At 38.0% G+C, this 70,246-nt stretch overlaps 7 protein-coding genes across 9 annotated transcripts; 5 read left to right on the top strand and 2 right to left on the bottom strand.

Moving 5' to 3' along the window:
- Positions 1-814: 814 nt before the first annotated feature.
- Positions 815-9,994, top strand: LOC106159344 (cytochrome P450 2J4-like). Its single transcript, XM_013535610.2, has 8 exons — positions 815-1,296; positions 3,023-3,254; positions 3,821-3,926; positions 4,096-4,252; positions 4,870-5,006; positions 5,328-5,424; positions 5,651-5,857; positions 8,948-9,994. The coding sequence occupies exons 1-8, from the start codon at positions 912-914 to the stop codon at positions 9,127-9,129; spliced, it is 1,503 nt and encodes a 500-aa protein (XP_013391064.2). The 5' UTR covers positions 815-911; the 3' UTR covers positions 9,130-9,994.
- Positions 9,995-10,828: 834 nt separating this feature from the next.
- Positions 10,829-19,060, top strand: LOC106159334 (cytochrome P450 2J6). The gene is made up of 8 exons (XM_013535600.2): positions 10,829-11,375; positions 12,558-12,789; positions 13,075-13,180; positions 13,468-13,624; positions 13,873-14,009; positions 14,332-14,428; positions 16,872-17,078; positions 17,429-19,060. Exons 1-8 carry the CDS (start codon positions 10,991-10,993, stop codon positions 17,608-17,610), a joined length of 1,503 nt encoding a protein of 500 aa, XP_013391054.2. The 5' UTR covers positions 10,829-10,990; the 3' UTR covers positions 17,611-19,060.
- Positions 19,061-20,103: 1,043 nt separating this feature from the next.
- On the top strand, positions 20,104-29,120 carry LOC106159354 (cytochrome P450 2J4-like). The gene is made up of 8 exons (XM_013535622.2): positions 20,104-20,642; positions 21,511-21,742; positions 25,808-25,913; positions 26,169-26,325; positions 26,582-26,718; positions 26,977-27,073; positions 27,283-27,489; positions 27,643-29,120. Exons 1-8 carry the CDS (start codon positions 20,258-20,260, stop codon positions 27,822-27,824), a joined length of 1,503 nt encoding a protein of 500 aa, XP_013391076.2. The 5' UTR covers positions 20,104-20,257; the 3' UTR covers positions 27,825-29,120.
- Positions 29,121-30,351: 1,231 nt separating this feature from the next.
- Positions 30,352-36,184, top strand: LOC106163204 (cytochrome P450 2H1). Of its 2 annotated transcripts, none has more exons than XM_086995447.1 (8): positions 30,352-30,907; positions 31,815-32,046; positions 32,500-32,605; positions 32,815-32,971; positions 33,320-33,456; positions 33,631-33,727; positions 33,999-34,163; positions 34,564-36,184. In XM_086995447.1, the coding sequence occupies exons 1-8, from the start codon at positions 30,523-30,525 to the stop codon at positions 34,743-34,745; spliced, it is 1,461 nt and encodes a 486-aa protein (XP_086851573.1). In that variant the 5' UTR covers positions 30,352-30,522; the 3' UTR covers positions 34,746-36,184. The 2 variants fall into 2 exon arrangements, with proteins under 2 accessions (XP_086851573.1, XP_086851572.1); XM_086995446.1 differs by having other exon boundaries at positions 30,354-30,907; positions 33,999-34,205.
- A 3,517-nt stretch (positions 36,185-39,701) lies between these two features.
- LOC106163202 (cytochrome P450 2J4-like) lies at positions 39,702-45,196 on the top strand. Its single transcript, XM_086995810.1, has 8 exons — positions 39,702-40,132; positions 40,435-40,666; positions 42,510-42,615; positions 42,806-42,962; positions 43,221-43,357; positions 43,533-43,629; positions 43,893-44,099; positions 44,469-45,196. Exons 1-8 carry the CDS (start codon positions 39,748-39,750, stop codon positions 44,648-44,650), a joined length of 1,503 nt encoding a protein of 500 aa, XP_086851936.1. The 5' UTR covers positions 39,702-39,747; the 3' UTR covers positions 44,651-45,196.
- Positions 45,197-48,144: 2,948 nt separating this feature from the next.
- Positions 48,145-53,891, bottom strand: LOC106159152 (cytochrome P450 2J6-like). The gene is made up of 8 exons (XM_086995811.1): positions 53,320-53,891; positions 52,342-52,573; positions 51,514-51,619; positions 51,170-51,326; positions 50,398-50,534; positions 50,138-50,234; positions 49,149-49,355; positions 48,145-48,857 (listed from the first exon to the last, which is right to left on the bottom strand). The coding sequence occupies exons 1-8, from the start codon at positions 53,702-53,704 to the stop codon at positions 48,676-48,678; spliced, it is 1,503 nt and encodes a 500-aa protein (XP_086851937.1). The 5' UTR covers positions 53,705-53,891; the 3' UTR covers positions 48,145-48,675.
- Positions 53,892-59,217: 5,326 nt separating this feature from the next.
- LOC106159369 (cytochrome P450 2J6) lies at positions 59,218-66,894 on the bottom strand. 2 transcript variants are annotated; one of them, XM_086996164.1, is made up of 9 exons: positions 65,614-65,860; positions 65,227-65,285; positions 63,468-63,699; positions 62,843-62,948; positions 62,454-62,610; positions 61,535-61,671; positions 61,249-61,345; positions 60,496-60,702; positions 59,218-60,264 (listed from the first exon to the last, which is right to left on the bottom strand). In XM_086996164.1, exons 2-9 carry the CDS (start codon positions 65,252-65,254, stop codon positions 60,083-60,085), a joined length of 1,146 nt encoding a protein of 381 aa, XP_086852290.1. In that variant the 5' UTR covers positions 65,255-65,285; positions 65,614-65,860; the 3' UTR covers positions 59,218-60,082. The 2 variants fall into 2 exon arrangements, with proteins under 2 accessions (XP_086852290.1, XP_086852289.1); XM_086996163.1 differs by lacking the exons at positions 65,227-65,285; positions 65,614-65,860 and adding an exon at positions 66,331-66,894 and having other exon boundaries at positions 59,219-60,264.
- Positions 66,895-70,246: the final 3,352 nt, after the last annotated feature.

A 70,246-nucleotide genomic window follows, 5' to 3' on the forward strand; every position in this document is an offset into this window, starting at 1 on the left:
TCATGTCTCAACCGCATCGCCTGGGCTTCGTAACTCAAAAGCAAGCGTCTCCATTCTATAACTTGGTATTTACTCGCCCCATGTAATAGTCTCGAAATGAAAGGTGATACAGCTTTCGCAATTCGCGATGCTTTCAAGTTACGGAGCCCTGTTCTCAAGATGCAAACATAATCCGTGAGCAACTGACATCAGTCGTTGGGAGGAATGCGCCCCCCCCCCAAAAAAAAAAAAAAAAAAAAAAAAAAACATGACAGCGTTACTTCTACAGTGAGTTATTTTGTGAAAACCGTGTCAATTGCGGCTGTAGAGCAGCATTTCGCAAGCAAACGCATATTGCAACCACAGAAATACGTGAAAGCGCTTTCTGCGACCAGTTTTTTTTTTACCTAGTCACAAAAAAAAAAAAAAATAATAATAATAATAAAAAAAAAGAAAAAAAATAAATAAATAAAAAAACGTGAGAAATATGAAAAGAGCTTTTGTCAAGGGAAAATGTGTAAATAAACCTTTTTATTTCAAATCAATAATTTTAGAAAAATTGGGAGATAACCGGCTGTGCGCGTACCTCCTTTTGTCGTTTGGGACCAAATGTGTTTTCATTTAAGCGTCTAATGGCGAATGTGAGCGATGTCCGTACTTCCAAGATCTGCCTGACCTCCACCAAGTACTGTAAATGTTATATGTATTAGTGTTTACATGACCGTTTCCATACATCGACCCAGTTTTTGACCCAACTTACAAGAAGTGACACTGAGCCGCTAGTGACAAATGACGTGAGCGCATTATATAGCTCTTGCAATAATAGATAGATCTTTCTGATTTTTAACTTTGGAGTTTGATAGATCTGGTAGATTTAGTCAGCGATTTTACATCGTCCTCAAGCACTTCCCAGACGATACCAACAAGCCAACATGGCCAACCTTGTGCAGGGCTTTTTCGCATATATTTCTACTGTCGGTCTGCCGACTGTTTTGATATTCGTGGCAGTGTTGTTGTTAAGTCTGTGGATGCTGTCGTCGAGGAATCCTCGGGTGCACTGGCCGCCCGGACCTCTCTGTTTCCCCGTGGTGGGATGTCTCCCACAGCTGATGATTATCGGTAGGAGACGACAACCGACAGATCTTTTTCCATGGTATGATAAATACGGAGATATCATGCACGTAAGAATTGGTGAACAACACATGATAATGTTGGGGTCTTATGAGCTGATCCAAGAGGCTTTCGTGAAGAATGCAGCCACAGTCAGTGCTAGACCTACGTGGACATATCTTCTTAAACATATAGTCGGAAAAGACGGTAAGTGGAATCTAGCAGGGTAATCGCGTTTTCATTTTTATATGTGCCATGGAATCTTGCAAAATCATTATTATTATCATTTCCTCCGAAAAGGCTGTTATGTTTTTGTTAGCGTTATTAAGTGAGATTTGTTTCTTTGTCTGTGTACAGAAAATTTCATAGAGTAGAATCGAGGTATAGAAGGGAAGAAGTCGAGACTTGCCTTGATTTTATTTGGTGACAGGGTAGTCTAACCTTCACCAAGTGTCAAAAATTGTACGTAAAATAGTGTTTACATAACCTCTGTTTCAGTTCATAGACCCAGTTTTTGACCGATACGGGGACTGAGATATTAGACCCAGTTTTTGACCGATACGGGGACTGAGATATTAGACCCAGTTTTTGACCTATACGGGAAATGAGACAATAGACGTCCTTTGCTTGGGTGAAATGCGAACGTCCATGCATTAACTGTACTGAAGGCTTGGGAAAACTTCTGTTATTCCAAGCAACAAAGTCGTTCTCCTCACAGAATGTAAATTTGCGGCTTATTTGAATTTAAACCGTCAAATCTTGATAGTGTAAAGTTGAACAGGTTAAAAAATTTAGCGAGTTAATTTTTATCAATGTCCCCCCCCCCCCCCACCGCAGCAGAATCCAGCAATGTGTTAGTAAAAACCCTTTTTCACATAATCTACTGTTTGTCCTCAAACTTTTATTGCGAAGCTCGTGCTCTGTCCGTTGACATACATGTAGTATCTTTGAAATAGGAACCCTATGTTGGCTATGTACGCAGCTTGGATTGGACAGGAAGATCACAACTGACGCATTTTCTCGCCACTTCGATTTCCAGACATGACATCTCAGTGGCGGATTTGGGGGGGGTGGGGGTGTCAGGGGGTCCTGATCCCCCTTTGATTTCTGAAAAAAATAGCACCAATATTCCAATCTTCAAATTATTTTTATTTCTACTACTTTGTATTCCATCCCGAATGTCGAAAGAGTAAAATACAATGTAGTAAGCCGACTGCATGATCTGATAGTGCTTGGTGCCCTCAATTGAATCAACCACATTTGAGAGCCGACGGGGGGGGGGGGGGTCGGCTTAGCGTCCGCGGCCTGTCATTACTGAAAACCAGACCCCCTTCAAATAATTCTGCTCCCCTACATCTGACACGTTTTTTTATTATCTGTGTTATCGTATAGCCCCAGAACCCGAGGACTCCATTATGGTGGTCTGGTTCAGAGCTAGGTGTAGATAGGAAGGAGAAACCAGTAGTAAATTACTAGTTGTTTAAAAGAAATACCGAATTCTGTCTTTGAACTACTCATAAGAACGGCAGATGTCGCAAGTGTGTTGTCTAATTTTTTAATTTATGAAAAGCCATAAAGTACAGTTGTGAAAGAATGTCTTCACCCAAAACATAATTTCAACATCAACATCATCACCACCACCACCAACAATAATAATAATAACAATAAAGAATGAATAAAGAAACGAACAACAAAAAAGGAAGACATGGTGAGCATAAAGTAATGGTGTAATACTAGTTATCAGATGGAAATTTTATTTTCCTGTTTATAAAAAAAGCCTGGTTTCATAATATGCAGCTCTTAAGTAACGATGACATTATTCAGTGTAAAACAGAATTAAAAAATGTATATATAGAGGTTATACAAGTACATATATGTGCATTTCGATCTTTCTAGCGAGCATATACTCAACTTGAGGAAATGTAAATTGCAGGGGCTGGAGTTCTATTAAAATCCGGGCACGAATGGAAAGAGCTGAGGAGATTCACGCTGTCGTCTCTCCGAGATCTCGGCCTCGGGAGAAAGAGTCTACAAGAGAGAATTCAGGATGAGGCAAGATTCTTGGTGCAAAATATTGAAGATGAAAATGGAAAGCCTTTCTCTCCAAGGTTCAAGATCTCAAAAGCTGTCAGCAACATTATTTCTATCGTTGTATTTGGAACAAGGTAATCAAAGAGAACTTTCACATTTTTGTACATGTTATAAAATAATTGATGCTACCAGTATTATAATATTTATTTTAAGTGTCATAATATTTCTTATTTGTTTAAAGTTGTAAATCCTCACAAGTCCTGTAGATTATGCAGTGTTTAAAATTACATTTTTACTTTTTAAGTCAAGACATAAAACCACATTTAAGACATTAAATTAAAGGGCATATTTAAGGTATATAAATCGTTTTATATACAAAAGAACTTGAAAACCTTAGAATTTTAGTCAGCCAGTTTTTTATTGTAAAATCGAATTATCAGGGGAATGTAAGCGACCAGGGGGATATTTAAATGAAAGTAGTTTTTTAAAGATAAGGAGAAATTATCTAACAGTTGCATATGGTATTTTTAAATACTCAACAAATTCAATGAATCTGCATTTAGCCGCTGTTAGCCACCACACACCGATTCCTTTCAAAATACAATGCATGAATATATAAACCACTGAACCATTTTGCATTGTATTTTTTAAATTAAAAATATTATTAAAGATGTTTTTTCTTCTTTTCAAATGATTTTAGATATGATTACAATGACACCCCAGAAATGCTTCCAGTTTTGGAAGAACTAATGCAAATTGGGGAAGGGGCACTCACCCTTACCGACTTGGCACGGTTCTTTCTACCGGTAAACATTTCGCTTCGATTAATACCATTCCACAAAATGTCTTATTTCACCTGCATATATTTGTTTATATCTTAATCGTTTTTAATGTTACATATTGCCTTTAAAGGCTGTTGGTTTATCAATTTATTTTACTTTTTAACTTCCTAAGTGTACTTGCTCTGTATTTCAGCTGAAGAAGATATTTGCTCTCATTGACAAGTTTTATTCTCTGGTACGACAAGAAGTCGAACGACACCGCCAGTCTTTTGATCCAACTGACATCCGGGACTTTATTGACCTCTTCATAAAGGTCACCCAAGAGGGACAAGATCCCGAGATCTACACAGGTGTGCCCGAGACGTTTTTACAATACAACGGTTGTTTTACAACTTATACCCATATGTACTAATCGATGGTTCCCAAGTCTCCTAAGACTTGTTAGCTACCCCCTAGATTAAAATTTACAGGGTTTTTATGCTAAACTTTATCAGTTGAACTGTCCATCACCTAACTTTAAAACTGATTGGTTACTTCATACACAAGGCCACCTTCTTCCAGGTGGGCACTCCTAATACCACTCTGTAATCCAGTTCTAACAGATTACTGGCTTCGAAACAAAGGACATAAAAATTTGAACTGCAAGGTGTGAAGCATTATCTGAATAACTTGTACCACTTGGCTATATCTTGGCTTCCCATGTCTGAATTTTATAAAACAATGGCTTCCTCTGATTGAGTTAATACAAGAACATGTATGAAAGTTTTAAAATTACTAATTACTCTTTTTTCTATTTTGTGGGTCCTGACACGACGTGTATTCGACTACACACAATCATACACGCACGCCAGAGAATTTGCTTTTACTCAGTCAATGTTAAGTGAATAGAAGTAATGTTCTTTTCTCCTAAAAGAGATACAAAGAAATTGTTTTCAATTGCCTAGTTTTAAATTAATGTAAATTTCAGAATGGAACGTATTCCGAATCATTATTGATCTTTATTTGGCCGGGACCGACACAACGTCTAACACTTTGAGATGGTCCCTCATCCACATGGTGAATCATCCAGACGTTCAGAAGAGGGTGCAACAGGAAATTGATCAGGTAACGAGAGAGAGAGAGAGAGAGAGAGAGAGAGAGAGAGAGAGAGAGAGAGAGAGAGAGAGAATAGTAAGTTGGGGGGGGGGGGGGTAGAGGGGGCGCACAGCGAACGGTTTGTGTGCTTAACGTTTGCAATACCCACACCTGCGCGCCTGTATTTCAAATACACATAAATATATATACTGTTAGTACTGGTAGTGTGTTTAAACTATTAAAACTGAAATCTTGAGAATGTTATCAAAATAACATTCATGGTATGATAAATGTGCTTTATTTACACTTATTGATAAATAGTTTGATAAATTAAGTTTTTCTCTATTTAAGGTCGTAGGTCAAAGTCGTGTTGCCAAGATGGAAGACAAGGCCAGGATGCCGTTCACAGAAGCAGCTATCTTGGAAATCTTTCGTATGTCAACTGTCGGTTAGTACTTTATTTGCATTTATTTCATATTTTAAATTTAGATGTTCACATTTTCTCTGCAGAGACCCAGTTTACAGATAGTAATTTTCGTAACGGTTTAGAATAGGGTATACTATTGACATAGGAGGCATTGGGAGAGATTCTCAGGGTTTTTTCTATTATGTAAAGATACAATACGCATAATGAACCTTAAAAAGACGAAACATTTTTTTATTCCATTCGTAAGCTACCCTGGGAGTTCCACATGCCACCAGTGAAACTACAAAATTGGGAGGATACACCATTCCCAAGGGAACGGTAATACTGGGAGATTTGTACCGGGTACTTCACGATAAGAATAGCTTCGAGGAGCCTTACAAGTTTAAACCAGAAAGATGGCTGGATGGCGACGGTAAAGTGATCAAGTCCGACAAACTGATACCGTTTTCTATGGGTAGGTTGTTTTATGTAAGACTGGGTTTCCATACCTAGATCGATCTTACAGGATCGATCCATCTCCGATGTATGTCTCGCTAAATCGTAGGTCCCAACTACGTTTTGGGCGCACGGTTTTAAGGTTCCTTGCGTTCGGCAAGGACGTAGCTAAATCGCACGTCGCGGCTGTTGATCAAACAAGTTTGTACGTGCTGTTTGCGTCCTACCAAAAGTCGCACGATGAACGTGCTCCTCACGCACGAACTCCCACGTTTTCCCCATTTGTTTGGCCGTAGACCACACGTAGCAGCCCGTACGTTCGGTTGGGACCTAGGCTTAAATAGCTTTCAGCTTTAACTACTTAGAAGTCTGTCACGCCTATTGAAGCAGCTAAAAGATAATTAATTACCCCTTAGCATCTTCAGTAGGCGTGGCAGACATCTTAGCCGCTTAAGTTGATTGCAATTTAGCAAGAATTCCCCCGGAGATGGATCGATCCACAGTACTGTCCCGCCGGAAAGTCCCCGTACCAAAAGGCTCCATGGTCTCCCAACCCTGCCCCTTCTCTCTCTCTCTCTCTCTCTCTCTCTCACACATTTTAATTTAATAATGGCCGCATGATAAATACATGTACAGGGTAGGGGAATCGGTACCCTCTACCAGTGCGACTGATAGATTTTTACGTTACCGATATATACATATGTATATGTATAACGTATGTGTCATATGAACGTAACAAACAGAATGAACTACGTACAAACGTGCGCACATATACAAAGTCGCACGCACTAACAAAGCCGTGACAACAGAAAACAATCAATGGAATCAGAAAACAACACCTTCATATTATTTGGCAATGTATATATCGGTAACGTATGTATCATATGAACAATTTTCACAGTAGTTGAAGGCACGAAATCTTATTTGTCTCGTTTTCTTTCATTTTAATGTAACATTAAGACATTAGTGTTGGCGCACAAAACGAAAGACAACCAATGAAAATAGTTACCATGTGGCGTGTAAATACTTTTATTTTTTATTGTTTGTTGTCCGTTTTGTGAGCAAACGCCTTATTCCTGCGGTATACTACATTACAATAAGAAGGAAAAGCAGGGCAAGTAAAGATTTATTGTCTCGAAACCGTTTGTTGGAATTGTTTATACGAAACGTACGTCACCGATACATACGTTACCAAATAATGTGAAATTATTGTTTTCTGATTGTTCTCTGTTTGTTCTCCGTTGTCGCGACTCTGTGGTTGCGTGCGACGTGGTATATGTGCGCACGCATGTTATTACGTCGCTCATTCTTCTTTGTTACGTTAAAATGATACATACGTTACCATAAAGCGTGTGAATATATTTGTTCTATTTTCATTGGTTGTCTTTCCTTTAGTGCGCCAGCACTATTTTAATGAAACACAAATAAAAGGCATAAGTGTTAGCCCACAAAGCGAAAGAAAACCAATGAAAATAGAATAAATATTTACACGTTTCATGGTAACGTATGTATCGGTAACGTATGTATCATTTTAACGTAACAAAGAAGAATAAGCGACGTAAAAACAAGCGGGCGCACATATACAACGTCGCAAGCAACCACAGAGTCACGACGACAGAAAACAAACAAGGAAATCAGAAAACAATACCTTCATGTTATTTGGTAACGCATATGTATCATATTACGTAACAAATAAGAATGAAGGCCGTAAAACGTAGTGCGAACATATACAAAGTCACACCCACTCACAAAGTTTTGACAACAAAATACAATCAATGGAATCAGAAAAGCACACCTTCATTTTATTTGGTCACGTAAATATCGGTAACGTAAGAATCAAAAGGACAATTTTCACAGATAGTTGAAGGCAAGAAATTTTATTTGTCTCGTTTTCTTTCATTATAATGTAGCATTAAGACATAAGTACTTGCGCACAAAAGGAAAGACAGAGAACAAACAATGAAATCAGAAAACAATAATTTCATTGTTTGTTTTCTGTTGTCGTGACTCTGTGGTTGCGTGCGACATTGTATATGTGCATACGCTCGTTTTTGCGTCGCTTATTCTTCTTTGTTACGTTAAAATGATACATACGTTACCAATACATACGTTACCATTAAGTGTGTAAATATTTATTCTATTTAATTGGTTTTTTTTCGCTTTGCGGGCCAACACGTATGTCGTTTAAACGAAAACGCTCTGCTCCTTTTTAATTGCCTCACTTAGGCTTCTATTATAGGTGATGCAAAGAGAGCCCTTCGTTGTATTTCTTTAACTCTTAGTAAATTGCCTGTCGTGACACTTTATGGTCTTCATTGTCCATTTGGGCGGCCTATGTTACGCAAACGTACATAATTGCTAAGAGGCATCTTGGAATTGTGACGATTTGGAAAATTTGAGTGTCGATTTATACCGTCCATTTGGCAGGTCACACGATGGCAAAGATTAGAAATCAGTGATTTAAACACGTCATTTTTACAAAATACTTACTGCCCATTAAGGAAGTTCAGATACACAAACAATCTTGTTGACACGTGTCAGTTGATTGATAATTAGGTGAAATCGAAGAGCGTCATCGCAATGTTAACATTAATTTTAGACAACGCGCATTAAAGGTCAATTAACGCTGGGACGAACCTTTTATTGCGACCACGCTCAGCTTCGATCTTTATCTCAGCGAGCTAGGATTAGGCTCTTTTGTTAGCAGAAAGTAAGACACTATTATTACCCGACGGGGCAGAGCATGGTACTATTGTTAACAGAAACCAAACAGCGCATGGATGACAATGTTATTCCCATGGTTACCGCGCCAGGCCGCATGAACAACACGCAGCAACCCGCAGAGTAAATAAGGGGACTTTCCGGCGGCTCTGTACCATAGGGTCTGGAAATGGACCCTTAAAGCTATCCGTCGGTACCTTCAGTAAACAAATATAGTAGAATTGGAGGTGAAACAACATCTTGATCAAAAGTGTATATTAAATTTAAGTTCAGTTCTCACACTCCACATGCTTTTCAGCATCAAGTGTACTAATTTCCTTTTCATGATCTTTCTTATTTCATTTATTTATAATTTCTACTTATCCCATTATTGTCTGTTTCATATCAGGACCTCGTCTTTGCCTGGGCAAGGGGCTGGCCGAAATGGAATCGTTCATTTTCTTCACCACGTTGCTTCAGAATTTTACGTTCAAGGTACCAGAGGGCGAGAAACCTCCGGATGGAGTAAAAGGTTTCAACGCAGCCACCTTTTCACCATACGACTACAACGTGTGCGCTGTTAGACGCTAAAATGAAGACACACGGGCCCAAAGGACAAAGCGACGTGCGTGCACAATATAGGACAGCGCCAGACAATTTTAATACTTCATGTTACTTCTTTTTGTCAATATATATTTTTTTAGTAAAGGAAAAGATATAACTCTGTCATGTTTCTGTTCAGTCGCTTATTGTAGTTGTTCTTAGGGTATTATTATCTTTTTCGTCTTTTGTAATTTTTCCTAGCAGATTACACCCGGGCTCCGTAACTGGAAAGCATCGAGAATTTCGAATAGCGATATCACCTTTTGTCTCGAGGCTTTTATATGGGGCGAGTAAATCCCGAGTTATGGAATAGAGATGCTTGCGCTCGATCGCATTTCGCGATGCTTTCGAGTCACGGAGCCTTGACTGAGGTAGTTGCTTTTGCTTGTCCGCTATATTTAGGGCAGTTTTAAAAAGGATGTTTTACACGAGAAGAGGTCTTATTTCAAAAAGATCCCGGGTGAAATTGTTACATATGTACAATGTCAGAGCAATTTAATATGTAAGAAATCTACAAAACATCTACGTAATTATTAACCCACAAAGCCCACTTACATTTTGTACTTTCACCAGGACAAGACGACAATTACACTGCGAAGTGCTCAATACAAAAATGTTATGTGAGCAAATTTATAACTCTGAGACATTCATAAACTTTAAAAAACACCTTATGTACTTTTAAACATGTTATCAACCACATTGTTAGAAATAAAATATAACGGCACTACGGTAAATATCATTTTAAATAGATTTTAGTATTCATTATGTCATTTATAATGATAGCAATGTTTTGTAACTGTAACATCGATATACATAGTCGCATAATAAATATTATGATAATAATTTTGATATACACAGCTGTCTAAGATTTTCAAGAAATAATAAGTGTTGTGTTGTCTTAAACCGTCAAATATATAAATGCATCCGCGTCCTACAAGTTTCAATTAAGCGTGGTTAAGTTGAGGCGGTATAAAAGTCTCTTCCCTTTAACTTGTCGAACGCAAACCTGCGGTTCATGCGGACTAAACCTAGCCTCTACCAGGGTTGCAGATGAATTATGTGCATTTTTCTTCACGGCAGAGACTCGGATCGTGAATTATCCAGAGAAATATCTGTGAATATTTAGTGGAAATCCATTTCTGGTAGATAGACGGTCACACCCGTTCCTCAGGACTGAAATAAGTAAGAGACTGACATTGGCGGGGGAGGGGGGGTGCGGGGGAGGGGGGGGGGTCAATAAGGTCACGCAAAGTACCCAAAACCGCAGTCTAAATACCTATGTATTTGAGTAAACGGGCCCGTTCCGAATGAAGTATCGTACATGTAATACGAAGATCGATCTAACTCGATCGGTCGCACTGAAAACGAAGTGAAAAAGCTTACGGAAACCGAGCGCAAGGTGTAATCACTCCCTAGGTTATCGAAGAGGCTTTTCATTCATTAACTGTGATTGCATTCCGGAGTCACCGCGGAGTTGGATTAGAACGATAGCTTCATTGGGAACACGCTGCCCAATTTTAGGGGTAGTGTGGGGAGAGACCAGCTTCCCTCCCCTCCCCCCCCCCCCCCCCCCCCCCACCCACCCACCCACCCACCCACACAAACGCAAAGTCATGCTGTGTTGACATCATCTTCGGCACGCCACGTTTGTTGACTGTGTTTTGATAGCACACGCACACAAGTAGATTAAACACACAGGCTGATGTAAGAGCTGGGACGCGTTGCAATTTGGCTATTGGGCGCTAGGACGGTATTTGGCTATTGTCACGCGAATTGTTGCACAGCTGTTGTGAATGTTGGCTATTGTACGCCAGCATTAAGCACTCTGCGTTTGAAACCAAGTACCAACATGGTTAACCTCGTACAGAGTCTCTTGGAGTATGTTTCTACTGTCGGTCTGCCGACTGTTTTGATATTCGTGGTAGTGTTGTTGTTAAGTCTGTGGATGCTGTCGTCGAGGAATCCTCGGGTGAACTGGCCGCCCGGACCTGTCTGTTTCCCCGTGGTGGGATGTCTCCCACAGATGATGATCAGCGGTAGGGGAGGACAACCAACAGCTCTTTTTCCATGGTATGATACATACGGAGATATCATGCACGTCAAACTTGGTGAACAACACTTGATAATGCTGGGGACTTATGAGCTGATCCAAGAGGCTTTCGTGAAGAATGCAGCTACAGTTAGCGCTAGACCTACTTGGATATATCTGATAAGACATGTAGTTGGAAAGGACGGTAAATATGTGGCAGTTTATGGAAGTGCATGCTTGAGTACCTTACCTCACCTACAGAATACCTTGTAAATTTCACTTGTACACAGCGTTCAGTTCTTCAAGTAGCCCAGAGAATCATGCCCTAGCAATCCCCTTCACTTTTTCATACATACTATGGGTTAATTTGTGGCAAAATGATGATGGTAACGATGGTTATTATTGTTGTTATTATCTTTTTTGCCTGATAACAGATCAATTAGCCTGGTCTTCGCCAAACGCTGCGTTTAAATGTCAGCTTAAATTCACTGACCCAGTTTTCAACCTGCGCACTAATGGGAATTGAAATATTTGACCTTGTTCTCCGGTTGAATGCCTGGGACAGTTTCGACCCTACAGTTTGGAACAACCTCTCAGAAAGGTCTTTAACCCGTTTAACTGTAAATTGATAATTTCATGGGAATGGGCCCTTAACGACCAGTTTGTGTTTTGATTCGTAAGTACACCTGTGTAAGGGCATAAAGTGAACTTCATGACCTCTATGATAAGATATCTTGTAAGTAGAAGTATATAGGCTCAAATGTAAAGATAACAATCGCAATGTTTTCTCACCATTTGATTTGTCTGTAAAGCCCGACCACTTTATTATGGCTCTATAATTTGGAACTAAGAGCGCATTTAGAATAGAGGACTAACAGATCCATGGATCAAATATGCCCGACACACTTGAATGCTTGTCGCGATACCCCCACGCGGTATCTATTTAATGTCTAATTGGGGATTAAGAGGTAAGCTTTTTAGTGGGTCGCTATAGTTGATCCGCGGCTCTGTTAGTCCACTGTTTTGAATTCGCTCTTAAAAGGATTGGGGGGGGGGGGCACAAAACAGGTGAAACGTACCGTGTAGTACTCTGACTCTCTCTCTCTCTCTCTCTCTCTCTCTCTCTCTGTCTCTCTTGTGCATGCGTTAACTTTGTTATTAAGTGAGTTGACACACTTGAAAGAGGAAAGAAAAACGATAAACTGCACGGTATCTTTCTAAAATATTTTGGCTCATTATCTGGGTTTTGTGGCATGTTTCAGTAAAATCCCGCAAGAGATAATTTCTTCGGAGTACCCATTGGATTACAAATAAAATACAGACTACATGTACCAGCTGTCAAATTAAAAGTGAGCTTGTATTCAACTTGGTTAAATTTAATCTGCAGGGGCTGGAGTTATATTTAAATCCGGGCACGAATGGAAAGAGCTGAGGAGATTCACGCTCTCGTCTCTTCGAGATCTCGGCCTCGGGAGAAAAAGTTTACAAGAGAGAATTCAGGATGAGGCTCGATACTTGGTGCAAAACATTGAAGATGAAAATGGAAAGGCTTTCTCTCCCAGAAACAGGATTGGAAAAGCTGTCAGCAACATTATTTCTATCGTTGTATTTGGAACAAGGTTACCAAATATCTTTCTTTTTTAGCTTAGTTTTTTTGTGCATGTTATAAAAATAATTGGTGAGAAGAGAAAGTTTGCTCGTGGCATACTACTAGTACTACTACCGGTAGTCAAATAAATAAATAAATAAATAAATAAATAAATAAATAAATTAATACATAAAATCGATATCGCCCAAAACACCCGGCACAAATATCTAAACTATACCGTTTAACATTTTAATAACAATATTAGAATATTAGAAATTAACATTTCGTAATTTTTTTCCTTTCAAATGACTTTCAGATATGACTATAATGACTCCCCAGAAATGCTTCCAGTTTTAGAGGAGGCACTGCGAATTGGTGAAGGGCCACTCTCCCTTACTGATTTGGCGCGGTTCTTCATACCGGTAACATTTTTGGTTAAAATGTCATTATTCTATAAATAGTTTTGTTTTCACCATCCTATATTTGTACATTCCCTATACGTTTCCCCTGGAATTCCCGTTTTATTGTTTATAAAGGTTACAGGTTTACAAAGTTAGTTTACACAACGTTTGAGTGATATACCGGTTCAAGTACATGTACAAATATGTCGAATACTCTTGTACAGTAAAAGGACTTTTGTAACCAGAGTTTTATGAAAACGTGTGGATGTCTTTTGTAACCCATAACATATAGATAATCTGTATTTCAGATGAAGAAATTATTCGCTCTCGTTGACAAGTTTTATAGCTTGGTCCGACAAGAAGTCGAACGACACCGCCAATCTTTTGATCCAACTGACATCCGGGACTTCATTGACCTGTTCATAAAGGTCACCACAGAGGGACAGGACCCAGAGATTTACACAGGTGTGCAGAGACAGCCTTGTTTTACAATAAAATGCTTGTTTTGTAACGTTTTGCCCTGAAAACTAATAAAAAATTCAAATCACCTCATTACGAATATGAGTGTACCGGTATTCGCGCGTGCAATCTGTCACGCACTCCAGAGCACGTGCTTTCTCTTAGATTGCAAAGTGTATATGTAGGCGTCCATGTGCATTTATGAAAAAAAATGTTTTCAGTAATTGTCTTTCTTCACTTGGCTTAAATTTCAGAATGGAACGTATTTCGCATCATCGTTGATCTATATTTGGCTGGAACTGATACAACAGCTAACACTTTGAGATGGTCCCTGGTTCATATGGTAAATCATCCCGACGTTCAGAAGAGGGTGCAGCAGGAAATTGATCAGGTAACGACATAAAATGAGCACAAGAAATAACGTGTTTGTCTGTATGTGTGTGTGTGTGTGAGAGAGAGAGAGAGAGCGAGAGAGTGTGTGTGTGTGTGTGTGTGTGTGTGTGTGCGCGCGAGGGAGAGAGTGTAACGGAGTGAGGGCAGAGGTAGAGAATATGGTGCCCTTTCATGTTTTCACTTCTCCCAGCAATTTGTATTCAGAAACATGTACTACATGTGCAGTGTGAGATACAAATATAGAGTGTTCCTTTAAATGCACGTGGTTTTTCACTTAATAGTATACATGTATGTGATTCGATTAATGTTCTTACTTCTAGGTCATAGGTCAAGGTCGTGTTGCCAAGATGGAGGACAAGGCCAGGATGCCATTCACTGAAGCAACCATACTGGAGGTTTTTCGTATGTCAACAGTCGGTTAGTAATTCATATCCAAATTTTACATTAAATTTTTAGTTTTTAAAGTCATGTGCTCTCGTTAAGAAGATAGAAGGTCCGGAATTTCTCTTATAACGGCGAAAATCAGAATTTAATAGTAGGTACCGGTCAGCCATACTTAGTTGATGGATCAGTTACATGTACATGTAGTTCGCGGATCCTCTGTTCTGAATGCGCTCTGAGATCATACAAATGTAGGGTTTTCTCTACACATGCCTGTTCAATATCCTGACTCGTTCCGACCTGCCTTGAGAGCACACAACCCAACGCGGCCTACTGAATGGTCAAGTCACTTGGAATCCTCATTTACAATGACCGGTGTAACGAAACTGAGGGTCCGTGTAACAGGAAGTCCGCCCTCCATTTTGTTATAGCTGTTAGAGTTAGCCTGACCTAAGTGGATCAAAATCTAAGGCGAGGCTTGCCTGCACAAGTGAATGGGAAGCGGACTCTCTTTGTCACGTTACACCGGTGTAACTGGAATGGAAGTCCGCTACTAACCGTGGTCCGCTTTCTCTTACTTTGTACGGGTGGCGTTTGTCCCCAATACTCCAACTAACCCTAACCTGTACTAATCATATGGGGGCCTGGACTACATTTCTTAGACGTCCATTCATGTTACACCGGCGCCACCATATGACAAGATGAAGAATAGAGATTGTCTTTGCGTGAAAGGGGACAAAACCGAAATTTATTTTGTGAGATATATTTAGGAACACTGCACAATGTACAACATTGGTCAAAAAGGTTGTCCCACCCCCATTTCCATGTATTTTTTTTGCAAATGATCACCTTACAGGTGTATATTGCTATAAACGGTGCTTTTTATTCTAGATACCATGTCTAACTTGATTAATGGTTAAAAAAAATACAAAATAGTGGTGTGAATATGCACATTTTATACCATTTAGTCAAATTTATAACAATGTTTCACTGTGATTTCCACAGATGAAAAGAAGTGTCTATTAAATTGAAAAGACACCAGCAAATGTTACCAAATTTACACATAATTAGCATTAGGATGTGCTCGTTAAAGGTCACGTGCCTAATAGCGTGTGCGTCTACCGCGTACTGTGATTATCTCCTGTAGATGGCGCGACAAGCCTTTAACAAGGGTAATAATTCTGTTTTGTGGGATATTGCCCCATTCACCCTAAAGAGCGTAGCAGAATTGGTCCAGATTATTTCGGAATTGGTTCTCCTCTGCAATGCACATTCCAATTAATGCCACAGGTGCTCAGTAGGTTTTAATATCAGGGCTCAAAGACGGATGTCCCATCCTTAGAGCCCTGTGTTTCAGCAACAAATCACTTGCCAGACGAGAGCTTTGAGCAAGTGTGTTGTCACAATGAAGCCGGTGGCATCCCTGAAGTCACCTCTTGCAAATGGAGTGAGCTATCTGTTGAGAATGTTACCGTAAAATGCCCCAGTTACGTTTTGTTCCAGAAGGAACAATGTACTAATACCACGGGCTTGGAATGTTCCCCAAATGCCGACTGATGTAACACCCCAGGCGATATTATCCTGCACACACCGTTCCAAGAGGCAGTTTTCAATATGTCTACGGACCCTCATTTGACCATCGATGGGATACAAGAAATAATTTGATTCTGCAGCAAAACCGACTTCCTTACAGTGATAGATGGCCAGGTTCAGGTCCCTGTGGGATCACTGAACGTAGCATTCTCAGCTGATATCTCACTCCATCTTCAAGAACTGACTATGGGGTTAACTCCAGCCGTCATCATATAAGCAAACTTGCTCACACCTCTCGCCTGGCAAGTGATTTGTTGTAGAAACACAAAGTTCTAAGGATGGAACCACCATCTTTGAGCCCTGATGTTAACCTTACTAATCACCTAATCACCTAATTTGAGTGCGCAACGCAGAGGAGAACCAACCCCATAAAAACGTAGACCAACTCCCCCAAGCTGTTTAGGAAGAATGGGATAATACCCCACGAAACAGAATTTTTATCCTTTTTGAAGGCTTGTCGTGCCATCTACAGGAGATAATTGCAGTGCGCGTTCCACGCACACGCTATTAGGCACGTGACCTTTAACGAGCACATCCTAATGCTAATTGTGTGTAAATTCGGTGACATTTGATGGCGTCTTTTCAATTCAATAGACATTTCTTTACATCTGTAGAAATAGCAGTGAAATATTGGATTTGAGGGGGTACTTGTTATAAATTTGACTAAATGGTATAAAATGTGTATATTTTCACCACTATTTTATATTGGTTGAACCATTAATCATGTTAGACATGATATCTGGAATAAAAAGCACTAGTTATAACAATTTACACCTGTGAGCTGATCATTTGTAAACAAAAGTACATGGAAATGGGGGTGGGACAACCTTTTTGACCAATGTTGTATGACGTTAAAAGGTGAAATATGTGATCTATTCCATGTCAGTCACCCTTGGAGTTCCCCATGCCACCAGTGAGACTATAAATTTAGCCGGATACACCATTCCCAAGGGGGCCATGATACTGGGAGATTTGTATCGGGTTCTCCACGATAAGAATAACTTCGAGGATCCTTACAAGTTCAAACCAGAAAGATGGCTGGATGGCAATGGGAAAGTGATCAAGTCGGACAAAATGATACCGTTTTCCGTAGGTACGTTGAATAATATGTACATGTACGTAAGAATTATACATAAGTCTAATGACGACAGCCTTTAACAACAATTTTGATCGGCACTGTTGTCACACGTTTAATTTCAGGTGTTATTGTTTATAAATTATCAAATCACATCTGCTAACAGTATAAAATTCTGTTTCTTTATGTCAGATACTATGTCTCATGACGTAAACAAAATATCGCTCTTGATTTCCATATTTTAATAAAATTATTTGAATTAACAACATAAGCCCCCTGTCAGTTTGTTTCAACCTTTTTGATCAATGGTGTATATGTTAACAACAATCCTCAGCTTTGTCAATAGATTTCTTTGAACTTTATTTCAGGTCCCCGTGTTTGTCTGGGCAAGGGACTGGCTGAAATGGAATCGTTCATTTTCTTCACCACGTTGTTTCAGAATTTTACCTTCAAGGTACCGGAGGGCGAGAAACCTCCCGATGGAGTTAAAGGTTTTAACACGTCGACTTTCACACCGTACCCCTACAACGTATGCGCTGTTAGACGCTGAAAAAAAGACACACGGGGCCCAACGCCCAGGCTCCGTGCATTTAGAACAACATCCATTGTAATATATGTTTCGATCTACTAAATGCGTTTGCAGTAGGGGTGAAGAAAAACGTCAGTCACAATACTGAACGGACGCTCATCGTGGTTGTGATTTAGGTGTTATTATTATTATTATTATTATTATTATTATATGCTGTGATTAGGTAGAGCGGCTTTATGAAAATTTTTTTTCCGTATGGTATTTTTTTGACGGAAGCACTCGGATAAAATCAGGAGGTTCTTTGTTGACAATGTCAGTGCAATGAGTTGTGTAAAAATACTGCAGAATATCCACGTTAGTGGCCATAAAATATCTGCATTTGTGTCCTCACAACTGTTAGCCATTTAAAATAATGCATTTTATACCAGATACCATATCCAACATGACCCATGGTACAGAAAACGCAAAATACCAAAAATTAAGATGTCCATAAAATAAGAAAAAAAAAACACCAAGATGTCACCAAATTATCTCACAATTAGAATCAGCATGTGATCGTTAAAGGCCACGTGTCTAACGGCGTGTGTGCATATCGCGCACTGAAATGATCTCCTGTAAGCATGCCTTCAAGAAGAGAACGAATTATCTTTTGTTGAAATTTCCCCCATGGAATTAATCCAGATTATTAAGAATTTACATGTTATCCCCTCTGCATTGTTGACTCTTGTTCGTGACACAGGTGCTCAAGAAAGTGGTACTTTCCTGCACACGCTTTACAAGACATTCTGCTACATGTTAACGGACTCCTATTTGACCATCAATGTAACATACTGAGCGAAATGCCTACAGAAAAATTCCTTAAATGGAAGCATAATAGTTCCCCCACCACCCCCCCCACACTTTTCACTCCATCTTTCTGTGACTCTCATTTTTAAAGAGCCCTTTTCATGGAAAGTGGCAATAATAATAATAATAATAATAATAATAATAATAATAATAATAATAATAATAAAACACCAGATGGCGTGGAAGGTTTCAAAGTGACCACTTTCAAACCATACGCCTCAAATGTGTGCGCTGTTAGACACTAGCCTGATTGTGAAGTTCGATCCATAACGACAAGGTGTTGTGCGTTTAGCACAGCTTACGTAAATGGTTTGCATTTTCATCAATGGGGAAAACTTATTATTATTATTATTATTATTATTATTATTATTATTGCATTTTTGCTGAAGTGTGGTAGTACAGTAGCACGTTTTTAGGAAGAATTTTTTCGTGCGATTTTGTTTCTGGACGAACTCTGATAAAATCAGAACGTAATATTTGTATAAAGTCAGCACGATTTGTTGTGTCAAAAATATTATAGAAATAGAACAATTTATACGCTACAGACGTTTAATGGGCCGACATTTAATTCCTTTTTATACTGTAGATTTGTAGACACTCTGGCTATTGCCAATCATTTTGGTTTCAGTTTCAGTTTGAGTATTTGTTTACATACATATTCAAACGATGCTGGGACGCATGTGTAGTTTAAAGAAATAAATATTTTTTATTATTAACTGAAAATTGGGATTCTCAAAGACTTATATATTCCTTTGAGCACAGGCAACTTTTGTGTAATGTGATCATGTTATTACTATCCTGTCTTATTTCAACTTTAACCAAATTCCTGAAAATATCATTTTAAATTGATTTTTGATTTTAACTTCATTTTAGGTTTGTAGCAATTCCTAGCTACTGTGCTCATTAATTTTAAGTTGCGAAATAAAAAATAAACATAGATAAATACTTAAAAAAGACCCAGGGGCGGATCTAGGAATACTTCAAGGGCACGTGGGCGGATATGATGTCCTCCCCCTGAAGGGTATTGTTATTTAGAGGGTGAACAGTGTCATGTGGTACGGTTAACAAGTATTAATCAGCTAGTCAAAAATCTAATTTCAGGAGGGGATTCCATTGGTGTGATTTTTTCAGAAATCGAAAGGGGGGTCAAGACCCCCTGACACTCCTCCTAAATCCGCCACTGCACACACACACACACACATACACACACACACACACACACACACACAGTTACTCAATATTTCATGCGCTCTCGCTCTGGTCTCGTGAGCCACGTATGGGCTTGACGGCAAGCAGTGCATGATAAACCAGTGGACGGTTTGGTAAGTGTAAAAGGCCTTTTTGTTGGTTTAAGAAAGCCTAAAAAGTTTCCATATATTTTACAAGTTTATTTCTGTGCAAGCATATGCACACAGTGTACGAATTGGAAATCGAGGTTTTTACGGTGCTCACGGTGTTGAGAACAGGTAAAACGTTTTTTTTTCACTTTATCCAAGTTGTTTTTTACGGCACGGCAACTACACGCAACTGCCATTCTGTCTTTGTGTGACGTTTTCATTTCAAAAGCGCCCCTATGAGTATGTTGCAACAATAAAAAAATCAAACGTGCATTTCATGCACACAAAGAGGTGAAAATGCCTTGCATTAAATTATGCTGCGTGAATTATTGAAAGGGGACTTGAATATAGCGTGTGTGCAGTAAATTGCTTTTGCAATACAAGTTTTCTCATCGTACTAGTAGATCAGGTGGATATCTGCGGTTGTGATTTGAGGTCCCCTTCGAGCAGGTACCAGACGATACCCTGAATATCACGGAGTCCAAATGGCCAACGTCGTACAGAGTCTCTTCGAGATTTTTTCTTCTGTCGGTCTGCCGACTGTTTTGATATTCGTAGCAGTGTTGCTGTTAAGTCTGTGGATGCTGTCGTCTAGGAATCCTCGGGTGAACTGGCCGCCCGGACCTGTCTGTTTCCCCGTGGTGGGATGTCTCCCACAGATGATGATCTGCGGACGGAGAAGACAACCTACGGATCTTCTTCCATGGTATGATACATACGGAGATATCATGCACGTCAAACTTGGTGAACAACACATGATAATGCTGGGGACTTATGAGCTGATCCAAGAGGCTTTTGTGAAGAATGCAGCCACAGTCAGCGCTAGACCTACTTGGATATATATTTTAAGACATATAGTCGGGAAGGACGGTAATGTACTGATTTGAAAATTTCCAAATAGTATTATCTATGCTAACAAATAGGCGCATATAAAATGCGCACAATAGCGGAGCAAAGATTTTTGGGGGAGGCGTGCTCAAGAGGGTTAAAACGTATTAAACAGGAGTCAAGGTCGCTGTTCGTATATATATATATATATATATATATATATATATATATATATATATATATTGTTACAAGCGTACCCATAGATTTAATTTTACTATTACATAACAACTAATCAACCGATCATCGTGAAATTTCGGGTTGTGAAGAGCATAACATAACGTCAGGTGCGTCCTCAAATCTAGAGGACACTGTACAAAATACGCAAGGGGCTTTTGATTTTTTTTACTATGGTTAGGTAAATCATTGTTGTGAAAACTATTCTTTTACAAATTGAAAAAAGAACGTTGGTTCATGACATGATATCTGCATCACTTTACGCATGGCATTACAACGTTGACGTGTTTTGCTAGGGCAATGTACTTTATAGGCCTATAGAGCCAAGGAATGCCTCAAAAGCTAAAGGCAGGTACCCAAACCATAATGACACTTAAATATGTGTTTGTTCAAAATTTTGAGTAATGAAATAATTCCGTAATTTGAAGAAAATACATTGTACAAAAGATATATCAACGACTGTTTCATATTTCTCTATCAGACGTATGGGCTATCTTAATTTTTGAAACCATCTATTAGCTACCCATGCATGGATGCTTTTGGTATTTTGGTATGTTGATCGATGTAAATTGTAAGGATAATTGTACTCTACTGTACATGTGAGTATTGGTATAAAAATAATATTAGGTTACGTGTACAAATATATATGAATAACTTAATAATATGTTAACTACAGGGGCTGGAGTTATATTTAAATCCGGACACGAATGGAAAGAACTGAGGAGATTCACACTCTCGTCTCTTCGAGATCTCGGCCTCGGGAGAAAAACTTTACAAGAAAGAATTCAGGATGAGGCACGATACTTGGTTCAAAAGATTGAAAATGAAAATGGAAAAACTTTCTCTCCCAGAGACAGGATTGGAAAAGCTGTCAGAAACATTATATGTACCACTGTGTTTGGAGCTAGGTGAGGGCATACCTTTCTTTTGTCCAGGCATTATTGAAGATCAGTAAATAAAATAAAAATAATAATGAGGTAAACTTGAATAATATTTAACAGTATTATCTTAATAAAAACCTAAAAGCTACATAGGTAGACCCCGACCCCGCATTATGGAACGACCCCGGATTATGGAACAAAACCGGAAGTTTGCTCTTTTTACCCAGCATGCAGAGCGTAAAAAATCCCCGTTGCCACGAAAGTTTCAAGCGTCTGCTACAATGTATCAAACGCGCTATGCAGACGCATGTTACGACCTGATACAATAGAAGTGTTAGCGTTTGAAAGTTCGTTGTTCTCAAATTTGATAAAATTAATAATGAACTTACGTTTATTCAAGCAAGTTTTAAAGCCGTTTATCGTCCGCTTTCGTCTGCACGTGTTACTGTCAGTTTCCGATCTCGATTTCTAACTTTTTCATACTGGTTACGGGTAGGCCTACATCGATCGCTGTGGACGTAAACACGGCCGTCTTTTACTGCTATAAGTATTGTAGCCTAACTTGTCTCATCCCTTAGCCTATTGTTTGTATTTCTTGTTCTCGGCTTAATGAAATTATTTCAAAACATCCACTTTCAAGAGGTTGAAGTAGGTTATTCCAAGATCTCATAAAAATGCCTTTGATGTTGGGCATAGCTGTGGGTGCTTTCTGCTCACTGTAAACTGCCGCTAGAGAACGCTACGAGCGCTATTAGACTCAAGCGACTTGTGAAATAAATAAATTTGTTCTCACAAAATAACACTTAATGTTGACTTTTGTATTGACATAATGAGAGAAAAAATCGTTACTGACCTTTTTCATGCTCGATAAATTTCAGCATGTCAAAGAGGAAATTATAGGCCCACTCTTATTCAATATCAGAGGCGGCACGTAGGCCTATAGGGCCTATTTGAGGTGCCAAAGAGGATCATTTTAAATCATATTTCAGGTAGACCTACACAAATGACACATGATTGATCTTTGTTGTGATGAAAAAAAAATATATTAGACTTATGAATCATTTAGGGCCTACTAGGTTTGCGCCTTTTCTGGGAGTTTTATCTTTAAAACTTCTTATTTCAACTATCTCTCTTCTTCTTCTATTTTTCTTAAATATACCACAAGTGCTCTCAAGGGAGGTGGTCATGGGAAGTTGGCCCTCAGTCACTCTGATGAGGCAGCTCTAGTCCACTACTGCCTTATTATGAGTGACTGGGGGTTTCCCCTCACCAAAGACTTGGAGTCTGCAAGTTTGCTCTGGCGGTGGGAAAACAAAGGGATAGGCCTATGGGCTTTTCAGCGTCGAACGGCTGGTGGGGTCGGTTCATGAATCGACATCCCGAGTTGTCCCTTAGAAAACCGGGAAGGATAAATAGGTGCAATATAGTGAAATAAAAAACATGCTAAATAAATGAAAAATAATGAGAAAATGAATTTTGTCTTCAAATAAAGATTTGTTCGGATATCGGATAATAAGAAAGCATTATTTAAAGACTTGAAAGAAAGAAAGAAAGAAAGAAAGAAAGAAAGAAAAGAAGAGCTGTAGAAAAAATGAGAAAAGCCGAAGATGGCGCTAAGCGAAGAATATAGAAAGAGGAGAAGAGAAGAGCGGGCGTGGAAAGGAAGAGGAAGAAGGCTGAGGTACGAGAGCGAAAGGCACAGAGGGCATTGGAGGTGAAACGTACGTAGAAAAGAGAAGAAGGAAGAAGAGAGAAAAAAGAATTTTTACGTTGCGTTGTTTGTAAAGCCTAGGTCCGAACCGAACGTACAGGCTGCTACGTGTGGTCTACGGCCAAAAAAATGGGAAAAACTTGGGAGTTCGTGCGTGAGGAGCACATCCATCGTGCGACTTTTGGAAGACGCAAACAGCACGTAGTAACTTTTCGACATGATCAACAGCCGCTACGTGCGATCTAGCTACGTCCTAGCCGGACGCAAGGAACTAAAAAACCGTGCGTCCAAAACGTATTTGGCACCTAGGCTTAACGCGCAAGAACATTTCACTTGCGCTTAAACCACTACAATTTTGGACGTTTTCCTGTGTTATATCTGCTGGAATTTATCTCAGTAAAGGAGAAACATTGGTTGAGTTATTTTGTTTTATATATTTTTTAAATATTTATATTGTTTTTTTTTCTTATTTATACCGCAAAAGTACATGACCCTACAAGTGATATGTTCTTGTGCGTTACAAACAACGCAACGTAAAAATAAACATACATACGTACATAACACAAACGCACATTATTATTCCATATGGTGAACAGAGTTGCGAGACAGCATAATAATAGAATAAATTGCAGTGATTTCGTTTTATGGAGTTAAATGTTTATTGCATTTTATAAAGGTCAGCGATGTTAAAAAACTGAATACATTCATCTCTTTGTTAGGTCACAGCACTAGTCTGTTACATGAGTTCTCCGTCTTTTTTTTATCTATTTATTTTTATTGTATTTGTCACACTTTCGATAAATTCTTTGTTGGTGGTGTGTGAGCTGTTAATGTTAATTGCTAGTTTTGTTATCATGAATTAAAGATTTTATTTTGAATCATTACTGGTGTTGTTACATGTACCTGAAGGCTGCTCAAATGAATGATCGATGATTTTTAAAATGAGAAATATCAATATTATTCTTTCATAATAATGAATACAGTATTTTCAATTTGGCATTTTAAATGACCAGACTACTTAATATCGCTTCGATACTCCGACGTAGCAGCAACTTCTCGTTTTGTTCCATAATCCGATCAAGGCAGTGGTAAATGAGTGGACTATTCCATTTTTTAGCAATATTTGTGTTTAAAAGTAAAAGACCAACTAAATATGAATAACAACTGCTGTTATGTTCATTGATATTCGCAATATAAAGCGCATTTGCCGTTTTATTGTCTTTTATAGACCCCCTGCGCTACATATTGCCTTGCATCTTATCTAACAAACTCTGACGCAACGTTATCTGCGCACTTCCGGTTTTGTTCCATAATCCGGGGTTTGAGAACAACATGAAGTTAACCATTATATTAGCGTTTTTCTCCAATAGTAACCCCAATCATATGGATTAAGCTTTACAAGATAGTAAATAAAGCTCTATCGTAGCTACATGCAAAGTATTAGAGGTTAGTTTACGTTCATTTTTATACACAGACTGTGCAAAGCCGAAAAACGTCAAATATCGTTCCATAATCCGGGGTCGAGGTCTATATACATATAATTTACTTTTGATTTTCTTTCATTCAAAATTTTTAAAGTGCCCAAATCTTTGGAGTGTTTGATTTCAGAGTTAGACACTTCCACATGTTAATCAAAGTCCATATTGGTTCCTAAGTGAGGATAGCTTTGTGTTCTACAAGTCAGCTTAAAGAGATTTCCCTTGTTACTTGATCTAGTGATTCCACTGGTGCCTGCTATGGTTATGGCTCTGGTACCCAATATATCCCCAACATATTGTGAAGTGAAAGTCCGTTTAGTGACCTTGAAATAAAAACAGCTATGTTTCTACCTTCCATCCTTTTCGTTCATAAAGGGTTTTTACCAATTCAGTTTCTTAAATTGTTCAATTGATGGGTGGTTCTTGGCTTCTTTTTCTTGGATATCGAGAATGATGCTTGCGCCACGTTTTTTAAATTTGCGTATGTCTTCTAGCTTTGCGCATCTACTACATATAATGGATCATTAATCTAAATGAAGTAGTAGGCCTACAGTATGTGCGTATTATAAGAAAATCTTGTTTCCATTACTAGAAGTTTCAATTTAGATAAATTCTTTTTCAAGTGTAGTCATTCCAGCTAAGCTCTTCATTTACATGCACACATACAAGTTTTTTTAATGCACATTCTCTAAAACTACCCAACAACCCCTAATAATCTGAACCAACTCCACCAAGCTCTCTAGGAAGAATGAGGCAATATTTTTGTGTATTTTTTATTAAAAAATTCATTTGACTCAACTGTGTCTTTATAACTTTATACTGTATTATCTTGATTGTTTTAAAAGCTTCAATTCACTTCAACCTTGTATCTAAAAAGTGACATATTGCTCAAAACTCTTCCAGATATGACTGTAATGACACTCAGGAAATGATGTCGTTTTTGGAACAAAATTTGAGAATTGGCAAGGGACCACTGACCCTTACTAACTTGGCGCGTTTCTTTTTACCGGTAAAAATGATACATGGTTTGCTACATATAGCTTTGTCAAGGTTCCTAATTTGAAGAACATATATATATATATATGTATGAAATTCCTATTCATTCATCGTGTAATACTTTGTCAGTGCAAGTTACTTTCTCGACTAGTATATCAAGTTGTTTCATTTGTGATTTTGTCATTGTATTCATATAAAAATCTGTATCAATTAAGATTATATATAAATATATATCACACCAGATTTGGCTATAGGTTACTTTTATCAGGTAAAGGAGAAATTGGCCTTCTCGAACAAGCTGTATAGTTTGATACACCGAGAAGTCGAACGACACCGCCAGGCTTTCGATCAAACTGACATCCGGGACTTCATTGACCTCTTCATAAAGGTCACCCAAGAGGGACAAGACTCAGAGATTTACACAGGTACGTGACTGTTAGAGAATCTGTTAACATCGAAATCTAACCCTCACTTGTTGTGATTTACAAAATAATTATTTAAACACCTGGCCTGTATATCGCCCGGTGGACTTTAAGGTAATAATCAATATGATCATCGACTATAAATGTATGTATGTGAACACACATACATGAGAACATACATGTATGAGAAAACGTTCATGTGCACTACCCACACCCTACACTCTAAAAAGGTGAAAATTTCAATTGATATAAATTTCAGAATGGAACGTATTTCGCATTATTGTTGATTTATTTTTCGCTGGAACGGAAACCACTACTAATACTTTGAGATGGTCCCTAGTGCATATGGTAAATAATTCGGACGTTCAGAAGAAGGTGCAGCAGGAAATTGATCAGGTAACGACGTAAAAATGAGCACAAGAAACAGTGTGCGTGTCTGTGCGCGAGCGCTCGTGTGTGTGTGTGTGTGTGTGTGTGTGTGTGGTGTGCGAGTGAGGGAGAGATTACTGAAGGAGTTGGCTTTCTATTTTACTTTATTTCTGGGCAAATTACGTTTATACATGTATGAGTGTGCTAGCAGTACATTTTATTCCAAGATAACCGCTGTCTTTGTTGAAATTATACTAACTGTTTGATAAATGTGCTTTATTTAAGGTCATAGGTCAAGATCGCGTCGCCAAGATGGAGGACAAGGCCAGGATGCCGTTCACCGAAGCAACCATCTTGGAGGCCCTTCGTATGTCTCCCGTTGGTCAGTAAATACTGCCATTTCAACTGAATCCAAACCACTTCTAATTCATTCCTTAACTTATGCAGGAGGATAAGTGTTTGTTAGATCGCATTACCTTGTTTGAAAAGTAAGGCTTTCTTGTATAATTCAGAAATTAAGGATAATATATTTATCCTATAAAGATCCATAATTTGTAAAAGATAAAATATTTATTTTAACCCTGCCATTAGTTCCCCTTGGTGTTCCCCATGCCACTAGTGAAACTACAAAATTGGCAGGATACACCATTCCCAAGGGCACCGTGATACTGGGAGACTTGTACCGGGTTCTTCACGATAAGAATAACTTCCAAGATCCTTACAAGTTTAAGCCAGAAAGATGGCTGGATGCTGATGGTAAAGTGATCAAGTCGGACAAAATGATAGCGTTTTCCATCGGTACGTTACACTCCTAAGGTACATCATTTCTTGGAAATCACCCAAAATTGTCTATATGCAAAATGTGTGAGTATAGCTCTGATGGTCAACCTTGTGCCTACAAAATTCAGCTTATAGTATAATATTTCTATTTATTTTTAAATAATTTTTCAGGACCACGAGCTTGCTTGGGTAGGGGACTGGCTGAAATGGAATTGTTCATTTTCTTTACCACGTTGCTTCAGAATTTTACCTTCAAGGTACCAGAGGGCGAGAAACCACCCGATGGAGTGGAGGGCTTCAATGGGGACACGTTCACGCCGTACCCCTACAACGTGTGCGCAGTGAGACGTTAGAACGAAGACACACTGTGCAAACAATTAACCTATATATACGTGCAAAACAAATCTGTTGTCTTATTAAGCGAGTACTTTCGTAAAATCATAAGCCTCGAATTCTTCCCCCATGTCATGAGTACTGAATTGAGCGTTATCGTATATAACAAAGTGACATTTATACCAGGAGTTTCAATCAGGAGGTCATACTGTATATTCCGCACATACTCTGTAGTGATTTTCGAGCCGTTGTAATGATCATATTATTCGAAGCGGTTTCTCGCTGTGGTTATACACTTTCGGTTTTTGCATTGACATGTTTTCAGATACTGCCCTTGCAAAAAAAGGACCACAACATGATATGAGATACAGGTATGTTCACGTCACGTTTAAGGGCGTATTCCCATAGATTTTAGATCGATCTATCCCCGTGGGGAGTCTCACTAGGTTACTGTCAGATAATCCGGCTTAAATGTCTGTCCTGCCTACTACAAGCTGTAAGGGGGTAATTAACTTTCGTGCCCGCTCGGCTGACAGCTATTTAGCGTGAAAACCCAGGGAGTTAGGTCGATCTAGTTTGGATCGATCTAATCTCTGGGAATGGGGCCTAAGAGTTATATACCAGTTTTTAAAGGTGTACAAGAGTGAGAACTGTGGTTTGCTTAACTTTAATGATAATTTTATTCCTGTCTGGTATCCTGGGTCTTTGTTAGCTTTCTTATTTGATAAAAATATTATCTCTTTATTTTTATTGTCAAGAAATGCACAACAAAAAGTAAATTTAAGAAAACTTCAACGGTTAGTCAAAAATAATCAAAATTTAGATTGTCGGGATTATTTAATAAACGGAATAGTCAAAAAACCAATGACTTGTATATATGATTTTGTGAGATATTCATTCATATTCCTATGTTTCCCCAGACCCTATAACATCAGAAACGTTTTGATCGGTTAATATACTATAGTAGTAGGTCAATGCCATTGGCCAGTTCGGTGAGCATATAAATGCTGGTGTTTGGCGTAAGGAGGAAAACCGTTGACAGATTTGCTGTACGTCTCAAAGTAATTAGGTCCCTTCGCAGCTCGACTCTGCCGGACGTCGTTCAGAGTTCTACTAGGATTTGCAATGTCATGTACACGGCCAGGAGGGTGCCTGGGCTCACATAGAGACACCCCGTTTACTGGTGCAATGGTGGTGCATAAGTGATCACAAAAGATGTACAGTGTATATTGGTTAGTGAGAAGCGTCTATATTAGTGACCACAAAGCCCACTGACTTTTACCAAAACGGGGAACAATTTTATACGCTACAGGAAGTTGATGTGCTGGGATTATAAACTGAGATTCTCAAAGACATAGATTATTCCTTGAGCACAATCGACTTTTTTGAAATGCCTTTTTATCAACTACGATATTAAATTGCACTTAAACGAAGTTCCTGAAAAATTGTTTTAAAATTAATTTTTGTTTTCAAGTTTGCGTTTTTTTTCTGTACGGTAACTGGTAACTGTAATATTCTTTTGAGTTGCAAAATAGCACATAAAATAGGTAAATAAATATATATTTTGTTATTATTTTATAATAATTATTATAATAATTATAATAATAATTATTATTTTTATGAAACGCACTCATCTATTACACTTTTAAGAGAGGGGAGTGGTCGGCCCTTCAAATACGCTGTAATTAAACCACATGGAAAAAAATGCCAACGCATACTACCGGTACATGTATTAAGACCGTAATTAACTGAGACCTGAAATTTCCCCAGCATTATTTTCCTGATGGGATAGGACCAGTAGGAAGGTCCAGTCTGCCGTGCTTTGCCTGGTGACAGGTACACATGGTCCCCTACAATAGCTGCGTTATACATGTACTAATGTTTGTACATAAATAATAATGGTCGCATGTCAGCTTATATATAAATTCATCGACCCAGTTTTTGGATAATACGGGTTGATATATTTGACGGCGGTCTTTGGTTGAATGCTTATCCATGTAAGTATATGCACTACCAATAAATGTGCCGGTAGTGAAGGCTTGGAAAACTTCGTTCCAGCGCATATTATTCGATCCTTTCAACAAAACCGTACCATATGAAATGTCACAATAGAGGGGTACAGGTTCAGGCGACCCCTATCTTTTGAAAACAAAATATTTGACCTCTGGTTGAATGATTATACACGTACAGTATGTATTTGCACCAGCTACCAATATCTGTGGTGAAAGCTTGGGAAAGTTCGTTCCTATATTATTCCTTTCAACAAATAGGAAGTAATCATGTGAAGCAATAGAGGTGCAGGCGACCACTCTTTTTTGAAATAAAAAATGGGCAATTTATCCCATGTTGAAGCAAAAAAAAAATAAATAAATAAAAAATAAAATAAAATAAAATAAAATAAAATAAAATAAAAATAAAAAATAAGAAAAAAGACCGAAAAGAAATGCTACTGTAAATTTGCGTTTCATTTTAAAAACGCCCCTTTCATGGCGTGTTGCAATAATAAAAGAAAACGTGTATTTCACATAGAGCAATGCCTTGCAGCACGTGACAAATTTGACCTTGCCCAGAGGTGACCGTACTGGTATGACGTGTGAGCAGTATATCGCTTCTTCAATACTTGCATTTACATTGTACTGGTAGACGTGGTACATATTGTGATAGAAGGTGATCTTACGTCACCGTCAAGAACTTCCCGGTCGATACCACGGAGCCCAAATGGCCAACGTCGTGGAGAATGTCTTCGAGTTGTTTTCCAATGTCGGTCTGCTGACTGTTTTGATATTCGTGGTAGTGCTGTTGTCAAGTCTGTGGATGCTGTCGTCGAGGAATCCTCGGGTGAACTGGCCGCCCGGACCTGTCTGTTTCCCCGTGGTGGGATGTCTCCCACAGATGATGATCAGCGGTAGGAGAAGACAACCGACAGATTTTCTTCCATGGTATGATACATACGGAGATATCATGCACGTCAAACTTGGCGAACAACACATGATAATGCTGGGGACTTATGAGCTGATCCAAGAGGCTTTCGTGAAGAATGCAGCCACAGTCAGTGCCAGACCTACATGGATATATCTTGTAAAGCACATAGTCGGAAAGGACGGTAATTTACTGATTTCATCATCTCTGAATGGTATTATATATATATATGGACACTTTCCCAACATATAGGCACATACAAAGTATTCACAACTGCGGAGCAAAGATTTTGATAGTGATGCACGGGTGAGGGGGTCGGGGTCACCAGGATAAAAAAATCAAACAGCAGACAAGGTTACCTTTGGAATATAATATGTTTAGCACGGGGATGGTACATTACTGTCTCGCTTTGCTAGTTTTACTTTTTAAAGAGGGTCAAGACATGCTTGAGAAGCTATAATTAAGGGAAAGGCAGGTGCCCGTTGTGCCCCCTGCTAACAAGTACAGTACACTTGTACTCGAGCCTCGTGACCCATGACCTGATATCTTGTAAGCAGAAGTAGGTTATGTCAACTCAGATTTGACAGAGAAAGTAACGACTGAAACATTGCCTCATTGTTTACATTCCATTATAAACACCGAGTACGTTTATTGTGGCTGTACTAGTGTAATGGGTGTCATTCCACAGTGCAAATTTAGCCTTAATTGCGACTTGGCGTTATGGTCAAGTACGGTCGGGCGGGGTTGAGGAGAATGGGGGTCCTGTCAATTTTAAAGGTCCACTGAAGGGAAGTGAATACTTACGAATGAGCATTGGTTGCCATCTTTGCGATGCCCTGATTTAGAATATTATATAAAATTAAATTATGCGGATCTTGCAATATCCCGTTATGTGTTTAGTTCATGACTCTGACTGAGTAATGAAATTAGTCACTTTCTGAAGAAACGTATTGTAAAAAGATATGTCTTGGTCGGTGTGAATTGTAAAAGCAGCTGAACTCTACTTTACATGTTGTGTATTTGTATATGTGTATTCTATTAGATAACATGTAAAAATATTTAGTAATAACAAAATGATATGTTAACTGCAGGGTCTGGAGTTATCTTTAAATCCGGGCACGAATGGAAAGAACTGAGGAGATTCACGCTCTCGTCTCTTCGAGATCTCGGCCTCGGGAGAAAAAGTTTACAAGAGAGAATTCAGGATGAGGCAAGATACTTGGTGCAAAACATTGAAGATGAAAATGGAAAAACTTTCTCTCCAAAAGAAAGGGTTGGGCACGCTGTCAGCAACATTATTTCAACCATTGTGTTTGGAGCTAGGTAAGCGGAAAGCTTTCTACATATCCTTATTAGTCCAGTCGTCATTTAGGGTATAGTAAATATGTGTAATTTATGAATAAAGCGATTATTTACCTTTCATTGTATATGAACTCATACGAGTGGATTTGAATTAACAAAAAAAAAAAAAAAAAAAAAAAAAAAAAAAAAAAAAAAAAAAAAAAAAAAAGATAAACTAGAGGCAAAATCTAGGGCTGAAAGCTAGTCGTTGGTAAAGGTAAGCATAACATTGATATAGATTTTTTTACAGAAGGCATTCCAAAGTACTTTAAATCTGAAACACCGAGCAGTTATGTACTCTAATTTTTTTTTAAATTACTCCACCGTGTTGAAATGTCTCATTAACTCAGTGTATATTATCTTGATAATTCAAATAGCTACAATTCAGTTAAACTTAATATTTGAAAAGTGACCTTTTGCTTAAAATAATTCCAGATATGACTATAATGAAACCCCAGAAATGCTGTCAGTTTTAGAACAATCTTTAAAAATTGGCCAGGGATCACTGACCCTGACTGACTTGGCGCGTTTCTTTTTACCGGTAAAAATTGAATGATTTGTTACATTTATCTTTGTGAAGGTTTTAAATTAAATTTTATATGTTATTAAACAATATTATATTTTGTCGTTACAAGTTATTCACTTTCAACTTCTATTAGCGATTTGAGCATTGTAATTATATAAAAAATTGTATCAGAAAATATAGTGAATTTTGCTTTACACAGATTAATATAGATAAATCTCTTTCAGGTTAAAAAGATATTGGCTCTTTGTGACAAGTTTTATAGTTTGGTACGACAAGAAGTCGATCGACACCGCCAGTCCTTCGATCCAAATGACATCCGGGACTTCATTGACCTCTACATAAAGGTCACCCAGGATGGACATGATCCCGAGGTCTACACAGGCATGTGACTGTCAAAGAACCTGGAGATCTAACCCTCACTTGTTTTGATTTATTTACGAGACGATTTTTAAAACACTTAGTCCATATCACCCGATCAACAAATAGAAAAGTTTCAATCATCAGCGACCGATCTACCTAAAATGAGTATATACCTACCTAAAGTGTGTAGGCCTATATACATACCTAAAGTGTGTAGGCCTATATACCTACCTAAAGTGTGTATATAAATACACGAGTGCAATCAGACATACACATGCGAGCACGTGGTTTAGTTAATTTGGTCGTGAGTAAGAGTTCACGTACACCCACCCCGACCTCCTTAAAATATTCATTTGATATAAATTTCAGAATGGAACGTATTCCGCATCATTGTTGATCTATATTTGGCTGGCACGGAAACCACTGCTAACACTTTGAGATGGTCCCTGGTTCATATGGTAAATCATCCGGACGTTCAGAAGAGGGTGCAGCAGGAAATTGATCAGGTAACAACGTAAACAACGTAACGACGGGAAAATGATAGCCAGAGAGCAAGATTACCAGTAGAGGAGTTGGCTTCCTATTATATTATCCATCTGAGAAAATTCTATCCAAGCAATAAATCATGATACCAGCAAAACTATAGTGATTTTTGATAAATATGTTTAATTTACTTTAAGGTCATAGGTCAAGGTCGTGTTGCCAACATGGAGGACAAGGCCAGGATGCCATTCACGGAAGCGACCGTATTGGAGGTCTTTCGTATGTCCCCAGTTGGTCAGTAAATTTTGCCTAAATAATAAAAAAAATGTTCATTACACAGACAGTGTATTACAAACAAACGTGTTCGTAATATCGAAAAATCTTGTTGGACAAGTAGAGTTATTGGCCTAATTTAGACATTTAAGGATACACTACTGTATGAGCCGAGTGCGTCTGATGCCTTTGAGACCAAAGGAAACTTTCCAGGTATTTTCTCCTGTAAAAGATCCATTATTTGTGTATTTACCTGTAAGATAAAAAAATTTATTTTCTTCCATGCCATCAGCCCCCCTTGGAGTTCCCCATGCCACCAGTGAAACTACAATTTTGGCGGGATACACAATTCCCAAGGACACCATGATTGTGGCAGATTTCTACCGGATTCTTCACGATGAAAATAACTTCCAGGATCCTTACAAGTTCAAACCAGAAAGATGGCTGGATGGCGATGGTAAAGTGACCAAGTCGGACAAAATGATACCGTTTTCCATCGGTGCGTTGCTTTACGTTAGACATAGTATACCGCACATCAGCAACGATGTTAAAATCACTCAAGAATTGTGCAGATGTACTGATAAAGTGCACATTTATAGTTGTATAAAAGACGACGAGCAATTCATCCCCGGTTGCGGGGCTACAGTGGGTCGAAATACTCCCTAAGATCCGGTGTCTTTCCTGAAATAAATGCGTCCCATTTCAGACGAAGCATGCATCTTGTCTACCTAAACCAAGTAAAAGTAGTGTAAAAAAAGTTAACTTTAAAGTACGAAATGCCTATATAGTTTTACTGTATTAAATCTTTTTTCGTATTTATTTATTTATTTATTTATTTATTTATTTATTTATTTTAGGACCCCGTGTTTGCCTGGGAAAGGGACTGGCTGAAATGGAATTATTCATTTTCCTGACCACGTTGCTTCAGAATTTTACCTTTAAGGTTCCAGAGGGCGAGAAACCACCCGATGGAGTGGAAGGTTTCTACGCTGACGCTTTTGCACCACGCATCTATAACGTGTGCGCTGTTAGACGTTAGAATGAAGACGCACAGCGCAAACAATAAACTTACATGCGTGGAAAACGGCATCCATTATCTTTAAAGAAGCATATTAAGGCAGTAGTTATAATTGGCATCTTGATTGCTTCCCACGTGATATGAACACTGAATTGAATATAATCGTTGATAACCAAGTATATTGGTGTGGAATCAGGAAGCCATACACTGTATCTATTCTTAACAGATTTACGAAAAGACGGTCTTTTATCGTTTTCATTCTTATGTAGGGCACATGGAATATTTTTAAAATACCGTCTCGCTCCACTCACTATTTTGCCTTTTACGACTCAGGGTACACCCTAAGTTATTGGCCGTCGCCAAGGTTTCCTCAAAGGACGTTTATTTTATCCAGGGGCGGATCCAGAGATATTTTCTGACAATCTACCAAATTACCATCATGTAAACTTGAAAAATCTGACAGTCTTCTGGAAGACCCAGACGACAGCCTCAATTCGCCCCTGTTATCTACCGGCCTTACCTATTCATGTCATACCTTCGGAATTGAACCGAATGTCAACCTTATGAATCGGCAATTTTCAATCTTAATCGTTATCATAATATCAAACATTACCAATTTGCATTATTTTTACATTTTTCTATGTTCAAAGTAAGCTGTAGTAATAGTGTTTTTATTTTCAGTGCTAGAATCGTTTGTCAAGTCTGTTTCAGCGATAGACCTTGATTCTCGATGATACAGCGATGGATTTCTTTAATAAAAGTAGAAAAGCACTCCGAGAGTGCAGACCTCCGCCAAGGCAGCGATTTTTATTATTATTATTGATTATTGATCCGGATCACCACCAAAAACTAATCACTTCTAAGTTAATCCATTTCCCACCTACCCTGAAAATTTCATCAAAATCGGTCAATAACTTTTTGAGTTATGTTGATGACAAACAAACAGACAGACAGGGGTGAAAACATTTTATCAAGTTACGCATATCAGTTTAAGATGATAACGGTTTTATTAACTGTGGAACCCAAAAATTGACATCTACATGAAACTTCGTGATTTTCTCTTTTCGTTTCCACTATAATTTTACGGAATAAGTACAAATATCTCCAAAGTAAGTCCACAGTAGAACACGTTGGTCGGGTCAATTAAAAGGATAACAACTGTTCAATTTGGCCAAAAAAAAAAAAAAAAAAAAAATGAATTTTACTAGGGTAAATGACAATTTCCCCATACTTACAAATGGTTAATGAATTCATTTACAATCAGAGTTAGTCCCTTTTTTTTTCTAAAAAGTTTTTTTTTATTTACTCTGTAAAGCCATCTATGGAGGTCACATGGTCCGAAGACGAGCACAGATTTCAGAATATTTGCTACAACTACGCGTTTGTGGTAAAATAGAAAATATCATATTTATATTAATTGTTTACAGTGTTTTTATTATGAAATATAGATCTTATACGAAGAGTTGTTATCCCTTTAACTTCGCTGTAAGCGCCCTGAGAGGAAGTGCCTATGAGCACTACCCTCTACCAGGGCCGCAGTTATTCTTTTGTGGACATTTTTGCTGGGGCGTTACAGTACCGAGCTTAGCCATCTATTAAAGAGCCATATATCTGTGAATATGTGATAAAAATCAATCTGTTGCCCTGACAGAGGGTACATGAGCATATAGTTGGGGCCTTTAACACCAGCTGCGAAGGCAGACACCGACCTCCCGCTTTAGAAGTCCCAATTTTGCCGTTTCCCCAATTTCATCAAATCTACCGTAGTTAAAAGAGTGATCAGTCTAACTTGTTGCACTTATAGACCTAAATTTGCCAGGCTAGGTGCCCAGGCCTCATTGAACCATTTCAATCAAATTGAAATAATTTACGTAATTTCAAAATTATTTCAGGTTTAGCGATGAGTGTAATTTTCAGTAGTGTATGTACCTGTATGCGTGTTGAATAACTCTCACGTGACTAAGGAAACTCGAAAATCAATGCATTTGAACTCCTATTTACGTTTTTTTATAGGGACAGTTGTCGGTTTCCCACAATTTTGTACACTAACTCGATACTTTCGACTAATAACCCTGACATTCTGACATCATCAAATACCATATAGATCCAGGACTACAATTCCTGGGACTAGAATTCCTGTCACAGCGATTCTTAACGTTAGTCTGACTCCACGGCTTTATTACTGTGAGATAAGACAGGTGAATGAATTTTACCTTATTCACCGCGTTGTCAACGGCAAGGCTGATCGCCCCTTTCAGAATTGTGCAACGTGAGTGTACAAAATCGACAACTGTCCCTAGAAGATTTCCACTCCTGTCATATCGCCATCAAAGGAACACCAAAACAGTAACAGAACAGAATGGTGGATATCCTTCAGAAAGCTTGTCAAACTATCGATTTTCATATCAAAATACACAAGGTGAGAGTTTGCTACATGAACATAAATATCAGTCTTTGCAAAATGTACTCCTTATGTAAGGTCTAGAAGTTTGCCACGTGCTCCAAACTCGGAAGTTGCCGATGCCCCTCATAGGTGAGGCTAAGCTGTTACATTGGGCATTTATTATTTACCTGTAAGATATGCATACCTGATGTGAACATCAAGCTTAGGTCTAATTTGGCATATGCTGAAAACCACAAGTTTAAACCTTTAGCTGTAGTCGCTGCAAGTATTCCAATCGCTGACAATAGTAAAATTGCGTTTTAGCACAAACTGGAGTCAAAAAATTTAAATCACTTCGGGTAGCAGGCCAGCATTTGTAAATCGTAAAGTTCAAACTAGTCCCGTTTTGAATTATGAATATAATTCAGAGGTAAAGATCTCACTGTTTTTTTTTTTTTTTTTTTTTCAAAAAAAAAAAAAAAAAAAAAAAAATCATATTTACATAAAAATAAAGATTAATATGAAGATCTAATTGAGTTCGAAACAAAACCCATACATCGCAATTTATTTAAGTAGTAGGAAAAAAGTGTCTCGGAAACGCGCGTGCTTTTTTTTTGGTATTTGATTTGGATTGGTTATGTCTTTCTGTATGTTCTGGTGCTTAAAAGTTATTTCAGCTAGTCATTTTCGTTTTTTTTTTGTCTCGACGAAAGGTGTGCATAATACTATTCGTAGCTTTTCTTCAGTGACAAGGTTTGCTTTTACCAGGACATCAACATACGGTACAGCAGGAATTATATGTTTGTTTGTTTGTTAATTTAAATATTTTTTTCTCTTTGCACCCAGCCCCATGAAGTTAGTCTAAGAAAAAAAAAAAAGGTTTATCCCAGGACTAGTTGCCAAAAAATTGTAGTATGTTTTTTTTAGTCTCTGAGTGGTCCATATGATCATATTAAAAATCTAGAAAAATCCAAGTAGTGGGGCAGGTATTTTTTGGTGAATATCCAAAATGGCCGCCAGCACAGAGATCTACAGTTAGTAGGTGCAAATTTGCTCCAGGTGGTTAAAAAAAAACTTGTTAAAATGGTACAAAATGCATAAAGGGATGTTGTGCCACTTCTCTCCAAATAACTCAAATGCAGATATCCTCAACAATATGCAAAATGGCCGCCAAAACTAAAATGGTGTCTACAAATTACCAAATTTGATGTAAAATATAAAAAAAAAATAAGCTCAAAAGTACATTTATGGTCTTTTACCACTTTCTGTTGTAGCATTAGATTGGCCAGGACATAAACACTTAAATAAAATTATTTTAAAGGTGCTCTTTATCCAATTCATGCACCAAAATAAACTTGCCTGAGGTAAACGACATTATTTCCTACTTAAAATGTATTCCAAACCTGTCCCTACACTTAATTCAATGTCTTGAATCCATTTGAATCTTAGTTATAAATAACTGACCAGTCAATTAGAACCTAACTGCCTCACCAGGGATGACCTAGGTTTCACTTCAAACACAAGAAAATGACGTTGCGAGCAATTATGGCTTCGGGACAAGGCTCAGAAGATTATGATCATATGGTGTGCGCTTCAGATAAACTTCTTTATTTAAATGAAATATGGAGGTCTGCATCACCTGGAACTTGGATTACTTCAACTCCAGCACCTTCCAACTTCTCTCCAAGCAAATAAATGAACCTGTTTGTTTTCTTTGTTGATAAGAATTTTTTCTTTTCTACTCTGCAGCTTCGTCTCATCTGTGAAGACGATAGCTGTGCTCATACTGTTAATTGGATCTTACTAGTGGTGCAGAACCATAGCTCAGTAGAGGGGACATCCAAGATGATCCCTTTATAATGCTACACTATAGCTCTCCTATATCTCCCTGGTGTATAAGAGATTCAAACAGTCCAGTGTGTGAGGAAGGAGTGCCACACCATCTAAAATGTACTGGACTTCACCTTCACTCTCAAGCCCATCTGACAACATTGCCTGCTCTAATAATGTAGAAATAAACGTATAAATAGCAATGCTGTGCGTTCAACTAATAGTAGCTATGGAAATATAAAACATTTATTACATACAAGTATAAAGCCATCCACATGAAAGATGGATGAAACCGTTCAACTCAGAGGCGGATCCAGGATTATTCGGTAGGGGCGGGGGGGGGGGGGGGGTCCGCGTATGCGAAGTTAGCCTCCTTTTAAATGAATATACCGTTTTGGGTAAATACGAATATTGAAACTTTATTAAATCGCAAAAATATTTTTGACTTAAATGTTGATTTTATTATTAATGGGAATTAAGCTGCGATGTGCGGTGCATATGCTGTGTCCTTCATCTGTTGCGTTAGTCTGCATTTTGCTGTACCAGTACGTGCTGGGAATTTTAATAATCTGTGCGTACAATTTATAAAGGTCTGGTTACGTTCCTGGTATGATACTGGCGATAGTGTCTTTTCAATTTAATAGACGATGCTTGACCTCTGTGGAAATCACAGTGAAACATGAGATTTAAGGGGGCACTAGTAGAGCGAGAAATCAGCACTCCCATCACAGTTCTTACACTGCGCTGGTATAGAGATTGTAACACTAGACGTCATCATCACGCACTGCTGCCAAAACTGCTCTGCCCAAAATGGCCAACGTCGAGCAGAGTTTTATCGCTTTTTTCTCCAATCTTGTTCAGCCTACTGTTTTGATATTCGTGGTAGTGTTGTTGTTAAGTCTGTGGATTCTGTCGTCGAGGAATCCTCGGGTGAACTGGCCGCCCGGACCTCTCTGTTTCCCCGTGGTGGGGTGTCTCCCACAGATGATGATCAGCGGTAGGAGACGACAACCGACAGATCTTCTTCCATGGTATGATAAATATGGAGATATCATGCACGTCAAACTTGGTGAACAACACATGATAATGCTGGGTACTTATGAGCTAATCCAAGAGGCTTTCGTGAAGAACGCAACCACAGTCAGCGCTAGACCTACTTGGATATATCTTTTAAGATATATAGTCGGGAGGGACGGTAATGTAGTGATTTGAAAATTTCCAAATAGTATTGTCTATGCTAACAAATAGGCACATAGAAAATGCGCACAATAGCGAAGCAACTTTGTTTTAGTGAGTTGACATACTAGAAAGAGGCAAGAAAAAACGATATACTGGTCTTTTTCTAAAATATTTTGGCTCATTATCTGGGTCTTGTGGCATGTTTGAGTAGAATCCCGCAAGGGTTAATGTACCCATAGGATAAAAAATAAAATACAGACTACCAGCTGTCAAATTTAAAGTGAGCTTCCATTCAACTTGGTTAAATTTAATCTGCAGGGGCTGGAGTTATATTTAAATCCGGGCACGAATGGAAAGAGCTCAGGAGATTCACACTCTCGTCTCTTCGAGATCTCGGCCTCGGGAGAAAAAGTTTACAAGAGAGAATTCAGGATGAGGCAAGGTACTTGGTGCAAAACATTGAAAATGAAAATGGAAAGACTTTTTCTCCAAAGGAAAGGATTGGGAACGCCGTCAGCAACATTATTTCTACCATTGTGTTTGGAGCTAGGTAAGCGAAAACCTTTCTACATATTCGTAGTGTCCAGTCATTACATATGGATAAATACTGTTTTTACCTTTTATTGTATATGAACTCATTAGAGTGGGTTTGAATAAACTACTCGAAAAAGATGTTAAACCAGAGGCAAAAATTAAGGCTGAAAGGTAGTTGACGTTGGTTTATGTAAGCATAACTTTGATAGATATATTTATGGATAAAGAGAGTTCTGCCTTTCATTGTACAGACTTGACATTTTTTTCAGTTTCAAAGGTATACCTCGGTAAAAATGCGTTCTTTTTTCAAAAAACTCAAATCTCATATAAAATATCTGACTAAAGATGTGTTTAGTCAGGTGTGTCGCTACCAATTAACTGACTACTATGTCTGTTGTACTGTTGCATTGTGTTATATGCAGGAATTTAATTGGGCAGTGCTCCTTTGGGCCAGCCAAATCGTGCCTTAGGCGAAGCATGGTTCTGTTTAAAAAAGTATCCATATGTCGGTAACTGCTGGATCTAAGAATTTGAATTTTTGCATGCAAGCGGCCAGTTTTGCAGTGCGTAAAATGAGTTAAGCATTGTTTTACAAAATTGTTAATTTATGGCAAAATGGAGCGAAAAAGACAGGCATTGCTAGACAAATAATTGTGTCACACGGAATGGTCCGTACATTTTTATAGAGTTATGCCAAATCTGATGTACCTACACAGAGGTCACGCCCAATGTATCGAAATCTTAGCACTGGGATACAGGAATCACTGTCCTTCCGGATATTCTGCTGCAACTAAACAAAACCCACCCAGTCCGTTCAGAATGAGGGGTAAATTGTCACCAAAACGAGTTTTTCAAGGCTCTTAGGAAACACAAAACTGGTTACAGCAGGTGAAGATACCAGACAACCTCTGAAGAAGCCTCTGTAAACAGCAAAACAGCGTCGTCTGTATCTCTAATGAATTGGGGACAATGACCGTTTCTGGGTAGAAGGATGAGATTCCTGGTTCACACAGAGTGCTTTTAACAGAAACAAGGAAATGAGCAGCTACCTTGGTCATCAAAATCGCCATTTTTGAACCACATAGACAATATGTAAGTAGGTCATTGCTCGCCGATTCAACGACCTGTATGTCCTACAACAAAACTAATCCAAATTGAACACGTTTTGACCGTTGCCTGGAGTTTTATTTCAGATTAAACTCTAAAAACCTATCCCAGGGAATGCCTTGCCTCTAGAAAGCTCTGGTAGCGGCCAGATGAAGTCGGGCATAACAGCGACTGTTGCTGTGACATAAGGGTCCATGTGGGGCGTGTAACTCTTTTAAAGACGATAATTTGGAAAATATGGAGATCCAAAATATCGCTTCCAATAGTTGTCGTATGACTAAGAATAGGCAATGTATTTTTGTTTGCTTCACTGGTGAATTCAATTAATGAACTGAGGTCACAATGACATCAAAGAGATTAATTAAAGTTATTAAAACACGATTACTCAGCAAAACAGGAAATAAACTGATGAATTATGATTTGGGAAAAAATATTCCATATAAATGTCAAGTCTGTATATGAACACAAACGAGTGGATTTGCTTAAAATACTTTAAAACGATGTTAAACCTGGGGCAAAATGTAGGGCTGAAAGGTAGCTGACGGCAACCATAATATTGATAGATTTTTTGCAGGAGGCATTCCAAAGTACGAGAAACCATCGAGCAATTATGTACTTTTATTTTAAACAAATTACTCCACCGTGTTGAAATGTCTCAATAATTTTATGTATATTATCTTGATAATTCAAATAGCTACAGTTCAGTTATACTTTGTATTTGAAAAGTGACCTTTTGCTCAAAATAATTTCAGATATGACTATAGAGAGACCCCAGAAATGCTGTCGGTTTTAGAACAATCTTTGAGAATTGGCCAGGGATCACTGACCCTAACTGACTTGGCGCGTTTCTTTTTACCGGTATAAAATTGAATGATTTGTTACATTTATCTTTGTAAAGGTTTTAATTTTAATATTTATATTGTCACAAAATGTAACATTTTGTCGTTGGAAGTTATTTTGTTTCAACTTTCATTCACGATTTGAGCATTGTAATTATATTAAAAATTTATATAAAAAAGTTAATTTTGCTTAGATTAATCTCTTCCAGCTAGAAAAGATATTGGCTCTTAGTGACAAGCTTTATAGTTTGATACGACAAGAAGTCGAAAGACACCGCCAGTCCTTTGATCCAACTGACATCCGGGACTTTGTTGACCTCTTCATAAAGGTCATCCAAGATGGACATGATCCCGAGGTCTACACAGGTCTGTGTCAAAGAACCTGAACATCCAACCATCGCTTATTTTAATTTAAGAGACGATTGTTAAAACACTTGGGCGAAATAACCCGATCAACTAATCGATAAGTAGCAGTCACCTAGCTACTTTAATTGTGTATATGAATACACGAGTACAATCAGACATACACATCCGAGCACGTGGTTTAGTTAATTTGGTCGTGAGTAAGAGTTCACGTACACCCACCCCGACCGCCTTAAAATATTCAATTGATATGAATTTCAGAATGGAACGTATTCCGCATCATCGTTGATCTATATTTTGCTGGAACGGAAACAACAGCTAATACTTTGAGATGGTCCCTGATTCATATGGTAAATCATCCGGACGTTCAGAAGAGGGTGCAGCGGGAAATTGATCAGGTGACAACGTAAACAACGTAACGACGTAAAAATGAGAGCGAGATTACCAGTAGAGGAGTTGTCTTACTATTATATTATGCAACTGAGAAAATTCTATCCAAGCAATAAATCATGATACCAGCGAAGGTACGATCTACCGGGTATAGTTATTTTTGATAAATATATTTATTTTAAGGTCATAGGTCAAGGTCGTGTCGCCAATATGGAGGACAAGGCCAGGATGCCGTTCACGGAAGCAACCATACTGGAGGTCCTTCGTATGTCCCCTGTTGGTCAGTAAATTTTGCCATTTCACCAAAATAATAAAAAAAATATTCATTACGAAGACAGTGCATTACTAAGAAACGTGTTTGTAATAAAAATCTTGTTTGAAAAAGTACAGTTATTCGCATAATTAAGAAATTTAAGCATACTCAATGAGCCGAGTGCGTCTGGTGCCTTTGTGATAAAAGAAAACTTTCCTGGTATTTCACCTGCAAAAGATCCATTATTCGTTTGTTTAAGTTAAAACATCTATTTTCTTCCATGCCATCAGCCCCGCTTGGAGTTCCCCATGCCACCAGTGAAACTACAATTTTGGCGGGATACACCATTCCCAAGGACACCATGATAGTGGCAGATTTCTACCGTATTCTTCACGATGAAAATAACTTCCAAGATCCTTACAAGTTCAAACCAGAAAGATGGCTGGATGGCGACGCTAAAGTGACCAAGTCGGACAAAATGATACCATTTTCCATCGGTACGTTGCTTTACGTTAGACCTAGTATACCGCACATCAGCAACGATGTTGAAATCACTCAAGAATTGTGTAGATGTGCTGCCAAAGTGCACATGTATAGTTGTAGCAGTCAGAGACCGAAATATGATGAGCAAGTCAAGCCCTGTTGAGGGGGGATGCAAGGGGTCGAAGTAATCCCCAAAGTCCGGTGTCATTCTTGAAATAAATTAGTTTCATTTCATTCGAAGCATTCACGTTGTCTACCTACACCAAGTAGAACTAGTGTAAAAAAAGTTAAGGTAAAAGTATGAAATGCTTATATAATTTTACTTTATTTAATCATTTTACTTTATTTATTTATTTATTTATTTATTTATTTATTTATTTCAGGACCCCGCGTTTGCCTGGGAAAGGGACTGGCTGAAATGGAATTATTCATTTTCTTGACCACGTTGCTTCAGAATTTTACCTTCAAGATACCAGATGGCGAGAAACCACCCGATGGAGTGGAAGGTTCCTACGCTGACACTTTTGCACCACACGTCTATAACGTGTGCGCCGTTAGACGTTAGAAAGTGTGCGCCGTTAGACGTTAGAAAGTGTGCGCCGTTAGACGTTAGATTGAAGACGCACAGCTCAAACATGCATGCAAAACAGCATTCATTATATTTAAAGATGCATATTGAGGCAGTACTTATTATATAATTTGCCTCTTGATTTCTTCCCTTGTGATGTGAACACTGAATTGAGTGTATACGTTGATAACACTATGCATATTGGCTTGCAGTCAGAAGGCCATATTCTATACCTACTTTTTAAAACAGACTTTCGAAAAGACTGTCATTTATCGTTTCCATTCTTATGTAGGGCATCTGGAGGAATTTTTAAATGCTGTCTCGTTCCTATCACTATTCTCTTAAAGTAAGGGTACACCCCTAATTGTTGGACTTTGCCAAGGTTTCTTTAAATGTGGTTTATTTTATCTACCTGCGTTACCTATTCATATCAGACCTTCGGAATTGAACCGCAAGTCAACCTTATGAATCGGCAATTTTCAATCTTTATCGTCAAACAAGGTAATGATAATACTAGTATCAAATATTGTAGTTAATAGGTTTTGAGTGCATGAAAGAAGAAAGTGAGGGGTAAATAGGAAGAAGTGAATAGCATTGTATTGTAGATTGTAAGTTGCATTTCTTAAGTTTAATTTAAAAAAATTATAATAATATCAAACATTAGCAATTTTCATTATTATTACATTTTCTATGTTGAAAGTAAGCTGTAGTAACACTACAGGGGCGGATCCAGGATTATTTGAAGGGGGGTCCGCGGATGGGAAGCCGACCCTCCCTCTCCACCCCCACCCCCTTTGGCGTGGGGCCAGGGGCCCGCTGAAGGTCCTTGAAAATTTTTGATGTTTTAGAGGACGAACGGTGCCATTTGGTTTAGAAGTATGATTCAGCTATTCAAAATTCTAATTTCAAGAGGTGTGAATTTTTTGGGAAATGGAAAGGGGGGGGGTTAGGCCCCCCTAACCCTCCCTCTAAATCCGCCACTGCAGTGTTTTTATTTTCAGTGGTAGAAATGTTTGTCAAGTCAGTAGGCTATCATGGACCGACAGACCTTCTTTCTCGATGTTACAGTGATCGATTTCTTTAATAAAATCAAACTTATTCTGTATTTTTGTTTTTTTAAATCCTTAATTTTATTATCAGGTTGAAGGTGATAACTGTTTTATTAACTGTGGAACCCAAAACTAGATATCTGTATGAAATTTCGTGGTTTTCTCTCTTCGTTTCCACCATAAATTTGCGGAATAAGGGCAAATATCTCCACATAAGTCAACAGTAGACTTCACTGTTTGTTCCCTGCGAGGAAGTGCCTGGCATGAGCACTACTCTCTACCAGGACTGCAGTTATTCTTCTGTGGACATTTTGCTGAGGCGTCACCGTACAGAGATTGCCTATCTATTTAACCAGAGATATATCTGTGAATATGTAATGAAAAATCAATCCGTTGCCCTGATAGAGGGTACATGAGCATATAGTTGGGGCCGTTAAGACCAGCTGCGCTGCCGAGGATGCAACCGAAGGCAGCCACCGACCTCCCGCTTTAGATGTCCCCTCTATTTTTTTCCGTTTCCCCAACTTCATCAAATCTAGTTAACAGAGTGATCAATCTAACTTGTGGCACGTATAGACCTAAATTTGCCAGGCCAGGTGCTTAGGCCTCATTGAACTATTTTAATTAAATTAAAACAACTTACGCAATTTCAAAATTATTTCAGGTTTTGCGGTAAGCGTAATTTTAAATCGTGTATGTACCTGTATGCGTGGCGAATAACTCTCACGTGACTAAGGAAACTCGAAAATCTATGCATTTGAACTCTTATTTGCGTTTTTTATATGCTCTATACCGTATGGACTAAAGATGTATTCATAGATAACTGTGAAACAGCGGCCAGTTAGCGAATTAATTACGTTAAGAGAGATTCAGATCTTTATATCACTTCTCACCTCCTCAAGTTGCACACTTCTGAAAGGGGCAACCAGCCTCGCCGGTGACAGAGCTGGGCATAAGGTAAGATTAAAGGGATAATAACTCTTCGTTTTGGCCAAAAAATGAATTTTCCTGGAGTAAACAACAATTTTCCCATACTTACCAATGGTTAATGAATCCATTTTTACATTCAAAGTTAGTCCCTGTTTTTTTTCTAAAAAGTTTGTTTTTTTTGTTAAAATCTCTTAAGAGATTATAACAGAGTATAGCCATCAATGGAGGTCACGTGGTCTAAAGACAAGCTCAGATATCAGAATAATAGCTATAACTGCTGTTTTTGTCGTAAAACAGAATATATTATATTTCTTTGAGTTATTCACAATTTTTTTATTGTGAAATATAGATTTCATACGAAGAGTTATTATCCCTTTAATCTGCAAGTCTACAAGTAACGCAGCCCTGAAGTCACACACCGCTGTGACAGGAATTCTAGTCCCAGGAACAGTAGTCCTGGATCCCATATGGTTATTTAATAACGTCAGGATGTCATTTTTTTTAGTAAAAAGTATCCAGTCAGTGTATGGCGGCGAATGTTACCTGTGCACAGTAATGGGAAACGTACGACTGCATCTAGAAGACTGTCACTCTCGTAATATCGTCATTAAAGGAAAACAAAAACAGTGACAGAGATGAATGGTGGTTGTCCTTCAGAATACTTGTCCAACTATTGATTTACGTATCAAAGCACACAAAGTAGGTGTTTAATACGTGAATATCAATCTTTGAAAAATGTACTCTTTTTGCTAGGTCTGGAAGTTAATGAGCAACGCGGGCACGTGCTGTAAATGCGCTATTCACCGATGCCGTCTCATAGATGAGGCTGAGCTGTTAGATTGAGCTTTCATTATTTACCTGTAAGATAAGCATACCTGATGTAAACGAGCTATGGTCTAATTTGGTAGATGCTGAAAACCATAAGTTTAAACCTTTAGCTGTAGTCTCTGCCAGTATTCCAATCGTTGACACTGATACAATATTGTGTTTTTGCACAAACTGGAGTCAAGAATCGCGCCAGGTAGCAAGCCCGCATTTGTAAATCGTAAAGTTCAAACTAGCCCCGTTTTGAACTACAGGTATGAATATTATTCAGAGGTATAGATTTCACTGTTATTTTAAAAAAAGGGGGAAAATCACATTTACATAAAATTTAAGATTAACATGAAGATCGAATTGAGTTCGAAACAAAACACATGCATTGAAAATTTAGTTAAAGTACATGTAATAGGAATAAAGTGTTTAGGATTCGCTCAGGCTTGTATTTTGGTATTTTAGTTGGATTGGTTAAAAGTTATTTCAGCTAGTCATTTTTTTGTCTCGACGAAAGGTGTACATATATAGTTACATTCGTCACTTTTCTTCCGTGACAAGGTTTGCTTTTACCAGGACATCAACATACGGTACGACAAGAATTATAATTCTGAGTGTCCTCCAACTTAGATGTTACAGTCACAATACTAAAAGTGCTATTATGATAAAAATGAGACATATCAATAAAATTAAAGTTGCTTTTAAACAATAAAAGCTTGCTAAATGCGAACAACGCACCATGTATCAAGCAGTTTTTATTCGTATAGATCCCAGTATTCTCATTGGCAATATTTAATCTTTAAACTTAAAATTATTAATATTGTATTATGATTATTAATAAGCTATTAATCTTTTATTTTATAACTAAGTTTTAATTTGTCATTTTAAATATTTATTAATTCTAATATTTATTTATTTTAAATTGTAATTTTACAGCTCTTTAATTAAAAACAATTACACGGTACAATGAAATTTTAATGGAATCCGCCATGTAAGAATAAATGATTAATTATCATTACTATTATCATAACGTAAATGTAAAATCACAAGCAGGGTCTCAACCGCATTTTGACTTTGAGTTCGAAATTATTGCATAGATGATAGGCATAAGCAGTTGTAAAGCAGCCCTTTAAAGTGGCGTGTAAAATGTTTTGTCAGAAGAAAATAAACAATAAACAAGTGTATAGCACAATAAACGGCGCTTTCTCGTTTTGGCCCGTTTTTTTCATTTTAACGTCTCACGGCGCACACGTTGTAGCTGTATGGTGTGAAAGTGGACGCGTTAAAACCCTCCACTCCATCGGGTGGTTTCTCGCCCTCTGGTACCTTGAAGGTAAAATTCTGAAGCAACGTGGTGAAGAAAATGAACGATTCCATTTCAGCCAGACCCTTGCCCAGGCAAACACGGGGTCCTGAAATACACATATACTGTGTAAAATTTGGTAAACAGTATATGCAAAGCTTACTTTTACATGAACTTTTCCATACTAGATATAATAATAATAATAAAATTAATAATAATAATAACCTGCAACACATGTTCACTGGGGCAGTCTCAGGGTGACGGAAGATGTCCGAAGTGTAGCTTTCAATGCATGTCTAGATTTTTTTACGTCAAAAATAAGTGTACTTGATGGGATGCTTAACAACTGTACACGTTATTTCAACAACTGAATTTCTAATGAAAAATACCGCACATGTACCTATGGAAAACGGTATCAGTTTGTCCGACTTGATCACTTTACCATCATCATCCAGCCATCTTTCTGGTTTAAACTTGTAAGGATCCTCGAAGTTATTCTTATCGTGGAGAACCCGGTACAAATCTCCCAGTATTATGGTGCCCTTGGGAATGGTGTATCCGGCCAAGTTGGTTGTTTCACTGGTGGCATGGGGCGCACCCAGCGGAGCTGATGACATGTAAGAAAAAAAGATATTTCATATCAAACTGGTTTAATTGACACAGAGGGAGGGACGGGCAGAGTGAGAAAGGTATACAGAATTTACATTTAATATGGAATGTTTTATTTTAAAAGGTATGTGTAGGTAAAATGTGTTATTTATATTTAAAACGTGTCTCCAACGAAATATGTAACTAGAGAAATGTGTAGTCAGGTGTGTGGGTACCAATTAACCAAATAAAGCCAACCTAACTACTAACAGGCCTACCCAACTACCAGACTCGGCACATAAGGATCCTGAATTAATCGGTATATCGGACCACACTACCCGTTTTAAAGGTGTGTGTCAGATCGCATTTCGTAGTATCATACCCCAGAACAAATTTTGTAGGAAGACCGCGGGCTCATCCTGTCGGTGTTCTGACTGGTACTCCGATATGCGATCTGACACACACTTTGAAAACGGGTAGTGTGGTCCGATATACCGGTTAATTCAGGATCCTTATGTGCCGAGTCTGGTAGTTGGGACTAAGGTACAGAGGTACTAAGGTTCCCTGTGCCTGTACCCCTGTACGTGTTTCACGTCAGGCATTAACTTTAAATCAGGAAATGTCCCATGAAATAGGACAATCTCGCATAACTTTTCTTGTCATTCCATTTTAAATCACACACAAAACTTGGTTGTTGTTGTTGTTGTTGTTATATTATTGATGAATCGATCAGTTTATTGGTAGTTATTTTCAAATTTAAGGAATACAATGTGAGTTTAACTTAAAATAAAATTTACTGACCAACGGGGGACATACGAAAGACCTCCAAGATGGTTGCTTCAGTGAACGGCATCCTGGCCTTGTCCTCCATCTTGGCAACACGACCTTGACCTATGACCTTAAATTAAACACATTAAATCTTATCGACCAGTAAATATAAAATCGATAAGAACCACGTACATTTTGTTACATTGTGTATTTTTACAAGCACAGAATTGTTGCGATAAAAAGAAAAAATCTCACTCTCTCTCTCGTACTCAGTTCTACCTGTACATCGTTACCTGATCAATTTCCTGCTGCACCTTCTTCTGAACGTCCGGCCGTTTCATTAAATGAACCAGGGACCATCTCAAGGTATTTGCTGTTGTGTCAGTTCCAGCCAAATACAGATCAACAATGATACGGAATACGTTCCATTCTGAAAGTTATGATTGAATTTGATTATGATTGCATAATTGAATTTGTTTCGTATTCATTTACAGCTGCATTAGTGAAACCACGTGCTCGCCTGTTTGCACGCTTGTACATCTATATACGATCAGTCGACCATAACTGGTGTAACGTGACAGAGAGTTCCTCATGATAGAGAGTCCACTTTCCATTCATTTGTACAGGTGAGCCTCGCCCTAGATTTTGGCCCACTTAGGTCAGGCTAACCCTAACTATTATAACTACATGGAGGGCGGACTTTCTATTACACAGACCCTCAGTTTCGTTACACAGGTCGTACCGGTACGATGATCTGTCACAGATGGTCGGAAACTATAGATTAGTTATCGGGTGATACGTGGTGTGCAAAACGGTTTGAAGAAAAATAACAATCCCGTTACAGGCCCGTAGCCAGCAATTTCAGAGGGGGGGGGTCGTTTTCTGAAAAAGTGGTTCTTTTATCATAAAATCCTCAAGTACGTAGATCAAATTTTACCCAGAGTGGACCTTTTCCCAGCAAAAAGGGTGGTTCTTTCGTACCCCCCGAACCCCCCTGGCTACGGGCCTGCGTTATTACATCTCACCAAAGCCGTGAACGGGCCCTTTGCCTGTGATATACTGTACCTGTGTAGATCTCGGGATCTTGCTTCTCTTGGGTGACCTTTATGAAGAGGTCAATAAAGTCCCGGATGTCAGTTGGATCAAAAGACTGGCGGTGTCGTTCGACTTCTTGTCGTATCAAACTATATAGCTTGTCAATGAGAGCCATTATCTTCTTTATCTATTATAGAAATCTATATTTTGTGGGTTCCAAAACATTCTTATGGTATATGAAATACATTTCTAACGAATTAAATGAATTGATATACATTTGCAAATAAATCAACTAATAACGACAAAATGTAACACGAGAAAATTATTAGGAAATAAATGTACTTTGTAATAAGTGGTGAAGAAATTAATTTTACCGGCAACAAGAAACGCGCCATGTTGGTAAAGAACAGAGGCCCTTGGCCAATTCTCATGGCTTGCTCCAAAACTGGCAGCATTTCTGGGGTGTCATTATAGTCATATCTGAAATAGTTTCAACCAAAATGTTTCAACCAAAATGTTGAAGAAAGAAGTTGTCGACGGGTAACCATCGCCACACTGTCACATTGTCAAGAGGAGCTCGCCCATTGGGCCCACCCCATGCATGTTGTGCTGCGCCCAGGGCAGTGAATATTGAAAATAAAATAAAATAAAATAAAATAAAATAAACATAAGAAAACAACATTTTAATGTTGAAACATAAAAAATCTGTCTTCAGGCGTGACTATTCAATAGTATTGAATTCATAATCATTGATGTGAATAAATAATCCACTGCCATGCTCAGCCCAGCTACCAGTCGCTTAAAAATCGAAAGAAAGTAAATTCATCTCAAGGGACAGGTCAAAGTAAAATACCATAGCGCTCATTCTAAAGAGCTCATGCACACCATCGAAGAGACCCCCTAGTCATTTTCATTGATGCATTCACTTATAACTTAATTAAGGGCCAAGCTCTAAGTTTCAGCTGACTTATATCAGTGGTTGAAATAGTCTTATAATTTTGAATGTTCTGTTAAATTGTAGATTCCATGTAAACGTTTGTCAACTAATTTTTTATGGTCGGTTAGCCTAAAATTTGTAACGTCAAGTCTCTTTCTACTCTTGGACAAACAAAATACGTATTTTGTGCCCAAGTTCTACTCTTTCCGGAATGTCATTTACTGCATTTTTAATAAAGGCTAGTCAATAAAAACACCTCAATTACCTAGCTCCAAACACAATGATTGAAATAATGTTGCTGACAGCTTTTCCAATCCTGTCTATGGGAGAGAAAGCCTTTCCCATTTCATCTTCAATGTTTTGCACCAAGTATCGAGCCTCGTCCTGAATTCTTTCTTCTAAACTTCTTCTCCCGAGGCCGAGATCTCGAAGAGACGAGAGCGTGAATCTCCTCAGCTCTTTCCATTCGTGCCCGGATTTAAATATAACTCCAGCCCCTGCAGTTAAATCATTGAGTTAAAGACAAATATTAATAACAAACGTCATAATATCCTAAATATCCTAATATCTTCCATATACACAAATAAAATTCTTTAAAACGTATGTCTTTTCTTTATGGAGCGGCCCAATTAATATTAAACTACCATAACTGGGTCTTTTTCCCTGCTTTCATCTTATCCCATCATTACCGTTGTTCCTTCTAATGCTTTCTAACAGTAATGGCGTACACATAGATACCAGTAGGTCCAGAGCAATGGGGGGGGGGGGGGGGGGGGGGGGGGGAGAGAGACACAAAAGGGAGAGAGAAAGAGATGGGGAGAGAGAGAGAGAGAGAAATGACCGTGCGTAGACACTATACATTTTGTACAGATGTTTTGTGGGCCCTTTTCTTTAATGACCCTAGTAAAGCAGTCAGAATTAATACTCTAAATAGTGAAAAACTGTGTCAGTTATCTTTGTGTCAAACCCAAGTTTATATAACCTACATTTATAAGATAACAGCGCCAGGGCTCACTTATATTCCCAACGAACTCCAAAATATGAAATCGATTCGGATCCAAGGGGAAGAGCCTCTCCTTATCCCTCTCTTCTCCCTTCTTTTGTCTTTGTTTACTTCACCCCCCCCCCCCCCCACACACACACACACACGCACGCGCGCTCGCGATAAGCACAATCCTGGATATACCACAGTGCACACATAAAGAGGTACGTGCATTCGTAAATTTTCAAATCTTGTAATTACCGTCTTTTCCAACTATTCGTTTTATGAAATATATCCAGGTAGGTCTAGCACTGACTGTAGCTGCATTCTTCACGAAAGCCTCTTGGATCAGCTCATAAGTTCCCAGCATTATCATGTGTTGTTCACCAAATTTGACGTGTATGATATCTCCATATGTATCATACCATGGAAGAAGATCCGTAGGTTGTCTTCTCCTACCGCTGATCATCATCTGTGGGAGACTTCCCACCACGGGGAAACAGACAGGTCCGGGCGGCCAGTTCACCCGAGGATTCCTCGACGACAGCATCCACAGACTTAACAACAACACTACCACGAATATCAAAACAGTAGGCTGAACAAGACTGGAGAAAAAAGCGATAAGACTCTGATCGACGTTGGCCATTTTGAACAGAGCAGGTTTGGCAGTAGTGCGTGATGATGACGTCTAGTGTTACAATCTCTATGCAAGCGTAAGGTCCAGGATGGGAGTGCTGATTTATCGCTCTACTAGTGCCCCCTTAAATCTCATGTTTCACTGTGATTTCCACAGAGGTCAAGCGTCGTCTATTCAATTGAAAAGACACCACCACCAATAGTGGGAAGGTACAGGTAGGTAGAATAGCCAAAGGCTTTACTCAGGCTGCGTTGAATGATCAAAGTCATTTAGTCACTTAACTCAGGAACAGTTCGTTGGTGTTATCAAATTAATCTATCAACGGTGTCTAAGTAATCAAACACTGGTAGGACAGGGGTCTTACTTGATCACAGACAGTTACCTGTAGTTGTCACATTTACAATTATTTTTGTTTTAAACAATATTTGATAACAAATCATTTTTTCTTTCAGTATGCAAGTCCAGTGAGGTTTGGCAACATGTTGTCTTTGTACTATAATAAAAATATTTTACTTTGAATTTTACAGAAAATGCCAGGTGTGACCTATACACCAGAGTGGATAGTAATTATACCATTTCTGAGGTTAAATTATTTAGTTACTTCGTTTTTTTGTCCTCTCTTTATCAGATACACCAAGAATATTTGGCATCCACCTACATGTAGTCGTTACGAGTTTCTCAAGAAGGGAAAAAAATGACATGATGAGATCGTTCAATGCGGCATGGCTGCAACAGTTTAACTGGCTTGCATATTATTAAAAAAAAAGATGGAGCATACTGTTTTCTCATGTTTTGTTTGGTGCCCAGGTTGGAAGGGACACCCACAAGCTGGACAGGCTAATGTCAAATTCCCTCACTACATGGACTTCTGCACTTAGGAAGTTGAAAGAACATGACACAAAATCTGAGGTTCACTAATCTGCCATGGCAACATTCAAGCCTGTATAGCCAGCACTTTCAAAGGTGAGTTCTTTATCTGAAAAAGTGGACCTTTTTCCATAAAAAATGTCATGTACCTTGATCAAATTTTACCCAGAGCGGACTTTTTTTCCAGCAAAAGGGGCGGTAATTTCGCCCCCCCCCCCCAGCCCCTGGCTACAAGTCTGTACCAGTCACCCAGCAGCTGGGCCATGCATTGGCAAAGAAATTAGCAGAAAACAGGGCAAAATTTGCGTATATTGTTAAGACAATTTTGCTGTGTGGTAGACATAATTTGGCACCGAGAGGGCATCGAAACAACAGTTCTTTCAGCAACACATGGAACTTTCAAAAGTTAAGCGAGTTTAGAGTGGATGCTGGTGATGCCATTTAGGGGGGACATTGCCAGGATGCACCAAAGAATGCTACGTGTAGGAGTAAGACTGTTCAAAAAGAGCTCATAGACTGCTGCAGGAAAATTGTCGCTAATTAGATTGCAGAGAAAGTGAAGAAGGCTTTTTTCACAATCATGGCAGAACGAGCAACAGATTGCAGTAACAAGGAGCAGTTACCACTTGCCCTTCGGAACTACGGTGAGTCAGTTTGGAAGGTACGTGAAGACTTCATCGGCCACCAGCGGTGTTGAGAGGGCATATGAGGAGCAGCAACTGCCAAGCTCATACAGATCACAGTGTCAGATCTTGGTTTCAGCATGGACAAGTTCGGATAAGCTGCAGTAAGCTGCTGGATATTCTTGGCTTTTACTGGGAAAATTCAATATTGTAAAAAGCTTTTTATGAATAAAAAAATAGCAGTGAATATATTTGAGACAAAAAATTCTATGTCAAGTTTGCTTTCTCTCATACTTATGGTCAATTTTAAATTGTTTTTTTTTTTTTTTTGGCATTGAAATAAAATGGGGTGTGCGTTAGAAATTAACAATTAGCTGCTTGTATTTCACCAAAGTTTATGACAATGTATTTTTCAAAGGACAGTGTTACGATGGGACAGGGAACATAACTCGCAAGGTGAATGGCGCGCTGCAGCAAGAATCAAAGCAGAATGCCGAAAGGCAGTACACATCCACTGCCTGAGCTATCTAATCAGCTGAACCCGTGGGTGATGAAGGCATGTGCAATCCAGAGCTTGTGAAAGGCAGCGACATCGAGAGAATACTCCAACGACCGCGACAGAGGAATTCTTCCACAGGAGACACCTCGCCATTCCACTAGTGGACAATTTTATACTTGGATTTACAGATATGTGCATTGTGCAGTGCTAATGCTATATTAGTAACCCTTTTATTAATTATATATTGAATTGAACTACAATCATATATTATTTTGATCCCTATTTGTCACTGTTTTATATTGTAGAGTTGTCGTTGCCGTAACATACAAGGAGATGCCTTGAAACAAAACAAAAATAAATAATGCAATTAAAATCTCAATATTAATTCCAAATGTGATTATATGCCCAATAAGTTAATTATCTCAGCTGGTTCCCATAAAGAATTTCACTGATTTAGTTTTTTACATACAGGTATTTTATGATTTCAGATGGTAAGAAACTTCCTGGGGTGACCTCAGAATTCTTAAACTATTCTTCAAATATTCACACAAAAAGCTAAGCATCCTAGACGCATCTGTGGAAGAAATGTTGCCTGAATCAAAGATTAGCAAACTGAAGGCCCAGTGTAAAACTAGGTATTTATAAGACGATGATCGAGGCAAATGCATTTACTGTCAATGTTAGTTCTCATATTTCAAGTATACCAAACGTGTGTAAGATTATTTTACATGTGATTGTAAATCACTTTGTTAAACATCTTTCATTTTCATAACATTTAATAAATATCTAGCCATAGTGTAACATTTTAATTTTTTCTGACTGAATTCAACTAAAAGGATAGTTTTCAAGTTTTTTGTCAAAAGTTAACTGGATCTTGGACACTCTTTTTAAGGATGAATTATCATAGCGCCTTTCTGATGTAAAAGTTTAATTATCGGAAGGTAACTTGAACGACAGGATTCCCTACTCAGTCTCCATGACTTGTACACGCCGGTGGTGGATGCCCCAGATTCCATTAGAAGCGAGCCCCTCAGTAGCTGCGACACAGTCACAAAGACAACCAGCCTGGCCAATGCCATTACACCAAGTGATTTTATTTTCTCTTTGGTATTGTGCAAAGACGTTCTCCAATACACAAGAGAACTTGCCACCAAAACTGCAGGAGAAAGAGAGGAAGAGGTGCATCAGGCGTTTACCAATGCCCACGTTATGGTCACTACACTGGGAGAATGTGGACAAACTGAGGTCAGAGCTGTTGAAGAAAGCAGAAACATTTGCTGTGAAAGTAGACGGGTGCTAACCAAGCCAAGTCATTGTGAAAGGCACGACAGAGGAATACTTCTACAGTAGACACCTCATCATTCCACTTGTGGACAATTTCATATTTGGATTTACAACCAGGTAGCATATGTGGCATTTGTAGGGCCAAGTTGGGAAGCAGTCATTCTCAAAATTTTGATCTACTTTGATCATTTGCCTCATCCTGATTCTCTGCCTGCATGTCTAGATGGAATTGTGGAGGACATTCTGGACATCATACCATTCTCACGCACCAGCCAGTGTTAGTCAAAGCCTTCAGTTAGTGGACTCTGACACATTCCCAAACTTCGCCATTTATAAAGACTGCAAGCGATTTACCGTCAACAACCTGTGAGCGTGAGTGATCAGTATCTGCCTTCCTAAAATCAATTAGTCAAATCTGCGCTCCTGGATGGCCCAGAATAGACTCAATGGACTGGTCCTACTGCATGTTCACTACAACATTGACATTGAGACTTGTAAATATTTTTCAGGACTGACTGTACCAAGTGAATGTTGAGACTGTACTGTAGTTTGTACCTTGTATCCTGAATTACACGTGGATTTTTCATCTGGCTTTACTTTACTATGTAATATATGTTATGGAAATGTTGACCTCAGAAGCATAGATTACTGTAGAAGTTACATTTTAACTACATGTACAATACTTATAGTAAGAAGTTATGACTGTATTTTTGAAGACATGTAGTAGACATGTATCAGTGCTTTAAATCATGGATGTCCTTTCTATATATCATACATATGACATTTGAATTCAAAGATGGAATATTTACTTTCTTTTCAATAAATTTGCATATTAGTAAGTCCAAACGTGTTTTCGTGTTTGTGTGTGTGTGTGTGTGTGTGAGCTCATGGGGGAGGGGTGAGGATGGGTTAACAAAAATAATTTGGATTATAGTCAGAAAATATCTCTGTATCCGCTCCTGACCAAATGTCACTATATTTACACACAATTAACATTACATTGTGCTCTTTTAAGGTCACGTGTCTATTATAGTGTGTCTATCACGTACTCAGTTATCCACTGTAGACGGCGCGGCGTGCCTCCACCAAGGGGTCTTTTTTCTGGGGTATTTATTGTTCCATTCTTCCTAAAGAGCTTTGTAGAGTTGGTCCAGATAATTAGGGGCTGGTTCTCCTCTGCATGTCATTATTTATTTATGACTGTGAAACAGTGTTCGGCTAGCCAATTAATTCTCTTTTGGAAGAACTCCAACATTCTGCTTACCTCTCACCTCCTCAAAGTGCACACTTTTGATAGGGCAACCAATATTGCCGTCGACAAAGCTGTAAATAAGGTAAGATTCATCTGTTTGTCTATCAGTTATGCAACTCTGAGGTCACACACACGTTACGAATTGCTGTTACATGAATTCGGTCCAGAATCGCACTCCGGGATCCCCTATGATAAGTTTACAATGCCAGGGTGTCAGGATTTTTAGTCGAAACTATAGTCAGTATATGGGGGCCAATGCTACCTGTACAAAGTAATGGGAAACGAACGACGGTTCCTAGAAAACTGCCTCATCTTTCATGTCGTTATTAAAGGTAACCTAAAACAATAACAAAAATGGAGGATATATATCCTTCAAAATTGTCCAACTATCGACTTACGTATCACAATATACAAACTGGGTGTTTGCTACTTAGTTATTAAGTTTTGAAAATGCGCCCTTCTCAATAGGTCTGGAAGCAAATGAGCAACGCGGTCACGTGCTCTAAACGTGCAAGTTACTGATTCAAGTTACCGATAGAAAAATTAACTGAGATTTACCAGCAAATATTTTGTCTGATGACAGTCAGACTCTATGAAGGACATGAGGGCCCTGATGGGTATTGCAACTTGTCAGCTCTCAGAGCGTCAAGCACTATCAGATCATGCAGTCGGCTTACTTAAGCGTATTTTATTCTTTCGACATTCGGGATGTAATACATAGCCGAATAAATAGAAATGTAGAGTATCAGATCTAGAAACCTCTCCATACCAGTTTGATCATTCGATTCACTATTTATCAGGATCCAGAGAGTACAGAAGTGACTTTAGCAGTCACAAGAATCTGAGACCAAGTGACCTAGATCTGCCGCTTCATGATTTGCATACTAACTGGACTGATATAAAACGCTATGATTTAGATTTTTTATAGTCGTACATTCAGGAGATTCAACAAAGTGTATTTAATACTAATAATTATTAATAAAATTATAATAGGTTATAATAATAATTGTAATAAGTTTATTTTAAACAATACAACATTGCAACCAAAAAGTTGTGCACTCAGGATATCCAACAAAGTGTACTGTATTAAATAATACTAATTATTATTAAAGTTATAATAATAAGTTATAATGATAAAAGTAATACGTTTATTTTAAACATTGCAACCAAAAAGTTAAAGTTTTAAAGATAAATGAGTGCGAATAAAAATTATAAAATAACATGTTTACATTAATAAAGGATTTACATTAGGATCGAACAGGAGTTTGAAATGAGTTCGACATAAACCTTAGTTATCTAAAATTAAGATAAAGAAAAGGGATAAAAGTAAAACGTTCAGTCTTTCATTTACGTTGAAGTAAATTGGACATGACGTAATATTTTTAGCTCTTTGCATGTTCTGGAGATGCAGAAATAATTCAGCTCATCCTTGTCGCTTTTTATTTTCTCATAAAATATTTGCATATTTCTAATTGCTGCTTATGTAAAGTGACAAGGTTTGTTTTTACCATGGTAACAACATACGATAAATCGGGAAGTATAATTCTGAGTGCCCTCTAAGTTAAATGTTACAGTCACAATACTAAAAGTGCTTTGATTAAAATGAGATGTATTAATGACATTTAATCGATTATAAACTACAATAGAAACATGCTACATGTGAACAAAACTGGTAAATTTACAGCTCCACCGGTGTCTCAATTACATAACGACTGCAGTTAAACGTTTCCCCTAGCTGAAAATCACAAGCAACTGTAAAGCAGTCATTTACAATGGCGTCTGAGAAACGTTTTGTCCAGAGTTTATTTACAATAAACCAGTTATTAATAAAGAAATCGGAGCTTGACGTTTTGGACCGCATTTTAGCGTCTCACAGCGCACACGTTGTAGTTGTATGGTGTGAATGTGGACGCATTACAACCCTCGACTCCATCGGGTGGTTTCTCGCCCTCTGGTACCTTGAAGGTAAAATTCTGAAGCAACGTGGTGAAGAAAATGAACAACTCCATTTCAGCCAGTCCTTTGCCCAGGCAAGCACGGGGTCCTGAAATTAATTAATATCAATGATAATACCATGCCAATGTGGAGGCACTGAGCTGCAGCACGTGCTACTAGGGAGCTCGAGATATCCAAAGAGTTGGGCCAAAGCTACCAGTGTTAATTAAGATTCCAAACCATCTGAAACAAAAATGTTCAAAAGATTGAAATACGGCAAAAATGTAATGCTTTCCATGGTGGGACGTCAATCAGAGAACTGGAACTGTAAAACACGTACCTATGGAAAACGGTATCAGTTTGTCCGACTTGATCACTTTACTATTGCCATCCAGCCATCTTGCTGGTTTGAACTTGTAAGGATCCTCGAAGTTATTCTTATCGTGGAGAACCCGGTACAAGTCTCCCAGTATCATGGTCCCCTTGGGAATGGTGTATCCGTCTAAATTTATAGTTTCACTGGTAGCATGGGGAACTCCAAGAGGGACTGACGACATGGAAGAGAAAAAAGAATAAAATATATATTAGATTAAAATGGTTTATTTGAATATAGGGATAGTAGTAGAGAAAGTGAAGAAAGAAAGAGGGGTGAAACAAATGTTGACTTTCATAGCCTTTATTGAAAAACGATTTGGTCGAAATTCCAGTTCCGTGTACACAGCCACGCTTTGTTTATAAATCTCTCATGTATCACTGTTGTCACTGTAGCTGAAACATTCTTGTTTAAATTTTGCACGTCCTTTTTTAAGAGCTGCGTTGAAAGGTACTAGTACAGTTCATATATCACGTCACTTATCCACTAAAAATCAGTGTACTATCAAAGTCGGTGCAGATGACGACTATTTTTGAGTATGTCAGTTCGTAAATCGCACTATAAAACAAGCGGCTACTTTTCTTGGCAATATACTTTAAATCATACATTAAACTTGATTGCAGTTGTTTATCATTTATTGATGGACCAATTTTTGGCAGTAGTTTTCAAATTGAAGGCATATATTAATACAGCGCGAGTTTTAAAGCTAAAATTACTGACCAACAGGGGAAATACGAAGGACTTCCAAAATGGTTGCTTCAGTGAACGGCATTTCAGCCTTGTCCTCCATCTTGGCAACACGACCTTGACCTATGACCTTGAATTAAAAGCATTAACCATTTAATATAATTTGTAAAAGAACCACGTACAACTGTACATTTTTGTGACACAGTTTCTTTACACAACATAAAATTGTTGCGATAATGTAAAAAAATTAAAATCATCTCTCTGCTAGTTCTCTCTCTCTCTCTCTCTCTCTCGATCGTGCTCTTTATTACGTCGTTACCTGATCAATTTCCTGCTGCACCCTCTTCTGAACGTCCAGTTGATTAACCATATGTATGAGGGACCATCTCAAAGTATTTGCGGTTGTGTCAGTTCCAGCCAAATATAAATCTACGATGATGCGGAATACGTTCCATTCTGAAATTTACAATATGTCTATTGCAAGTGAACTGTTAAAACGATTGAACAGTAACATACCCATTGTGCTACCACCTCGGTAAAACCACATGCTACGTACTGAAGTACCTTGCAGGCCAAACATTTCAAAGACATGTAGTCTAATTAAAAAAAGTACCCAGAGAGCACTGACCTCCACCAAGACAAACAATTACCTAATAATTAACCATCAAAAAATAAATGTGCCACTACCAAATTTTAATCAGTTTTAACATAAGTAAGCCCACTTTGACCAATCCTAAAAATGTAATTAGAATCCATCCATAACTTTTTTGACCTAGGCTGATGAAGAACCAACAAACAAACAAACGGACGCGAAAACAACATTCTTGGCTTAAAAGGATAATAACTCTTCGTTTTAGCCAAATAATGAATTTTCCTGGAGTAAACAACAATTTTCCCATACTTACCAATGGTTAATGAATCCATTTTTACATTAAAAGTTAGTTCTTGTTTTTTTTCTAAAAAATTTGTTTTATAACAGAGTATAGTCATCAATGGAGGTCATGTGCTCTAAAGACAAACTCAGATATCAGGATTATAGTTATTACTGCAGTTTTTGTAGTACAACAGAATATATTATATTTCTATGACTTGTTCACAATGTTTTGATTGTTAAATATAGATCCATACGAAGAGTTATTATCCCTTAAAGTAATAATTAACCGGTAAGTGTTATATTATATCACCAAAACGCTTAAGATCTTCACGAGAACAATTCCTTTAACAGCATCATACTGTACCCGCGTAGATCTCAGGATCTTGCTCTTCTTGGGTGACCTTTATGAAGAGGTCAATGAAGTCCCGGATGTCAGTTGGATCAAAGGACTGGCGGTGTCGGTCGACTTCCTGTCTTATCAAACTATACAGTCTGTCCACGAGTGCCATTATCTTCTTCATCTTAAAAAAATCATATTAAATTTTGTGGAATACAAAAAAATTGTTTACAGTATGCCATACCTTTCTGAAACTTTTTTTCAGTACGATACTCAAATTACATGTACTGTACGAATTAAATGATTTGATTTACGGGTTATAAACTTATAACGACAAAATGCTCTAATAACACGAGAAATGAATTGGAAATAAGTGAAAAGTATTTTGGTTAAGGCGGTAAAGAATTAATTTTTACCGGCATCAAAAAGCGAGCCAAGTTAGTAAACAACTCTATCCCTTCGCCAGCTCTCAACGCCTGCTCCAAAACTGGCAGCAATTCTGGAGTGTCATTATAGTCATGTCTGAAATCGATCCAAATTGTTACTGTTTTCAAGATGGGCAGCCATCGCATATTCCTGCCACATTGTCAATAGTGGCTCATGGATACATTTGTTGTAGGTATTACTTAATGATAATAAAAAATTTATGACAACAACATATACATAAACAAAAATTTGCCTCCATGTTTTTCTCCCAATTATGGACAACATAATCACTGAACCAACACCAAGTTGTTATTTGATGCCAAAAGAGGGAAGAGATGCTTTGACCATAGCTTAATTACGTCCCAAGCTCTCAATTTCAGCTAGATTGTCATATCATTGATTCAGATAACTACCGGTAGTATTTTTGAATGCATCCGTGAAAATAAGATTCCATGTTAACGTTTGACAACTATATGTACAGGCTGTTGTTCAGCTTCTTTTAAAAGTCAGATGGCCTAAAAAATGTAATGCAGCCTCTCTGTACTCTTACTGGTATCTTACCGGTATTAATTATGTCTTTAATAATGGTGAGGCAACAGAAAGATCCTCGTTTACCTGACTCCAAACACAATGGTTGCAATAATGTTGCTGACAGCTTTTCCAACCCTGTCTCTGGGAGAGAAGGCCTTTCCATTTTCATCTTCAATGTTTTGCACCAAGTATCTTGCCTCATCCTGAATTCTTTCTTGTAAACTTTTCCTCCCGAGGCCGAGATCTCGAAGAGACGAGAGCGTGAATCTCCTCAGCTCTTTCCATTCGTGTCCAGATTTAAATATAACTCCAGCTCCTACAGATGAAATAACTAAGTTAAAGAAAATGTTCATTAACCAATATTTTAATACTTTCCATACACATTTACAAAAGTCTTCACAACTTTTTTATTTATTTTATTTTATAAACAAGCCTCGAAAGACTTTAGTTCATGTATATTATACTACTGTAGGAAGTGGTCCAAACCATATTCCCCTACAATAATGAAAGTGAAATTAAAAAATATATATATATATTTCTGAAATCAAGAATAAATAAAAGCTACATTATAATATTTCAAGATTGTTTAAAAATGAGTTCATAAGCAGTGTTGTTTTATTCCATTTTCTTGAACATACCGATAGTAAATGATACAAATAATAATGAATACAAATATGTTTTACTTCACTTACAAAGTTAAGAGAATTCTTACAAATTACAACATAAAAAGGAGCGTGATGCTTCCATACATGTTTAAAATTTAAGATTACAAAATGCATGTGATCAAAAAAGAGACAGGTGCAAAGTACTTTATTCATATATAATGCAATTCTGATCATGTATGCTTTTACACAAGTACGCTAACAGCATCACGCATGGCTGAATGTTTAATACACCATGGTCAAAATATTTGATAAATCTCACCTTCAAATAATGGCAAATCACAGTGCATTCAAATACAACTAGAAAATGGATTTTTCAAGCACAATGTCAAAAATGAATTAAATTTGCCATCTTATATAATGCAAAAAAGCAATGCATCAAAGGATACCTTACTCATTGAAAAGATGTTTAAGAAAGTTCACCGTAAATCAACCATAATTAGTAAAATACAAATATGTAATAACACACTAAAACATTCTACCAATTACAAAGAATGTAGAGAATATTCATCGCACAATTAATTGTATCACAAGTGTCACAAAAATGAAAAGTTATTTGTAGCAGCAAATTATATATAAAATCGAAATTGTGAAATGACCCGAGAAAGAAATGGACCAAATATTTTTCTTTATTTATACATATTATATATTTTTCCTTTATCTTCAGGTAGATCATTTTCTGAAATACAAATAAAGCACTTTTACCATTCACAATAAGGGATTGACTGGTCTAATTTTACAAAATCTATCTTACCTGAGACATCATCAACATTTTTGCGGTTAGGAATATTCTCTTAATCACCAATGTTATCTAAAGTTCCATTTTCAATGAATAAATAACTATCCTACTGTTTCCTTGTAGACAATTGTTGGATGTGACGACCCGACATGTTCGACAGGCCAGATATGTCCTACGACCAGAGAACATGCAGGCCAGATATGTCCTACGACCAGAGAACATGCAGGCCAGATATGTCCGACAAAAAAAGAGCCAGGTGTGTACATATCTGGCCTGTCGGACACATCTGGCTCTTTTTTGTCGGACATACCAGGCCTGTCGGACATAGCGGGTCGTCACAGGGGGATCATTTTATTTTCTCCCCTCAGGTATTTCAATTTGAGATGTTCATTTCGTTTCACAGGATCATGTTTAAGATCAATGGTACAAATACATTACTTACCATCTGTGGTAGAAATAACACTAGACATTTCATCTCTTAGGCGTGGCACAAAATTTCATCTAAAAGTTAAATAAAAACAAAAATTACTTTTTTTCAAAATGAAGTGCAAATTTTTCCAAGCGAAGAAAGTTGGAAAACTAGATCATCTAAAGGATTGAAACTTAAATTAGTTCATCAAGTTTGAAAACTATCGTCAGCCGATATTTAGCAAAACTCCTTCATAGTCGCTAACGTTATACTCTTGGAGTGTACATGTGGCCTTCAAAAGTAAACCAAGCTGCAATCGCAGTAACATTTAGTCACTCTAATGCCATATAGTACACAGCGAAGACTGTCATAATTCAGATTAGCTAAAATATATAAAGAAATAAGATTTTAATTACTTACAATTTGCTGTCGGCATTTTCATCCGTCCCCTCTCTTCAGTTACGTTTGCAGTCACGTAACATACGCTGCGAATGATTTAGGGTAGTGATTGCAATAAATAATGGACCCGATCATAAAGCCGTCTGGGTTTATAAGTTACACTAAATAGGGTAAAAAACTAAGTCTTCTATTTTCTTTTTCTCAAACCCAAGTTTAGTTACTTCAGTACATCACCTACATACTAGTACAACGGGTATCAAGTCATGGGTCACATAAGGGTAGTGATTGCAATAAATAATGGACCCGATCATAAAGCCGTCTGGGTTTATAAGTTACACTAAATAGGGTAAAAAACTAAGTCTTCTATTTTCTTTTTCTCAAACCCAAGTTTAGTTACTTCAGTACATCACCTACATACTAGTACAACGGGTATCAAGTCATGGGTCACATAACATCCCCCACAAATTGTACCCGAGTTCAATTTGAGGGAACGTGTAGCGATATGGCGTATTCAGATCTATCCAAGGGGAAAAGAATTCTGACGCACCACTACCCCTCTCTTTTAACTTCTTGTTTCCTCGTTTACTGCTTCCCCCACCCCCACACATTCACTCTCTCTCTCTCTCTCTCTCTCTCTCTCTCTCTCTGAACACAATGCTGGAAATGTCAGTGTGCACGCGTAAAGATATACATGTACGTGACAAGCATGGTACGTAAATTTTGAAATCTCATAATTACCGTCCTTTCCAACTATTTGTCTTATGAAATATATCCAAGTAGGTCTATCGCTGACTGTGGCCGCATTCTTCACGAAAGCCTCTTGTATCAGCTCATGAGTTCCCAACATTATCGCGTGTTGCTCACCAAATTTAACGTGCATGATATCTCCGTATGTATCATACCATGGAAGAAGGTCTGTCGGTTGTCGTCTCCTACCGCTGATCAACATCTGTGGGAGACATCCCACCACGGGGAAACAGACAGGTCCGGGCGGCCAGTTCACCCGAGGATTCTTCGACGACAGCATCCACAGACTTAACAACAGCACTGCCACGAATATCAAAACAGTCGGCAGACCGACAGTAGAAAAAAACTCGACGAGACTGTGCACGATCTTGGCCATTTTTTCTCCCTGGTTAAGACCGTCAAAATCCGCCTGTTACAATCTCTATACACCAATGTAATGTAAGAACTACATGTAAAATGGAACGCTTAACTCGTCTCAAGGTCAATCCCTGCAACATGCAACCTTAGATTACGTGTGCACAATTGCAAAACAAACCTCACATCCGGCATACTGAAAGTATACCCCAGCAAAACTATTTGTGTGCATAGGGTTAGAGGGTACCCCACTTTTTTTTTGTGAAAATGCATTTATGGTGAAAATTGGGGGCATTTAGCAGTACCTCTGTGAACGCCATCCCATCTCCTAATCATTGTAATATTAAGCCCAGGGATACAGGTTTAATATGCATAATTTGCCTTAAAGAGATAGGGACTCCTTCCCAAAAGTATTCTCCTTGAAATCCTATGGAAGGTATGACCTTAATTTGTTGAAAGAAATGATAGAAATAAAAATCCCAAAACATTCACTACAGTTCGTGAGCATTTAACTGGAGACCAGTATCATATCAGTTCCCGTAAGGTCAGAAAATTGGGTCGATCTATTGAATTTAACCCGTAACCACTGTAGAGCTGCATTTTACAACTGAATGCATTTTCAACCGACTACAAAATGTGTTCAGCTGCAAAATGCGGCGCAACTTCTTATGATAGGTTTATTAATCCCCGAAGCATATACAGTGTAATTCCTTTTAGGATATAACAATTTGAAATTGATTTTTCATGTATATAATATCGTCCGCCCCAGGGGCAGCCTGACCAAATGTAGCGTACCTAGCCGGAGGCAAACCCGTCCAGTTTTACAGTTCTTCAAACCATTTCAGTGACTTTGAAAAAACTCCTGGGTTTTAAAATGCGTTCCGGTTGCTTTTTTACGATTTTCTTTGGTTGCAATTGCAAAATGCGTTTAGTTGCTGAAGGCAGCTCTACTGATTGCGCTGCATTTTGCAACTGAACACATTTCTTGCATCCGGTTGCAGAATGGGTTCGAATGTAAAATGCTGCTCTACAACGTTGATATACAGTTATAACGTTATAATCCATACAGAACTAGTTGGAGATCAGGCTCACCAGCCACCAACAAAAAATCAAGACGTGTCTCGACTGCTTCCCGTCCTCATCATGAGAATAATGAATAGGATAGGAAACTTGCAGAAAAGGTTTTGTCTGCCTCCGCCTAGTTTCGGACTTGATACATCTATCGCATATATATATATATATATATATATATATATATATATATATATATATATATATATATATATATATATATATAGTGTGTGTGTGTGTGTGTGTGTGTGTGTACCATATTGAGGATTCATGTCCACTCACCGTATAGATCTTATGGGATGGGGGCCTCTTTGCAACCCCACAAACGAAATTTGTGCAAAATTGTTTGAAAATAATAACTTTTGCTGACTCGTCACATCATTATTTTTAAGATGATGAGTCTTATTTAATATTTCATATTTAATTTTTATCCCTAAGGCCATAACATTTAATGCAGGCAACAATTTGCTACATTGTTATTATTCTTAAAATTATTAGGATAGTGAGTTTATAAAATAAAAGCGGCCTTGTTTGGCCAAATCACGAACAACCGATAGTCTTTGTTGCCTTCTCTTTTGTTATGAATGGGACTATGCAAGTTTGTGGTGCACTGGGATGGAGGAGACATAAATAAGTATTATTGCTGATGCATCTCTGAAGATCAAATATAATCTCAAATATAAATGTCAAATGTAATCCAAGCTTTCGGCCCCTATAGCTAGGCCCTCTTCGGGGATTATCCCTTCAGATATGCATTAGCAATAATACTCTTTTATATATACCATATTATGGCAATAGATTCAAATGGCTGAACCACTCATCTTTTGAACACGAAATAACCGAGTTTATTAAGTAACAACAACGTTAAAAATAATGAGGATAAATATTTAAACATTCGTTTCTTTGTCTGTGAAGAATATTGCACAAAAAGTCGAGGGCGGATTGATGAAATTTTAGGACAGGTCTCTAATAGGCGATGGAAGAAATAATTACATTTCGGTGATGATGCATTAATTAATATTAATTAATTATATGCACATTTTGATGAAACGTTCAGGATAGGTCTCGCAAGGGCCAAAAAAGAAAAGATTATGTTTTGGTGATGAATAATTAATTAAGTAATGGCTAATTACAGGGTAATTATTTGTCTAGGAGGAGGTTTTGCTCTCTGAATGCTTTTCCAATTTAAACTGAGATATGATGTGCAAAAGACAAACTACATTAAAACGGGTTACATTTCTCCAAATAATCACCGACACTGTATAACAAAATGGACAAAACAATAAACATCATATAAAAGGCATATGGACGCAGATAGGGCGCGTGTTTATTTCTGACCTTTTCAATTGTATATATACAACAAATCACAATATAAATAAATAATTAAAAATAAGTCAAATGAGTCAAATTCAATGCATCTTTCCATAATATACTAAAGAATCAAATAGGAGACCCTTCCCAAACAGTTCTTACAGAGTTTAACCTCTCCCTTTCAAAGGGAATCACCGGGATACCAGCTCTCTCGAGCTCATACTTCCCTTACATAGGCAGGCCTTGATTAAGCTTTCTCTAACACGAGCCTCAGATTTGTGGGCACAAAAGCCCCAAGGACGACTCCAGCCCCGAATTAACCAACCCAGCGTAAAATCATTTGCCACAAGCAGAGCGTTTCACTAATAATAATAATAATAATAATAATAATAATAATAATAAAGCACAAAAAGATAATGCAAGTGCGCAATATAGCATTTTGTCAGTTCTGATGCAATATTACATATACTTAACAACATCATCACCACCAAATTTAATTATGTACTACAGATAACATGGTCATTCGGAAATTTTAAATAACTTCACGCAACACAATCCAATCAAGATGGTTTGCCAATCTGGGGTGTTTTTAGACCTAAGGAACATTTTAAGGGAGAAATGACAAGTAACACGGCATTCCTTTTGCAGGTTTTGCTGTGACAGTATACAAAACAGAGGTTTTGTGTAATTTTGGAACAATATTACATAATAATTAACAGCATAATCACCGCTAATTTTTTAAAAACTTATACTACTGGTAACATGAAATCCAGAAAATGTTACTTAAATAGGGCTTCTGTCCCACGGGATTTCAAAACGACACATAGAAAATACCAACATGTAAAAATGAAGATGTCACAAAAATGAATATCTTCAAGAAAACAATTCAATAAAAGATGTGATCCAAACTTGACCTGTTCTTAAGTGCCACGAATCACACCAGCAAGGTTAAGGACGGGACTATTATTTCACATGTTTTCCCATAGTTTGCGTCAACGGGGAAGAATGCACGGCGACAACTACGCCGATGAAGACGACAAGCGCAGGCTATATGTATAGACAAACTTTGTCTCTAAACACTGTATCAGTGCATACTGTGTCTGTAAATAAATCGGCATTTCTGCGAATGAGATACCAGAAAGAATGCCAAATACAAAATGCATTTTAATTA

The sequence above is a fragment of the Lingula anatina genome, chromosome 9, assembly GCF_051362555.1.
Source record: "Lingula anatina isolate TDL-2025a chromosome 9, LinAna3.0, whole genome shotgun sequence".
In the NCBI taxonomy this organism is placed as follows: domain Eukaryota; kingdom Metazoa; phylum Brachiopoda; class Lingulata; order Lingulida; family Lingulidae; genus Lingula; species Lingula anatina.

Excerpts from the sequence above, each read along its gene's own strand:
- LOC106159344 (XM_013535610.2), top strand. The coding sequence starts at position 912 with ATGGCCAACCTTGTGCAGGGCTTTTTCGCATATATTTCTACTGTCGGT. Across the intron at positions 1,297-3,022 it reads ACATATAGTCGGAAAAGACG|GGGCTGGAGTTCTATTAAAA; the intron begins GTAAGTGGAATC and ends TGTAAATTGCAG. Across the intron at positions 5,858-8,947 it reads ACTGATACCGTTTTCTATGG|GACCTCGTCTTTGCCTGGGC; the intron begins GTAGGTTGTTTT and ends GTTTCATATCAG.
- LOC106159334 (XM_013535600.2), top strand. The coding sequence starts at position 10,991 with ATGGTTAACCTCGTACAGAGTCTCTTGGAGTATGTTTCTACTGTCGGT. Across the intron at positions 11,376-12,557 it reads ACATGTAGTTGGAAAGGACG|GGGCTGGAGTTATATTTAAA; the intron begins GTAAATATGTGG and ends TTTAATCTGCAG. Across the intron at positions 14,429-16,871 it reads TTTTCGTATGTCAACAGTCG|TCACCCTTGGAGTTCCCCAT; the intron begins GTTAGTAATTCA and ends ATTCCATGTCAG.
- LOC106159354 (XM_013535622.2), top strand. The coding sequence starts at position 20,258 with ATGGCCAACGTCGTACAGAGTCTCTTCGAGATTTTTTCTTCTGTCGGT. Across the intron at positions 25,914-26,168 it reads TGGCGCGTTTCTTTTTACCG|GTAAAGGAGAAATTGGCCTT; the intron begins GTAAAAATGATA and ends TACTTTTATCAG. Across the intron at positions 27,490-27,642 it reads AATGATAGCGTTTTCCATCG|GACCACGAGCTTGCTTGGGT; the intron begins GTACGTTACACT and ends ATAATTTTTCAG.
- LOC106163204 (XM_086995446.1), top strand. The coding sequence starts at position 30,523 with ATGGCCAACGTCGTGGAGAATGTCTTCGAGTTGTTTTCCAATGTCGGT. Across the intron at positions 32,047-32,499 it reads ACCATTGTGTTTGGAGCTAG|ATATGACTATAATGAAACCC; the intron begins GTAAGCGGAAAG and ends AAATAATTCCAG. Across the intron at positions 32,972-33,319 it reads TGATCCCGAGGTCTACACAG|AATGGAACGTATTCCGCATC; the intron begins GCATGTGACTGT and ends TATAAATTTCAG.
- LOC106163202 (XM_086995810.1), top strand. The coding sequence starts at position 39,748 with ATGGCCAACGTCGAGCAGAGTTTTATCGCTTTTTTCTCCAATCTTGTT. Across the intron at positions 43,630-43,892 it reads CCTTCGTATGTCCCCTGTTG|CCCCGCTTGGAGTTCCCCAT; the intron begins GTCAGTAAATTT and ends CCATGCCATCAG. Across the intron at positions 44,100-44,468 it reads AATGATACCATTTTCCATCG|GACCCCGCGTTTGCCTGGGA; the intron begins GTACGTTGCTTT and ends TATTTATTTCAG.
- LOC106159152 (XM_086995811.1), bottom strand. The coding sequence starts at position 53,704 with ATGGCCAACGTCGATCAGAGTCTTATCGCTTTTTTCTCCAGTCTTGTT. Across the intron at positions 52,574-53,319 it reads ACGAATAGTTGGAAAAGACG|GGGCTGGAGTTATATTTAAA; the intron begins GTAATTACAAGA and ends ATTTAACTGCAG. Across the intron at positions 51,327-51,513 it reads TGGCGCGTTTCTTGTTGCCG|ATAAAGAAGATAATGGCTCT; the intron begins GTAAAATTAATT and ends TTTCTATAATAG.
- LOC106159369 (XM_086996163.1), bottom strand. The coding sequence starts at position 66,715 with ATGGCCAAGATCGTGCACAGTCTCGTCGAGTTTTTTTCTACTGTCGGT. Across the intron at positions 63,700-66,330 it reads ACAAATAGTTGGAAAGGACG|GAGCTGGAGTTATATTTAAA; the intron begins GTAATTATGAGA and ends TTTCATCTGTAG. Across the intron at positions 61,672-62,453 it reads AGATCCTGAGATCTACGCGG|AATGGAACGTATTCCGCATC; the intron begins GTACAGTATGAT and ends TGTAAATTTCAG.